The sequence below is a fragment of the Siphateles boraxobius genome, unplaced genomic scaffold (genome assembly GCF_051911475.1).
Source record: "Siphateles boraxobius isolate OS27281-9 unplaced genomic scaffold, OSU_SipBor_1 130, whole genome shotgun sequence".
Lineage (NCBI taxonomy): Eukaryota > Metazoa > Chordata > Actinopteri > Cypriniformes > Leuciscidae > Siphateles > Siphateles boraxobius.
The window spans coordinates 4,138,551-4,210,639 of record NW_027508734.1 but is presented as its reverse complement, the minus strand read 5'-3'; the positions used below and the strand labels follow the sequence as shown (position 1 = coordinate 4,210,639).

Here is a 72,089-nt window from a genome sequence, read left to right as displayed (position 1 = left end):
ACCACAGAAACAACTTTTCCTGTGTTGACACTCAACGATCCCGGAGAACAACTACATATTTTTTTGGGCATCTCCAATGGCACAATACACACTGAAAGACACATCATATGCAGGGATTAAAGACATGCATCATCCTATGTACTAGCTAGGAAGTATTCTGCAATCATTTTCTTTTTCTTTTTTCATTAATGATTTGAAAAGCTTTAAAGATAAAAGGTCATTAAGTGTGTTTCAGAGAAAGTACTCAAAAAATTCTCGTGAAGCCTATTATACTGTAAAGTTATTTAAATAAACTGAGAATGGGACTAGGGCTGCACAATATATAATTGCACTTTTTCTGACAGATAAAGCGATTACCATTTCCAATACGATTTTTGAATGTGTATGATTTGATTCAGTTCAATATTCCAAATGTCTCTTTAATTTGTGCCACCCCTGATAGGTAAGCACAGCCAGTGTACAAGACTATCACCCACTGACCGATTGAAGTTCACCAATCAGAGTTTTTGTACCCTTCACACACCCACCAACCAGAAGTTGCACAGTCAAGGAGGATGACGTGAATATAAAAGTCAAATGTCACAAATGATATTTGAAGATTTTACCATTAGGCAGTTGTGTTGGATCATATTGCAATTATGATTGCAATAATTGTGCAGCCCTAAATAAGACACTCAAAGAAATACAGCTTACCACACTGGGAAAGAGCCCTCTCCACGACACAGGTTGTTGGAGGCAATGGCTGAAAGAATCCAGCTATTGTTGCATCCCTGTTGTGGAAGACATGGTTTCGGTGTATACTGACATCACAATCAGCACAGAAGAATGGTTGTGGTCGGCAGTCACGACAACGGACAGCAGCTGGACTGCTGCCACATTGTTGGCAGATCTGAGTGTTCACATTTTGTTGTGCCACCATGGTATTCACCAGACAGGGTCTCTCTTTCTCCCACCTCTCTGAGAGTAGACTTTTTCGAGTAGACCAGTCTGAGGAAGCTTGTGGTGGTGCTGGTGCCGTTTCCTGATCATCCAAGTCATCACCCTGTGAGTGGTTTAGCTCTTCAAGGAAAGTCTCTGTTAAAATAGTACATCATATTTAAAAACAATTTTCTACACTATCTAAGTGTGCAACATGTTGTCGGTTATTCTGTCGCAAAAACATGTAATTTACATTCTAATTATTAGAATCTATAAACATAATGAACTAATAGACACAAAATAAAGAACATACCAACAGTATCAGGAGGACAGTAGTTGGTTATCTCAAAGCTGTTGTCCAACATCCTAGTATGAGAACCAGTCTTACGACTGTAGCTGTGACTAGCTGTAGCAGAAAATAAAACCCAAATCAACCTTTACAGCATTACAATTCCATAGATTTTGACAAGCTAATTTTATTCCACACAATGATACATACTTTTATTGGCCCAATTTCGTTGTCTATACCACTTTGGATGATCATGAGTATGTAATAAAAACCTCATATCTCATACCAGACACATGACTGATTCATGTATTCAATCCCAAGTGGTAAAACAATCTATATCTCCGTTTTACATATATGTGAAAAATCACAGGAGTACTCCTTTAAGTAATATGACTGAAAAAAGAAAACTGACCCGTTTGGTTTCGGGATGATCTCGGTCTGTCATAGACAACATTTCCATCACTGTCTCTCTTCAGCCACCTGACAGGTTGATGGCTAGTGGATGGTGCTGCCTCCTGGCCTGGTTGATGGATGGTGGATGGTGCTGCCTCCTGTTCTCCCGGCATCTTATTGATGAAATCTTCCAAGATCTGGAGTTCATAATTTAATTTAGAATGTTCAACAAGCTCATCAAGCTCATTAAGGACCTGTTTGAAATTGGAATTGTCACTCATGATGAACAAGGACAAACAAGACAACACTAAAGGGATAGGGGGGAAGAGCAAAAACAACAGAGAACCAGACAGATTAACAACAATTAACTAGACAAAAGTGGCTCTTAAAAGTGCCTTTGTTTTTGCTTTGTAACGAAGCTGAGGTTTTGAAGTAAATGATGAAGAGACTAGGGAACCTGTTGAGAGAGGGGAAAGATAATAAATTCAGATTTGAAGATCATGCTACATACAACTACATAAATACTAAATAACTGAAAGGTTTAAGAACTTGAGAAAATGTTGGTCTAGTTTGCCCATGCTTTGGGCTGTGGTGGGGAGGTCTGTGGGTGCTTATAATATTAGGCCAGAATACTGTAGGGCTGGGTGTTGCCTGCAAACTCACAATACAATAACTCACTAGGTATGGACTGATCTTGACACTCATGTCTGATATTGATACCAACCATTCAAAATGCCAGTTTGGCTGATAATCAGTGCCATTTTTTAATCTGTTTATGTTATTAATTATACTTTTGTATTAACAAGGAAACACATTTCTTTAACTTTTTCCCTGTGATCCTTTTTATCAAATAGTTCCCTCAGCAGTCATAGTAGTTTAGAACACTAGCTTCTAATTAACACTGATTTAATTTCTTTAATTTAATTTAACTGATTTAATTTAATTTACACTGACTAGCATGTGTATAAATGGGCACAAAACACTGGGCAAAGAGCAACGACACACAACAACAAGAAGAATCCCAACGCAGACATACATTACAGCTAACACGGTATGTCTCAGTATGATAATCTTACATTCCCCTATGATTTTACCTTACATGATAATATGCGACAAAAATGAACTTGAATTCAATTAGCTAACTTTGCTAGCCTGCACATTTGGTGCAGAAAGCTATATTTTTTATGTCTTCTATCATTTCTCGTCATAAAAGGACCACCTTACAAATCTAAAGTTTCTAAACACAATTTATTGTCCTGATCCAACAGTTTTTGATGTGTAAATGTAAGAAGAGTATCCATCTCTATTAATTAACCCTTCTACTTACCGATTGGAAAATCGCAATGGACCTTGGGATCGCCCATACGGTGACGTCAGCGTTATTAATTTAGAGGATTTAATAAAAATAATAATTTTTAAAAAATGCTTAAATGAACACAATCGTAGCATATTAAAATCAACAAACCTCCGATAAAAATACGTTATCCAGCATGCTCTAGATCTTACCTATGAGAAGAAAACGCTTAAACTGCATACTTGCACGCGCATTGGAGCGTTGTTAAACTCACCTTTTAATTACGTTTTACCTGCAGTTGAGCGTTGCTTTGGTCAAACTCACCTCTGAATGCCGTTTTACCTGCAGTTCAGTGTTGTTAAACTCACCGCTGAATGTGGTTGCACACCATGTGCGTTGTTAAACTCATCGCTGATGAACGCGCTAAACTTTTGAGGGCACTTTGATATCAGATTGCGAGGGTTTTTAAACATCAAACACCAGTTGGAGGGCCAGATAAAAATTATCTGGGTGCCGCCATTTTAATCGCCCTGGCATAGATCATTTTGGTAGCCTATTCCTTTTTATTTTTATTTATTGTTGTCTCGACCCACAAGGCAGACAACGGGTTGCGGTGTGGTGATCGACCCAAGACGTCAAATTTCAACGCGGTTGAGTTCTATAGAAGTCTATGGGACTGCCCCGCACGTTGAAAAATGAAGCCGAAGGTATACCCAGTGCGTCAAAAAAGTGACGCCAGGGTCCCTTGGCCATGCGTCAGATATTTGACGAGTAGGGAGTGAGACTGTGTTGGTCACTCCCAGTAAACTTCCGGCTTATGAACTGGTTGCAGTTCCACTCTGGCTCCATATGAGGGCGCTCAAAGGACGAGTGCAGAATGAATGAAGGTCTATGGAGCTACACCCCTCAAAATCCCCTTTTCTCAGTATATAATTTTTTGTCTAGTAATTTGAATGTTGTATTTGAAAGGAGATGCAAAGAAATTACTCATTGCTGGGTGTTAGATTTTTTAGAGTCACTCATTTGCTTTAAAAAATCTTTTAAAATGTCAATGACGTCACATCGTTCCACCAGAGATACTGCTTTACGGCAAACCTTCAGTCTCTTTGGTGCTTTCACGCTCTGCACTTTCTTTTCTCTCGAGGCATCGACAACACAGCTGACACAGGTAAATACACGTGCTAGAAGAGTGTTTGTATTGTTGTTTTAAAAGACCACGCCGAAAATACACACACACATTCTGGTCCCGCTTCGGGTGCCACGATGCCATCAAGCGGTATCTCTGGACGTAATCAGTCCTTCACTGACCAATCAGCGTTCAATAGCAGAATGCTAGCGTGTAATGGGCAACAGCAACTCACACATTAGTCAGACTGTCAAATCATCCTTCTTCCACCTGCGGAATATTGCTCGTATTCGCCCCTCTCTTACCTTTACAGATGCGGAAACTGTTATTCATGCTTTTATCACTTCCAGATTGGACTTCTGTAATTCATTATATAGCGGACTACCCACCAAAGCAATACACCGCCTCCAAATGGTTCAAAACTCTGCTGCACGCATAATAAAAAATCTGCTCACATCACTCCTATCCTTCACCAACTGCACTGGCTTCCTGTCATGCACCGCATCCAATTTAAACTGTTAATCCTAATATTTAAAGCCCTACATGGCCCGGCACCCAAATACCTTGTTGACTTGGTACAGCCATATGTTCCAACTCGGGCCCTCAGATCTAGCACGGCAAACCTTCTCGTGGTACCCCGGGTCAGACTCTCCACGGTGGGCGGAAGGGCTTTTAATGTTGCTGGCCCTACGCTATGGAATAAGCTGCCCCCGAATCTTCGTGCGAACGACAATATCCTGTCCTTCAAAAAACATCTGAAAACTCATTTCTTCAAGCTTGCCCAATAAATCATCTTCCTTATCACTGTTTTCTATGTTCTGCACTTTTCCAACTCTATCTGCTACATCCTTTATCATAATAGCATATTTTGATAAATAATGCAATATCTCCTTCTTTTCATGCAAGCCAGTGTATGCTTGTTTCCATCTGTTTTGTCTCTCGTAAGCAGATGGCCTTTGTATTTGTTCGCTTGTTGTCTGTTTGCTATTTGTTTTTTGTATTACATTGTGAAGCGACCTTGGGTTCTTGAAAGGCGCTATAGAAAATAAACATATTATTATTATTATTATCCTGTAAGAAATCCCCATACATAAATGTAATATATGGCCATACATGTACTTATATTTTAAATAGCATGACATATATCTATACATATCTTTGACTTATCTGACAACACAATATATGTCTGCAACATATATGAACATTTATGTGTCCAAACGTGAAGAAAATATTTGAAGTTATCCATATATGATACCATATATCTGCATATATTACAGTTTAGTATTGGTTTCTCGGAATTATGGTCAACATTAAGTATAAATATTGTATGTGACATAGTTATTTGTTTCCTATATTTAATAAATGTATTGTATGTAAACATATAGATGCATGTGATACTGATGCATTGAAATAAGTAAATATATGCATAGGTATATACATATATGCGTCTTACATGTATGTAACATTTATGTGCATATACGGGAAAAATATGGCACTTACATGAAAACGGCCATTTTTGCTTTATTTTGAAATATATGTTTCATATATGTCTATGTGTTTTATATATATGAATTTTGACATTTAAAGACAAGACGGAGGCTCACTGACATACTTTAAAATATATTTCAGCATTTTGTTAATCGACGGCCTACTACCCCTGACTGAGTAACTTTAACCCAATCCGATCACGGCTCTCCCGGTGTTAGTGTTATTCCACAAGATTTATGGATAAACTGTTTGATTTATAATTATTAGATTAGTTTCACATTCCACTTACCCTGCTGTGCACGAACACAGCTGTTCCTCGATTTGTGTGTTTTCCATTTGAATGGTCAGCGTATGAGGCGCTGCTGCTTGCGCTGGGAATATAGGCTTTAGCTTCAATCTTTATTAAATTATTCTCTAATCGGTTGCATATTATGTCGTGGATATATCCCTCGAATGCACACTGCAGTCCCTTTTGTCTTGCTCTCTCAGATATTTCACATGTTAGCCAAAAATTACTAATTATCTCATTGGGAATGTCTGACACCGGTGCATACACACTGTAATAGACGTGCTAGACACAAAAGCTTGACAGGCGTAGCAACAGTAACTAAGGAGGGCGGGGCTTATCGAAGGGTCAATCCGGTGAAAGAGACAGATTTAGTCGTCTAGCTCCATAGACTCCCATTCATTTTGCACTCAGGGCGATCGCCCCCCAGTGAAACTCTGGTGGTACTACAACCCAAATTCGGTACAGGAGTGGCCAGGCTTTCCGTAGACGGGCTTTGGCCAAACTAAATTTGCCGGAAGTTCGTCTGGGTTTTCCCACGCTACAGGAATATAGCATTGGCCTACACTGCAAAAAACAGAGCGCTTTATTCGCATACCAGTGTATTCTGGTGAAATATTTCTTTTTAATCGGTGATCCGTGAAATAGGGCATGAATCTGTCGCCGTCTAACATCTGCTGGAAATCCAGGTAAACTATCTGCGTGCACGCGCGCGTCCCCAGATAACATCCCCATTGATCTGTAACACCGGCAGCCAGTGTAAAGAAACCAAAACTGGAGTAATTCTCTCTCTCTCTTACATGTATAGGAAACCAAGATATGGAACCATAAGCAGTTTTTTAGATGCATGTTAATTTCATATATAGCCTAGCCTATAGGCTATATATTTGACTGACGAAGAGCCTACGTGCTCGAAACGTTACCACATGTGTGTGAGTCTACTATAAAATTTTCGCATTTTTGAAGCTGACTTTTTTTCCTTTTTTATTAATTTCCTTGTTAAGCACCCAATTTGAGCTACATGTTTCTTTTTTGTGGATGTGCGTGCTTTGGATCTGATTTTACTATAAAAATACAGATAAGGAAGTGTCTTACAGCCTGTTGAGACATTAACTGAGATGTTATAAATGTACTCACCCTGGAGAAGGAAAAGCAGGAGAACTGCTAAAATGGAGCAGGACTCTTGAAAGATGTTCATGTCGAGACGTTTAGACGACAGACTGAGGCACCAGAGAAAGACGGAAGAGAGGAAACGACTTCTTCAGCTCTCACGCAGAGTTATTTGTGTCTCAGTTTGAACACATTTGTCCACAGCTCTGTGGCTGTTCTGACACTAACAATTGTGTATGACACATACCAACACAACATTGTTGAGAGAGACATTTAACATTTAAAGCGGAAGACGACATGACGGCAGCACCTTAATATTTTGGGATAATTTTGGGTATGGGTAAAGGCCTATTATTTTGCCTGTCTCTTGTTTTGTTAAATGTTATAACACCCCATTAAGGTGTAGTATATGCAGTGCATATTAGCGCCGCACGACAGGGGGCGCCATTTTGCCAAAAATCATTATTTGAAAATCTAGTTTGAAAACTAAATCGTTATTTATTAAATGATGAAATATTTTTTTTATTAGCATATTAATATCAACCTGTCATCCTCCGAAATGACTTTAAGTCTATGACCAAAATGGATAGAGGTGGAAATCATTCTACCTATTATTATCACTAATTCTTGAAGTTAATCAACATTTAACATTGTTGCCCGTGCAAAGTAATTAATGTTAAAATCAGATCATTTCCAAATCCTTGTCGCTCAAAATATAATATGTCGTGATGGCCATATTTTTCAACGGGTTCTTGATTTACATTAGAGGCAAAGTGTGTAAATCGTTACGCTGCGCCTCCCGTCACCAATGACGCCTATTGTGTTTTTCACCTCATCCACTGTTAATGTGGATGAGCGCATTAATGCACAGGCTTCCATGGGCTTCCACAGGCTTCCATTTTTAAATAATACCTCACTAAAGTTTTTTTTTTTTTTTTTTTAAGTCTTGCAAATATAAAAAATCAAGTGCACACACAAAAAGTCACACACACAAGATAATTAAATTCTGGATTTGCACTCAAATAAGAAAGCAGCATTTTTAAAACTGAATTGAGTTCTGTTTCACGTCTTCCTGCTTGAACACACAATATAATTTATATATTTTTTAATTTAATTAATTAATTAATTAAATGAATAATTATCCTGCTGCTGTCTGTTATTAACGTTAGTCAAACCACAAAAGACAAACATAAATCACTCACTGCTAATGACCGAATAACTTTTGTAACTTTAATAAGAATTCATTTATAGTTGATTTATACAGTGAAGATTATACAGTGTTATTTTACATTTGATTGTTCAATTGAATACTGTTATAGCCTCCTTGAAAACCAAAGCACAGTTTATTTAATTTTTGTTTAATTTTGTATATTGTATTTATTCATGCTATTTCTTGAAATTTGTTTATTTTTGTACTTTTTTTTTAAATTACTGACTGAACTTTATAGGCTAGTTTGGCTGTGGTATTGAATTTGGAATCGACAATGTTGAAATGTCACTGGTAGGCCTATCTAACATTTTGGTGGCTCATTAAAAATGGCCTAGACACATTTTTATTTAAAAAACATATTAAAATTAAATAATTTTGTTAATATTAATTTTGTAAGGGCACCAACACTGATCTTGCATACCCCTCAGCAAATGTGCAGTTGCGCCTCTGCTTGTAGGTATAATTTTGAAAGGTATATCATAAAGAAAAGGAATTACGACTTAAAGGTGCAATGTGTAATATTTCTAAAGGATCTATTGACATAAATGCAATATAAGATCCATAACTATGTGTTCAGTGGTGTATAAAGACCTTACTCAATGAACCGTTATGTTTTTATTACCTTAGAATGAGACTAGATGAGTTATACTCGTCGAGTATAAACAATGCTTTACGCTTTAACCAGCTCAGCCACAGCCCTACAGCATAACAGCTCATATTAGCCAGCTAAACTTTTACTACTCTATTAGAAAAAATATGTAGTTTTGATAGTTTCATGTGGTTCTTCTCCCTCGCTTTATTATGGGTTTGCTATGTGGGGAAAATGTGCTGGTTACGTTCGTGTGACAATCAGCTGATTACTATTATTATATTATATATTAAGACCCTTGATCCTCACCTGACTATGACTTTGTAAACTTGTAAACCATGACTTTGTAAACCATGATGTGGTTTATAATGGACTGTGGTACAGAAACAGTTACAATGTTACACACTCTTGGCTTACTCTGGCTATTCTCTGCTGTCTCAGACGACGATATGTTTGTCCCGTTTCAGCCACCGTAGCTTCTTCGAAAGGGAGGGGTGAGCGGTGGGCTGAGCCCGCAACTCGCAACCGAACCGCTAGATGCCGCTAAAATCTACACACTGCAAAAGCTACTTTACTGTATGTTTATTTTAGGGTGACCACCATCAAACAAACCAATGTGGGATGATTATAAGTTTGTGTGGGACGTTAACAACACTAAAACATAACCTAAAACTCTTATATAATGTTTATCTAACTTAATAAAAACATTAGTATTCTGCCTTTCAGCTGATAAAAATTATTTGTTCTTTAGTCCCTCCAGAAAACACCATTACATCACAATGTAACATAACATGTCTTTATTTTAGGCTACATGACATTTAAATTCAACATCACTGAGCCCAAAGACAGCAGGCATCATGCAGATCGCTATTTTTAAAACAATTCTGACCAAGTCCAACTAAAATCCAACAAAATAAATAATGAACAAATAAAATATAAACCAACATGAATTTAGATAATTCCCAGTTTTATAAGAATATAGATTTAGAAAAGATGTGAATTAAAACAACCACAGCAGGCAACAAGTTGATAAATTCTGTTAAATTTAAAATTTAATTTAACGAATTATCTATTTGTTTTCTGACAGAAACACATGGAACGAATCACCGCTCCACATTGTGATCAACAGCGTCACAACCCTCTAGTGACCGTGTTTACTCCTTCGTTTTAAATCACTGATTTTAAAAACGGCTGTAGTATTTGTCCTTCCGACGAAGCGGTGTTAAATATGGATGAAAAACTACGCCGCAAAAAGAGCAAATAAAATGCTTTCTTAAGCACTTTCTTCGTGCTTTCACTAAATACAAAAGAATGCATGCACGTTTTCTTAATATGATAATTAAAAACCAACAGAGTAATGAAAATGTGGGACATTTTCGACGTGCTGGACAAGGGGTGAGAATGCTGTGTGGTACAACCAGAGCCCGTCTACCGAGAGCCTGATCACTCCCTATTAAGCCGTATTGTACAGAATTTGGGTTGTAGTTCCCCCAGAGTTCCACTGGGGGGCGATCGCCCATGAATGCAAAATGAATGGGAGTCTATGGAGCTAGACGGCTAGATTTGTCTCTTTCACCTGATTGCCATTCAGAAATCTCAGATTTGATTGTAGATTTTGCAAGTTCAACATGGGTTATAGATCGAAAGTTGAATGAACTTATGTCCTTTCGATTTCATACAGGTTGAGTTGTTGTTGCCCATTACACGCTAGCATTCTGCTAAAGAACACTTATTGGTCAGTCAAGGACTGATTACGACCAGAGATACCGCTTGACCGCATTGTGGCACCCGAAGCGGGACCAGAAAATTTACATGGAAAATAAATTGAATTTGAGTACTTGTTGTGTTATTCTTGTGTTATGAAATACAGGATACATATGGTATAGTATTGCCATCTTAAAAAACAACAACTAATGTCCCGCTCAATAGTGCTAAATAGGCTATCAATAAAAAATTGAAAAAGGAGAAAAACGCCTCGCAGGTGTGCAATGATAAAGTGTTCTAATAGTGAGAAAGGGTTGTCCTATTTCTCATTTCCCAAGGACGAAAAAAGGTAACGTATGTGCTCCTGTGTTAATTGTGCAAAGCCTACCTGAAATTACGGTGATTATGTGTGTGTGTATTTTCGGCGTGGTCTTTTAAAACAACAAAACAAAAACTCTTCTAGTACGTGTATTTACCTGTGTCAGCTGTGTTGTCGATGCCTCGAAAGAAACAAAGTGCAGGGCGCGAAAGCACCAAAGAGACTGAAGGATTGCCGTAAAGCAGTATCATATAGGCTACGATGTATATGATGTCATTGACATTTTAAAAGAATCTTTAAAGCAAATAAGTGACTCTAAAAAATCTAACACCCAGCAATGAGTAATTTCTTTGCATCTCCTTTCAAATACAACATTCAAATTACTAGACAAAAAATTATATCCTGATAAAAGTGGATTTTGAGGGGTGTAGCTCCATAGACCTTCATTCATTCTGCACTCGTCCTGTGAGTGCCCTCATATGGAGCCAGAGTGGAACTGCAACCAGTTCAGAAGCCGGAAGTTTACTGAGAGTGACAGTTCTCCCCATATAGGGTGCTTCTCAATATCCCTCCTCGTCTCCTCGCTCCTCTGTCCTCCATCCTATGACCCGGAAACCAATCAAGCACAGCCATCTTGAAGGACATATCAATTCTCTAATTGCAATGTGAGGAGTCGAGGAGTCGAGGAGTGAGGAGGCTTTTAGAGGAGTCATGAGCGAGGATACACAGGTGTATCCTATGCAGAAGTGTTTTATAGACTAAACGTGACGCACGTATACAATCTCCTCCCCCTTCACATCGGTGACAATAATTTGAATTTGTACTTTACCCTTGCTGTTTTTATAAACCACACATCTCACATATTTCAACAGGGTATCTTGCTTTATTATTATTCATTTTGAATTTCTTAAATAAACAAACTTCAACAACATAAGGGCAGATCCTTTGAGCGCTTCTGATGACGCTATGAAGTGACACTCGAGTGATCAAGTATTCCAATGTATAAAAAAGCTTTCATTCGATTCCTCCATCCTCATTTTCTTTCCTCGCAGCCTTCCCTCGCATCCTACAGGGGGAGGAGCTGAGACGCTAGGAAAGGAAGCGAGGAAAGGAAACGAGGATGCACAAATAAGAAATGAGAAGCACCCATAGACTTTATGCACCAGAGAAACGAGGGCGCCGCCATCTTTAGAATATTGTCTTTGAACTTCCGTTTTTGCGGTCGCTCTGTATATTTCTATGGCATCGCTGTCCAGGAGTAATTAGCTGGTGAAGTTGATTTACTTATTGTAGAGTTAACGAAAGTTATCATGAGCATTGTAATGTTTATCATAAGCATTATAAAGCATAGGCCTATGTCTTAACAAATGGACCTTGGAAATTTTTTAAACGAGCCGTTCATTCATAACTACGCAAGATCGCTTTGAAAATACAGACCGGAGGTCAAAAGACAACGAGCGCAGCGCTGAAAAGGGGCGTGGCTACATAAGGTCTATAGCCGGGCTATTCAATGCGCTCTATGCACGAACGCTGCTGACGTATTTCCGGTAGGATCTCAGCCAGCGTCTTTACTTCCGCATAGCGCGAAGTGTATAGCGGCACAACTTTAATAAAATTCATTTTCTCAGAAACGGAGACAACGATTTTAGAAACTGATTCGCTAGTCGGATTTCGCACGATATGAGAGAATACTCACCCTCAATGTTGTCGATGTAGGTCGAAATATATAATTTAAAGCCCTTCTCTTTCTTACTCTTGTGTGACAGCTAACTGCCTCACAGTGTTGTTAACATCATTCACGTCAACCGCAGGAAGTTTTTGTAAACAGCGAGTGTAATTTGCCATTATCTCCACCTAAGGCAAACCCGGCTTCTGACGCAGCACCGGATGTAACTGGGCGGGCTGAGACAAAACGCGGAAGCGATCGTGCATAGAGCCTATTGGCGGCCCGCGGGCCAGGTCCGGCCCGCCAATCATCTCCATATGGCCCGAGGGCACCCCAACCTCCCTCCTCCTCTTTTCCTGGCGGTGCGGCTAAGGAAAGATTTGGTTAGAGATGCGCGAGACCGCAGTGGCGCCTGCAGCTGTACGGCTATACGCCCTGTGTGTGTACCATGAGCGCTCCGACTGACCTGAGAAACGTTTTCAGTCCGAATATTTCAGCAGTTATTATGTGTGTCCCGTATTTCTGTCGACTGAACCAGCGATATCAATCATTCGTGAATGAATCATTCTTTGGTTCGATTATTTCCTTTCCATGAATTGGCCAAACGCGCTTGCATAACGGCCTGAAACGATTCGGAAGTCGTTCGGACCGTTCTGTCACTGAATCATCTGAAGCGGTTTCTCGGTCAGTAAGAACAAATAGAGAACAAATAGCGCTGTTTTCAGTTGTTTCACTAGTGTTTACTTTGAACTACGCAGCGCGGCCCAGTGGATAACGGAACGCAAGCTTAAAGGAGATGCGTTTACTCCCGGTCCTGGACACTATTATTAAACAGCGTTGCGACATCCAGTGAGAAGCGTTTCAACCTGACACATCTCTCTGTTACAAACCACAAATCACTCAATGATTTTAACTAGTTGTAAATCGGACGAAACAGACTCAACATTCCCAACATGACTGATGAGGTAAATAGCAGAAACATTGTGCCATGAACGAAGTTAGAAGACTAAATCCCTAATCACCAGCCTTACAAACATTTACCGTGAATGTATATAGGCTATACTGTAGTAATTTACCATGGTTTGGGGAGAAATGTGGAATATTTATATTGAATACTATATTATAGTCATTTATATTGCATTAGATTTATTAGGGGGCTAGAGAAATATATAATTAATTGTGGGTATATTTTTTACCTGTTTAGGCATTTTTTATACAGTGTGAGTGAGAAGCCATGCATGGTTTTAGGGGTACAGTTGAGACACTTTTTGCGTTTTGATTTTTCACACAAAGATAGATACTGAAAAGAAGTGAATTTCTACATGACATGCCACATGACATTTCATTAGCTTGTAGACTAAGATATTATCAATCAATAATACCCATAAGTAGTTTATATATTTTTCACAATTAGCTCATAAAAATGAGGTGCTTTTTGTCTTAACTTTGTCTCAACTGTACCCATATGTGGTACAGTTGAGACACCCATTTTTAATGATGTAAAGGTCACTAAATGTTCATTGCAAATATAATAAATAAAGACAAATAAAGAAAACAAAAAAACAATTGTGCAACATGTTTATTTCTTCATCCATTTAAATTCATTCATTTTATTTAAATTAGCACTGGTTAAATATATATAAAACAGGAACAATATATTTAATATATTTATTAATAATACACAGTTAATCACAAATATCAAGTTTTATTTTCATTTGCGTCCTATGCTGGCTAATTACGATGTTAAACCTGTTATCATAACACTAAACAACTAAACAGTGTGTTTCCTAATAGAAATCTATTGATGCACATGTGTCTCAACCATACCCCGCTGGCCACCTCGCACATTTCTCTAGATTTTGCAATGATCTTGCATGACACAATGCCATGAAATATGCCAGTTTTTAGGGCACAGAATAACGTTTGTGATGACACCAGTTACGTTTAACAGTCACATAAGGATAATAAGCTATTTGTGGAGTGTGCGTGGTGAAGTGAACGTCTTACCTTAGAAAAAAAACCTTTGCCGATATATTCGGATCGGAGATGTGTCCGTTGTTCAAATGTCCCACGATCAAAGAGGACACTAATACGCATGTGCACAGCAAAAATCACAACTTGTGCTTGCTGCGCACGCAAGTTATTTAAGGTGTCTCAACTGTACCCAGTCTACCCCCTGTGGTTACGAAGTCTCACTGTCAGAATAATTTAATTTAAGCCTATAATAATTATTAATAAAATAATTATTATACCAATAGCTATTATCCTGTATAATGCATATGTTTGTTGTACATAGCTGTAAATAAGTTATTTATTATGGTCTGTTAAATACTGTACCACATGTCCAAGTAAATACAATACTTTTATGTTTACTTTAGCTTATTTATTGATACTGTTATGTTTCAATAAATAAGTTAACCCATCGGCCCACCTCAAATTTTCAATTTAATAATCCGGCCCTCGAATGAAGCTAATTGAATAGCCCTGCGCTGCGTTTCCCAAAAGCATCGTAAGCCTAAATTGATCGTAAAAACGATCGTACGACTGATCTTAATATTATGGTCTGTTTCCCAAAAGCATCGTAACTTAAGTAGCACTTGAAAATCTTCGTAGAACTACGAGTGCTCTGGAGTAATCGTACATCCCCAAGTGCATCGTAAGAAGAAAGATTTATGAGGTCACCTGCAGGACAACCGGCAGATTACACTTTTATTAACAGATTACACTGCAACGTTAGTATACAGGTTTTGATTGTACTTTATTGTACACTTTGTTGTACTCCTGTTTTGTTTAAATGAATAAATGAAATAATTAAAAAGGGAAGAAAAAAATAGAAATACACATCTAAATTGAACAAAAAACAAAAAATCATAAAATAAGTAATCTGGGAAATATGCTTTAAAGACCGGGCAAAATAGGGATGAATTCAAAAAAATCTGTCAATGACTTGCTGACGTGCACGAAAACCAGCCATGTATTGGGCATTTCTTGCGGACCTCCTTCCCTGATCTTTGAACACGGTTGTGTTAGTTTGCAATGTGACAATGTCCTTCCAGATGTTTTGTTTTTCCTTATTTGTATGGTGTCCTTTAAATCTGTTAAAAATAAAATCTTTTTTTCCCTCTATCTCCTCTAAAAGGACATTAATTTTATCTTTTTGAAAGGTCTCTTCTCTTGTTTTTTTTGTTTTTGTTCAGCCATTTTGTCTGCCTGTATAGGTGTTTTATATCCATATAGACTTGTCTTGATTTCGAATCCACAACAAATGACGATTATTAGATTAAACGTTCAGAATACGATTCCATATAAGGTTATATTTCAGCACTTCGCGAATGGACAGCGAAGCATAAGTAGCACGTAGAACGCGTTCTCGCGCGTTCATGTTAAGTGCAGTTTTGGGAAACGCGCGTGGAATTGCGGCGAGCGTTCGTAACCTTGCACGTAGAGAGCGCTCTTAAGAGCTAAGATACATCGTTATCGGGAAACCCAGCCCTGGTCTATAGAGTGCCGAAGTTATGACGTCACTTTGTACAACTCGGAAGTTAGCGGCGCATGGGTTCCCTCGATCGAAAAGCTATGCATTTTCCCCATAGACTTTTGGAAAATCGCAAAAAAATAAGATCTGTGTTCAACAAAGAGTTGTGACCCTTACACGTTTTGTCTATCAAGCTAATCTTTACAAGTTAATCCAAAATGTATAAATTTTGAAGCCTATAAAGTTTAAAAAACCACAAGCAGACACAATAAAGTTTAAAAACCGGAAGCAGGTTATAACTGGTGTGTTTTATGTCATAGATCAAAACGTGAAAATATTTAGAGGCTTTGTTAACCACAGACCTTATTTCAGGCGATTTAGCAAAAACCCATTCAAAAAACCCATAGACTTTACGGCGAGGGAACCGGAAGTGCTAAAATGCTAACTCACTTCCGCGTTTTGGCCTAAAATGTGACTTCATAACTTCGACATTCTCTTTTTTTAATGCTTTATTGTCAACAACAAGTAGCATGCACAGTGCCATATCTCATATAACAAAAGACAATTCAGGAATAAAGAAGGAACAACAAAAATAAAAAGATAAAAAATAAAAAAATAGATTTAATAAAAAAATAAGATAAAAAGACAAGAGGGTACATAAGCATCAGTTAACAAATAAAGATACAATGTGCATATAACAATTCCATAGGAAATTACAATGCAATTTAAATACAGAAATATACTTTACCGGTCAGCACCATTCATTATATTTTATATTTTTTATATTATGAAAAAAAGTTAAAGGAGGAGCATATTTTAATAACTTTAATTGTTTTACTATTTTTAGATTTTGACATCACATCTATACATTTTAATCTCCTTTTCAAGCACCATAAAGAGAGGTTTGCCTTTTGTAAACTTGCATTTATGAATGTGAAAATTACACAGATATAAAGTAAAATTTATAATAAAACCAACCTCTTTTAAAGAGCAATCCTTGGTATAATAACCCAAAATCACATGTTTGTAAGATAAAGAAAATGTATTTAAAACATTATCAGCAATGAAACTCTCCACATTATTCCAAAAATACCGGGTGTATTGGCACGACCAAAACAAATGAGAAATTGTTTCAGTGGAGCATTCACAGAAAGAACATTTTAAATCAATATCAATTTTACATTTTTGTAGGAATATCTTTGTAGGATAAATTATATGAATTAATTTATATGAGATTTCCTGAACCTTATTTGTAAGAAGGAATTTTTGGGGTAGTGACCAAACTTGAGTCCAATTTACATTATTAAATAAACTGTTTCAGTAGAAAATAACATGAGGCACAGAAATAATCTCTTTTAGAAACAAGGATCTAATTTTAGAATTGTTAGGCTTTATCCCAGAAAAACTAATATTGCCGACAGAGGAACAGCATCTGTACACCTGCAGGTATTGCCTTAGCAAGCACGTCGAATTATTGTAATGTAACAGGTATTTTGTATCTTGAGATAAGTCTGCCAATGTAAATAAATTCTCTTCATTATTACATAACTGTAAATAAATTCTCTTCATTATTACATAACTCATTCACTAATAATAACCCATTACTAAACCAAATATGAAGAAATAATGACTTATTTCTATTTAAAATATTGGACATTCTCTCGTACAACACAAAGCGGGACGGATGCTCACCTTAATGGTGTGTGTATTATTTCAAAAGTAAGTTCTTCTTCTAGGGTTTATTGCGGTTGGCAAACACTGTATTGGTGTATTACAGCTACCAACTGGTATGGAGTGTGGACCATAATGTCTATTCATTGTTTTAAAAAAAATCTATATCCTTTTAAATGAGTTTCTCTAAGATACTGAAACAATCAACTATAACACATATATTTGGACTCTTTTCACATAAGATCTATTAAATCAAAGCGTATCTTCATCCGTCCAGTTTTTGGATCAATGTCTTTTGTCTCTTTCATATTTCTGGCAATCTATCAGGTTCTACTGTCTCTTCCTGCCCAAAGAAATCACATTTCCCTGTGTAATGTTTACGTAAGCCTCGAAATTATTATCTCGTGCCTCCTATTCCTTCCTGTATTCCTCATTTCTCCCACTTCCCTTTGAATCCTCCGAAACCATTGCACTTTTCTTGTTTCTTCCCATCACCTTTTGCCATCTTTTCTTCAATCTCTTTTTAATAATGATCTTGAGTTCTGCCCTGCTGATGTTAACTGTAAAGTCAATGTGATTACTTTTAGTAGCTACTATTCTTTTGCTATTTTGTCTGCCATTTCGTTTGCTTTACCCCCATGTGTGCTGGTGTCCACTAAAGTCCAACCACCAGTAAGTTGTTAGATGTTGCACATGATTAAATCACAAGATGGCGCAGTGGCACATCAGGTGCACGCTTTTGACATCTCTCCTGTTTTTCCTAAGACAAACCTGGATGCACACTTATAGAGTCCACTGCTCAACGTGACGCAATGGCTGTTCATGTTTTTGTGCTGAGACATGTTTCCTGTAAGTGAGTTTTCCTGGCTGTTATGCTGACCAGCTGAATAAAACTTTCCATTAGAACTAAAACCTCTGTCGATGTGAGTTTCACTTCCTCAGTTCAGCTGCTCTGCAATGCCCTGCACAGTCTAAAATATCTGATTCATGATGTGTAAACAACAAAGGGTGTGTCTTTGCACATATGCATTGAACAAATGTTCATTTTGTATGCCTTCTCTTTTGAAAAAGACGTTAGATGCTTTGAAAATGGCACAAGTCGCTTGTCTCTGGCATCATGCAATGGTGTGGTTGAGATAGGCTATAGTTTGTGGTTCACCAGCTTGATGTGGTGGACCAATCGCCATTATGCAAAGTGCAAACTCATATTATTTTCTCACAGAAGCAAATTAAGCAGTTTACACGAACAGATACAGGAACGCAAAGTAGCTACCTTTGAAAAAGAGAGTATTTTTTTTTTTTTTACTTGCTTCCTTATTCCGACTGGAATTTCACTTCACTTTCGCTCCCTGTTGAGGTGCCAGTGCTTTTGCTCACTGACAGGAACGCATGTAAACGCTTCACCTCCATATACAGCAGTGCTGCCGGATGAAGCTGTTGTTCATGCACTAAACTCTGCTGAGTGGGAGGTGCAAACAGACATAGAGACCGCAAAGCCCCTGAAGCTCAGGGCATCTTCCAGGAGGCGTCTCTCAGAGATCTTACTGTGTGTTTCACACTTGTTTGTTTGTGTCAGATGGACAGGGTAAATGTAGATACACAAACCAAACAGAGACTTAAAGCGGTCGCTGTGAGGAAGTCGTTTTCTCTCTTCTTTTTCCTCGCTGTTTCTCTGGTGCCTCAGTCTGTCGTTTAAACGTCTCGACATGAACATCTTTCAAGAGTCCTGCTCCGTTTTAGCAGTTTTCCTGCTTTTCCTTCTCCAGGGTGAGTACATTTATAACATCTCAGTTAATGTCTCAACAGGCTGTATGACACTTCCCATTTGAGTTTGGTGGAATTCATTTGCATCTGAAAAACTGCTCTTGGTTATTCTGTATTCAGGCATATATGTACCCTACATCTTGGTGTTGATGGATATTTATGCGTTTATATATGTGTGTTAAAATGTTTGACATAGTAACTTGAATTAATTGTGTATTAATTATGTATGTTTACCGCAATGCATGTTTAAAATGATTTTATTTAAGTTGAAATTTATTTTACCCTTATTTAGAGGCAAATGATCATGCATGTTGTGTTTAAGTCGTATCTGTGTTTCATCTGTGAGAAAAGAGAAAAGTTCAGCTCAGGAAACCTCAAGTCTTATCTTTACTGAACGTGACCAAATGTAGCCGACCGTTATTGTGTTGCAACAGCATTCATGAAATAATTATGTTATTTCAGGGTTTTAAGTTCACTTCATGTCATTCAGTGCTATGGAAGAATATCTTTTTTTCAAATGTGCCCTATTTTAAAACAATAGGGATTGTTGAGGTGATGGTGGAGAGTAAATAAATAAAATAGAAACTGACAATGTGGGAGGAGGAGGGGGTGTAAAACACTTCCTTTATAAAGCGAGAATGGACACCCGAAACGATGAGCCGAAAATGCAGATCATGAGTCAATGTGCAAATATACATTACAAACCATTACAGGCCATAAAATTCAGATATCCGGTGTGAATAAAGTTATTCTCCAGCCTGACTTTGCTGTGCTGAAGTTCTTAGGAAGATAAGTGTGTATTAGTGAGAAGTGTGAGATGGTCTGTGATGATAGAAAACCACTCAAATGTCGTGAGCTTCTTTTGATGGTTTATTTATATTTGCCGTCTCTGTTTCCTTTTTCTCATTGGTTCTGATGATGTTGTTCCCAAAATAATTATCTTATGTTGAATGTGAAAAAATAACATGATTTTGTGATGATTTGTAACCAGAGTTGTGTGTTGTGTGTTGTAGTGTCCCAAGCTGATGCAGAAGTTCAGGTGCACAAAGCTGTCGGAGACTCACTGGATTTAATTGCTAATTATACAAAAGAAAATCTTGAAGTTACGTGGAGATATAAGGGAAATGAATTCGTCGAGTATGACAAAGATCAGATCAAACGGGTGAATCCCTCATTATTTCTCCATAGGTTAAAGATGTATAAGGACAATATTAGTATAACAATAGAAGACCTGAAACTCCAGGATTCTGGAAGATTCTCTATTGTTGCAACACGAAGATCTGATCAACTTCCATCAAAAGTCATTGTGCTTCAAGTTCATGGTGAGTTTAACTTGATATTCATCGAGTCAATGCTGTTAGGATGTAAACACACATAAACATTCAAGAACTGGAGTTAATTATGTTTATAGTAATTTAGCTGAAGTTCAATAGTTCCTTAATGAAGGAAACCGAAAACCTTTAAAATTAATGATTCAAAAGGGAATTTTCACAGTGATGTCATAAGAATCTTCCAGTGAACAGTTCTAGTGTAAATAACTTTTTTCCACTATAAAAAAAACCAACAAAAAAAACTTTTGCAGAATGGAAAGATTCTTCATGGAACCATATATACCAAAAAAGAACCTTTATTTTATTTATTTATTTTCAAAATGTAAATATATTTAATTTTGCGTATTATTCTCCTCCAGAACCCATCAGAGATGTACAGATTGAGTTCAATAATTCCTGGCTGGAGTCAAAAAACATCTGCGAGATTCATCTTCGGTGTCTGGCGTCCGGTGATCTGAATCCCTCCTACAGCTGGAGTGGAGACCCGGTCAAGACTGGACAGAACCAGACCATCGAACTCCGTCCAGCAGAGAGCGCTACAGTCTCCTGCACCGCCAGCAACACCGTCAGCACCAAACACACTCAACAGACTGTAATGTGCACAGGGAAATCTGAGGGTCCAGGTGTGCCATTAGGTACAGTTTTGCATTAAAATACTGAATTGCTTAAATTCTATATGGATTAAATGATTAAACATTTTATACTCTAAAGAAACATAAACATTTTTGGAAAACCAAAATGAACTATAGAAGTGATTAAAGCAAAGTCATTACCCAGCTAACAACAAATAGGCCTATTTCTAATGTTCCCATTAGGTTTAATGTTCTAAAATCTTTTTTTCTTGGTTATCCGTGTGTTGGAACGAAGAAAACATTACATTTGATCATTCTGCAAACATTTTGGATATTCTGAAACGAGTAGTAAAGCATTTAAAAAATGTTAGATGAACATCCAACTAAAACGTTTAAGAAAAAACGTATACATTTTTGTGCTAATGTTTTGAAAACATTATTAAAAACCAGATAACTCTGAACAAACATTTTATTAACATTACTGGATGGAAGAACGTTTGTTCATAACTTTGAGAGAATCTTGGCAGAACGTTAGTTAGTTCTGGGTAAATGCTGTCACAGTATTTGAAGCTCTTGTTTACAGGTTTATTTACAATTGTAACGAAGTTACAGTTCAGGAAAGGACGAGGCAGAATCAAATACAAATTTCTAACATAAAGTTTATTGATAAAGCAAAACATAAACAACAAAACTAAACAGCGTTCTATAAATGTAACAAAAACACACCATAAAATGTCCTCTCTCGTCCTCAAATAATGAGCCCAGTTTTTATCATACAGGTTTTGTAATATGTGAATTACGATTGGTATTTGTAAATGCGATGGTTTTGATTTAACAGTCATTTATTTGTTGTGATGCAGGGTTTGATCTGAAGTATTTGCTGATCGCAGTAGGCGTCGGGATCGTCGTTGTCGTCATATTCGCTGGAAGCCTCGCCGTGTTCTGCAGGTGGAGGAAGCGTACAGGTGTGTTAAACACGTGTGAACATGAACACACACAGAAGAAGCTATTAAAGCAATACGCCCAAAGAAACTGTGGCTTACTAGGCTAAATGGGTTTTAACCCTACGGAAAGAAAATATATTTCCATATATTTATGATCAGTTTATTGAATGGTTTAAATATATTGAAAAATATGTGTGTTACAATAATGTCTTTTCACGTGAGTTACTTTCACATAATTGAGTTATGTTTCTGCTACACAAGGTATTTCAGCTGTGTTTACAAGGAAAGTTGTGTTGGATAGTTCAACCAAAAATGAAACTCGGCTTTCAGATGAATACAATCGGAGTTATATTAAAAAATGTCCTGGCTCTTCCAAGCTTTATAATGGCTGTTTCTGTCCATCAAAGTGCATCCATCTATTATAAAAGTTTTCCACACGACTCCAGAGGGTTAATAAAGGCCTTCTGAAGCGAAGTGATGCGTTCATGTAAAATAAATATCCATATTTAAAACTTTATCGACTAAATATTACTAGATTTCGACAGTCGGCCGTACGCATGTCGACTTACACCACAAGAGTAACACTTGACGATGTGTGATGTAGATGTAGAGTAGCGTAAACTTTGACGCCTCTCGCGGTTCAAACAAACAGGGCTGGGCAACACATCAAGCTCTCAGACATTTCTCTTAAAAATTGTCGTTTTAGACGTCTAATTCGTGACCAGCGTTTTGTTCTGTAAATCGATGCGTACGGCCATCAGCCGGAAGCGAGTTATTTTACTTTATAAAACCCCTGGAGCCGAGTAGAGCACTTTTATCATGGATGATGCACTTTATACAGCTAAAAATATACAGCCATTATAAAGCTTACAAGTGCCAGGACATTTTTTTTATATAACTCTGATTGTATTCGTCTGAGAGAAGAATGTCAGTTAAACCTAGGATGGCTTGAGGTTGAGTAAATCATGGGCTGATTTTCATTTATTGGTGAACTATCCCTTTAAGGGTGCATGTTGAAAACATGTAAAGTCTAATTGGTCAACTAAATTAGTTGAATTCAAAATAGAGGTCTGCACGGGACTGTTTGTTTCCCGTCCCGCACCCGCCCGCTGCCGCTTAAACCCAAAAATGCATTGGTTTAACTAAAAAATAATTGAGGCAACTATTTGCATTAGAACATTTAGTTTTTTAAACATTAATTTGTGTGTGACCAATTAGATTTTACAGGTTTTCAACATGCACCCTTAAAGGGGACCTATTATGCCTCTTTTTATAAGACGCATGTGTTCCCAGAAATGAATGTGTCCGTCAAGTCTCCTTCATTTATCAAGCGATTTTAACAGTATGGATTGTTTCAAAGCAGCTTTACAGTGATAATAGGAAATTAAAGTAACAGGGATTGTTTTGGCTTTACATCAGATCTAGACTAAAGTTATTATCCAGCTAAAGTTGGTTTTGATTGATTCACTTCCGTCGCAGCGATCATTAGTTATTAACTTAGGGGCCGCTAACACGACACCGTTCTAACAGAAAACCATTAATGCGATTAATTGCAAGAACGCAAACCTTAAAATAGGTTTCAAGGTGCAAGTCTTGAAAAATTTATGAAAAAAAGTTATCTCTGCGCAAACTTCAAAAACACAAGGCTGTTATAACGCAGACGTCGTGGTTTGGTCTATAGGTATGCGTGTTTGAATATACATGTGCGCAGGCGTGTAGTCCTTCTTTACAAGTTGACCTCAAAAAATTACTTGTCCGGCCTTAAAAATGTATAATACAGAATTATGTATCGCTTCCGCGTATCCATCTGAACTGGAATTATTTTGACAACGTTTTATAACGTTACAACGTTTACAACATTTATGTCTGTGACGTTTCACCTCAAAATAACACAGATAATGTATTATACCATGTTGTAAATGCCCATTTTTGAGTGGAAGGAAATGCTGTTTTCCTGCATGTCTCTTTAAATGCAAATGAGCTGCAGCTCCGCCCCCATTTCCAGAAGAGGGCGGAGCCTTTACAGCTCATGCCTCGCATACTCCGCCAAAAATGAAACATCTGTTTGATTATCATCTCTATATTGCGGTCATGCTAACATGAGATTGCAGTTCTTCGTCATTATGAAAGTTTATTATCTGCATTCATTTTTAAGCCATATCAGTTCATTATCTGAGCGCACACACACACAGAAAGCCGGATGTCCGATGGAGTACTAAACTAAGTTCTCTTTTCATGTCTTTTTTCTTGTTGTATTTTTTGTGTTTTTGGACCGTGTGTGTCCTTAATAAAGCTTTAATTGATTGATTGAAATACACACAAGGTCAAATAAAGACAGTCGGTTATGTCTGTGAACGTAAACAGCAAGTAAAGAAATAACGTGTATATTAGATCTGTGTATTAAAGTGAAAGCAGGGTAATATATAGGACCTACTGCTGGATATGCTGTTAATATCAATCAAACTACAAAAGAAAAACAGAAAATCACTCACTCTGTCGACTAAAATAATTAGCAGCTTTAATAAGAATACATTTCTTACTTGAATGCTGCTGTTAAATGCTCTGTCGAGGCGATAAACATGTCCGGCTGTGTTGAGCTAATTGTGGGCGGGGTCCATCAGAAGTTGTGGGTGGAGCCTATGCTAATAGGGCGGAGTCCATCAGCAGTTGTGGGCAGGGCCTATGTAATGTGGCTTGTTCTGAGGCACTGCTTATGATTTATGTGGATTAAAAAAGAAGGGGGTGGATTGTTACCTTAAGGTTGTGTTCACACACTGCCGACACATTTATGTTCAAACACCATGTAAAAGTGAATTTTGCATAAGTAATACCAACACAACTTTCCTCATAAAAAAAATATTGTCAGATATTTTTCAATACATGAAAACGGTAATTCCTTTTGTATTATTCAATATATTTAAATGTATTAACGCAAAATATTATTGCATACATTTTTCATTATATTTATACTATTTAATATATTTGTCATAAATATATGAAAAAAAATATATTTCTGTAAGGGTTTCTATAACATCCCTTAGCTTCACAGGGCTTGTTGCGGTTACTCCATAAGAACATTTATTTTGAATGTTTGTAGAGTAATTTACAATTACTTTGAACACGGCTCAACCAATCAGAATCAAGGAGCGGAACTATCCGTTTTATGAAAAGCGTTTTTACTCATGATCTCACAGCTGATTTCACACACTTACAGGACAACATGAAAGTGAAGCTGATATTACCGTCTATGAAGACGTGAACACGGATCGCACTGCAAAGGTGAGCGGCTCCTTTCAGCTCTTATGGATTATAAATCTGCCTTTTCATGATTCCTGTGGCTGCATTTAGATCACTACATGTCTTGTTATGTACGCATTTCTATTTTATATGCATACAAACCTAATATGTGGCATAGAAATGTGGATATACTTTTAGCAGCTAACCCGATTTAATCTTTATTACAGAAACGATCTGAAAGTGTTACAAAAGGGATGTCCATTTATGAAACGGTGGACGACCTGAAAGTCACACAAAACATGGTGAGTGCTTGCATGCATCTTATATTGCTGTCATCCTTTTTGCTTATAAAATGCATTCACTTTACAACACAATAGTTCATGTTGTTCATTGAAGTAGCATAGAGTGGGCAAAATGAATATGGTAATGATCACGAGCATCTTAGCTGCATGTTTAGAGACGCTGGTTGACCGAGACGTTGCAGAGCATTTCTGTGTAATGTGTCGTAACGCCGTCCTCTTACTCCCTCTGCAGCCTCAAACCCTGTATGACAAAATCAACTTTCAGCGTCAGCCTGCGGCCTGCGCCAGCGCTTCCTCTCCTTACCACGAAGTCCGGTGAGCGACACAGACAGACAGACGGTCATGTGTTGTTTTTTCCTCTCTGCACCAGTTGACCTTTAGAGTCTGGCATTAAATTTACTGTGTTAAAAATTTTACTTTTTGTATGAAAGAGAATTGTCTTTGTAAAAAGCATAATTCACAATGCACAACAATATTAGATTATGCACACTATCATTCAAAAGTTTGGACTCTTTTACTTTTTTAAAAAACTTTTTAAAAGAAGTCTCTCATGCTCAACAAGGCTTTATTGTGAAATACTACAATTTAACTCTTTCCCCGCCAGCCAGGGCCGGATTAAAATTTCCTGTGCCCTGGGCAACAAGACTCCCCCTCCATTTATCATCAAAACAAAAATAAATTGCAGATTATTTTGCAGTAGTAACCGGAACAAAGAAATGGCACAGACTTATAGATTTATTCAGGACATCAAAGAAGGAATGACATTGTTCAGCTATGTTTAACTTTGAATGTGACACTGAACACTTGCGGTCATACATTTCTTAATGATATGAAGAAAAATTCCAAATATGGGATTGTTTACCATGTTATATTAATAATGACTACTAATAATGTATGATTTTATCATTTTACCTTATCGTGGAAAACCTGCCATTTGAAAAAGTTGGTATAAACTTAATAAATGTGCATGTTGTGGTGGACCTGGCCTCGAACGCACGTCACACACTCGCCTCATTCGCGCGTCAAGTTCGCGCGAATGGCGCAAATTGAGCGTCTGGCGCATTACGCGCGAATGGTGAATTTTATGCATTCACGCGTTTGACGCGAATTCGCGTCTGCCGCCCGAGTTGAAAAATCTGAACTTCTGCGTCAATTCGCACCGCGTTAACCAATCAGGAGCCAGCTTGCTGCTGTCATGTGGTGAAGTAAATATGTTATCACATAAAAACTTGATTTTAATATATGAGATATTAATTTTGTATGGTATTTATTCCATATCTAATCTAGATTATATGAAACATTATTATTATTCTAATGTAAAGAGAACCAACATAGCTAAACCAACAGTACTTTAGTGCAACAACATAGTTTGTGTCTTGACCGTGTTGTGTGAGGGAAAAACATCACAGGACAGTTTAATCACTTTTGTAGTAGCCTAGGCTGGCTCCATTTATCATCAAAACTAAAATAAATGACAGATTAGGTGTTTGAGGGCGAGGGTGATCCGAGCTCCGATGCGTGACAACAGTCATCAAACTGGGCGCGGGACAGGCGGAAGTACCGCTGAAAGCGGCCGTCATCCAGGCGCAGCTCCAGGAGCAAATGGTGAAATTCGCCAAACTGGGTTCACCTCCGAAGGTTCTGGTGGACCCAAATACGGCGACGATGATCCCTACGCCGCTGTTCTGCTCTCCAGAGCAAATACAGAGCGGTGACTCTCTCGATGAATGCTCGATCAACATTAGCCGTCTTGTAAAAAGATGGCCGCCAACAGATTTCGCCTCCGACACGCGTAAATTTCGCTTCAAACTTTTGTTTTTTACATGGATTCAAAGTGTACAAAAGCGTCAAATTCGCGCCTGCCGCGTCTAGTTATACGCGTGTACACTTTGAATCCATTCGCGCGTCAAGAGCGAAATTGACGCGCGTAAAAAACAAAAGTTTGAAGCGAAATTTACGCGCGTCAATTTCGCTCTTGACGCGCGAATGGATTCAAAGTGTACACGCGTATAACTAGACGCGGCAGGCGCGAATTTGACGCTCAATTCGCATCCGGTGTGAACGCAGCATAATGGTTAATCCGGCCCTGCCACCAGCGTTTTTGAAAAAAGTTGCAAGCCACCGCTTGATCATTTTTTGATCATTTTCACAAAAATGTCATGTTGCATGAATATCTGAACATGCAAAATATCAAAAGAAAGAACAAAGCCTGTGCTTTTACACAAAAAACTGTTTTATTCTTGCCATACGCATTTTTTTTTTTTATCAACACTTGAATGTGTGTGTTTCATAAAAAAAGCAACAATTTGAGCAAAAAGCAGAGAAAATCATGTTTCCATCCACCTTTTTCATTCACTACGATGGAAACACACTCACCGAATAAATCCCCTGATGCGAACCCTCACGTGACATGGCCTCAGCAGTGGATGTGATTGGTCCGCTGGTTAGTCCAGTTATCCAATCACATCACTGCATCTCAAATGTTGGTTTGGTGGCTCTGGGACGCCCGAGTCGAAGTCTGTCATCAGAATGATTTGGTTTATTTCCCCACAGAAGCGTCTCACACATCCATCACGCATCCGAACTTAAAAGAACATGATGGAGGGAAAAAGAGCATTACATTTTTTTTTTACTGATATTTTGCGCCAGTTTCTTAGGAAGTGACAAGTTTGTTATCTTGAACAAATGGGATGGAAATGGCGCTTCATCCGCAAATGTTTTCCGCTATATTCCAATTTTGCGCATTAGTTAAATTTACCAATGTTAAAAACAGTTGTGCTGCTTCATAATTTTGTGGAAACCGTGTTACATTTTATTTTTCAGGATTCTTTGATGAGCTTAAAGTTTAAAAGAACAGCATTTGTATGAAATAGAACGCTTTTGCAAAAAAGTTTTTTTTTTTCATCCGTTTACCTTTCAAAAGTTTGGGATCAACAATATTTTTTTTTAAAGAAAGTGTATTTTTCAGTAATGTATTTTTTCACACACTCATCTTTTATATAATAAACCGTTGCGAAACCACCATAACAAAAGACTTTCTGCCTTTTCTGAATATGATAAATACTCCAAATCGGGTCGTTACATATTGACATGCATTAAAAGCTTAAAAGCACCAAGAACAGTTCGGTGATGACTGAAATCATCAAACCTCAGGACAGATGTGTGAATGACTTTATGATGTGACTCAGTAGTGCTTTAGATTAGAAGTTGTTGTATACAATTCTAGTGAATCAGCACTTTATCAAGAATAGATGTGTTGTTTCTGCATGTCTTTATGGTGTTTGAACACGGGTGAATTATTGTATTGATCCAATGAGCAGCTCAGAGGGATCCTTTGTGTGGAAGATGAATGTCATCATGTGATTCTGGTTCAAGTGTTCATGTATGAGTATCGATCAGCTGTCAGATTAAAGACACAATGTTAAACTCACTCCCTCGCCTTATATTTACTGTCAGACACTTATATATTGGTCACTTAATTGCATCCAAATCTTAAAATAAATAAAGGAAGAAGCAGTTCTGGTTCCTCAAATAACCTTCCAGTGAACAGTTCAACTTCATAAATCAATACATTTTCACTATAAATAACATTTTGAGGAATGGAAATGGTTCCATGGATGTTCTTTGAGGGTCCTTCGATGCTAATAGAGTAAAAACATACATTTTCTCCAAAGGAAAATTTAATTTTAATAACTCATTAACCTTTAAAGACAGCCCTACCGTGAGCTACGAGGTTGTTATTCGATAGTATTTGCTTCTGTCGAAGATAACTGAATAAGTCCGCATTATTTCTGCTTATTTTATAAAGAAACATGTTACGACTGTTACGTGAATAGGGTAAAAAACATAACTAATAAATACCACCATACTTCACCAGTTGATTGATTACTGGCAAACATTTTCTGTATTACAAGTTTTCAGGAGTGTTATGTTTAAATATGAAAATGAGGCATTGTCTAATTAATCATGCACTAATTTGTATATATTTCTAGAACATATAATATATATAATTTATATATATTATAAATTATTTGATATATTAGAGCCAAAGGTTTTTACAGAGGGGATTTTGGATATCTCTATTTATCACTCCACAAATCAGAAAAAAATGTCAACAGCCAAAAATAATTACATTTTTGCCTCTTTTTTTTTTAGGAATAAAATGTTGTATAAAATCAGGAAAATTATATATGAACAAACCCCTTTGTAAAAACCTTCATAATATAGATAAGAATACAACTGTCAAGTTTGGTGTATGTAAGTGTTACTGAAGTGGAGATTTCTGGCTCAATGTAGGAGGAAAAACTCATTTTGAGAAAATGCCTATACTGCTATTGATATAGACAAAAGTAGATATAATAGATTAAGTACTCTAAGAGATACAGTTAAAAGTGTACTTTGGATGTTTTCTGTCCACTAGCATGAAAAAACACTTAATGAAAAGCCAAAAAGCCCAAAATCTCAATATTGACAGATGCATGAAAAAACAGTATTTGCCTGTTGTGTCTCCCCTTATTAACAGGGGAATTAGTAGTAAAAAAACAACATTACTTTATGATGCTGTGAAGAAAATTACACCAATCAGACTCAAAACAAGTAAAATACACCAAAAGATGTCTTTAGCTCCTCCCACTCCCGTGAAACGCCGCAAATTACGCAATCGAGTCGGCCTTTCAAAATACTTTTTTATATATATATATATATATATATATATATATATATATAATCAAGTAATTTTATAATTCTCCATTTGTTTTTAATTTGATTATGCTGTTTGCAATGGTTCATGGGATTGTAGTTCTTTCCCTCACTAAAGCCTTTAAGTACACAGTCTTGTACCTTTGTGGTTTTGTCTGATTTTCAAATACTGTTTTGCTTCAAATCCAATTGTGTAATGTTATTATTCACCCCGTAGCTGTTTTGGCTTGACTCATGACTCTTTTGAAATCCCTTTGGGAGAAATGAATGGGAAAAGTACTTAAGGAACCAGCGGCGCTGGAAAGTGGACGGCACTAATGCACTATAGAGAACCTTTATTTTTAAGTGTAGGAGTATCTAGCCTTTGCTATCGGTCAGCAAGGAGTCACTCACTTCCCCTTATATTAATGTCAGACATTTACAGACAACATAGGTCACTTAATTTATTTTAAATAACATCACTCTTTTCCATCAGCACCATTACTTCTCTTTCAAAACTCGCCTCCTGTCTCTTACTTCCTCAGAAAGAAGCAGTCTCACATTGGACTTTTCAAAAACTAACCATATCTTGTTTCTGAGACTCGTCAGTACCGCCTACGAGAGCAAGGTCTTGTTTCACGTCTCGATTATAAACCAGGAATGGGTCACACTTTAGTTCAGGGTCCAATTCTCACTATTAACTGCAACTTCTGGCTCAATAAACTCATAATAACGGCTTATTGAGACGTTTAGTTTGGTGATAAAGGGATGTAGAATATGGTCATGCAGAATAAGACATAAATATGTGCTTTATAAGTACTAAAATACAGCCACTATCCGTGTAATCTGCATGATAATAAGCAACTAGTTAATAGTGAGAATTGGACCTTAAAGGTTGTATCAGTGATTTCAGGCCCAAAAATAAATGTCTAATCTTTCCTAACGATCCGCTAGCTGCCCGCCCCATAAGCATGCAGTCCAAAAACCGCGTCTCTGTAGGCAGCCTAGGCTCTGAGATCTGCACACAAAAACAAATGGGTACAACCACCACTCAAAACCAAAATAAACAGTGTTCCAACCAATCACTGACAGGGGCGGGTGTTGTGAGGTTTTGCGCTCGTGCACGGCTGGATGCGAAATCGGAGCAACACCCGCCCCTGTCAGTGATTGGTTGGAACACTGTTTATTTTGGTTTTGAGTGGTGGTTGTACCCATTTGTTTTTGTGTGCAGATCTCAGAGCCTAGGCTGCCTACAGAGACGCGGTTTTTCGACGGCATGCTTATGGGGCGAGCAGCTAGCGGATCGTTAGGAAAGATTAGACATTTATTTTTGGGCCAGAAATCACTGATACAACCTTTAAACTAAAGTGTTATCCAGGATTTTAGTGCAGATCAGCATCTTGAAAGTCTTAACAGTCTTCCATTGTCTGACGCATTATCTCGTGTTTTATTATAGCCAGCTGTTGTGAAGTTGTGTATTTATGTTGCTCTCTCCGTGAAACGACATTTAGCCTGCATGAGAGAAAAAAGATGTAAATAAAGCATTGAAATAATTCTAAAATAACGTTACTGGGAAGTTTGATCGAGTGTGAAATGTTTCAGTGGAATGACTTTTTTAGGAGGCATATTTCTGAAGTATTGACTCATCTGCAGATCTGCTGAGATAAAGGTGATGTGTCCATTTCTAGTTAAAGTTGACCACTTCCCATTTAGTCACAATGACCTAAAACCGAAGTGTCAGTTCTGAGAATACTGTGACACTGACACGTATATATGCTCGCGCTTACGGTCCTTCATGGGGTTTAATAGAGTGCAAAAAAATATTTTTTTCCCTTCATTTCTTCCATAGTGGTTTCAAAAAAGTCTTTGTTCAAGTGTTATAAACCATGTACCAACCAACTACAAGGTGAATCATATCATTAAAAAAAATTATTTGAAATGCATAAGGATTTGAAAATCAGGCAAAAATACAAAGACTCTACATAACGCGTTGAGTGAGGGAAAGATCCTGTTGGGGAATTCAGTTATAGACCCAGACCCGGATGTGATGAATGAAGACCCGGAGTCAGAAGTGCAGTCAAGTGAAGATAGTGTGTAGTTTCATCAGCAGAAGTCAGCTTCAAGACTCACACAGAGTTTATAGGCCGCTCTGTTTTTTCATTTACAAGTATCACAGCAGTTATACCCTCCACCAAGGTCACAGCTACGTCATTGCTTCAGGTTGAATGATTCTGATTGGCTAAGAACTAGATAAACAAAGTATATTTCCACACATGGACTGATAGGCAGTAGCACATCTCCATAGTGTGTACGGCTCCCACCAGGACCCTGAGATGGGAACGAGTGGCCCTTCAAGGTCACGAGACTTGTGGCTGTTTACATGCACTCCTTTTGTTTCAATCGGACTGAATTCCTTCTAATTGATAAGTCCAAACATAGTTTTTACATGAACCTAAATAAAGTGATTACAAATGGATTATTTGGTTGCATGTAAACGTAGTGTGTGTCTAGACGCCAGTATGTCGAAGAAAACAGGTCTGTAGCAATACTAGTGCACTTACACACATCAGCTTACACACACACGGTTGGAGTTAGTTGAGCTCTAACTATAAACAGGAGACTTTCCCAAAACATCCAGATAACATGTTATTTTTCTCAGTGTGAGGTTGAGACAGAGTTACTACATTCATCTCATAAGCTTAAAGTCATTCATATCATTTAATATGTAAAAGGAAAAATATTGATTAATACCTTGATTATAATCACTCGTTGGATATACATTGCAGTGGAGACCAGAATCCACCCCCTTCAATCCCATAAGCATTGCAAACGAATAATAAAATGAAAAACAATGGAGAAATATAAAATTACTAATTTAAAAATGTTGATTATGTGAATAGGAACTATATATTTTATGTTATTGCAAAATATGCAAATACATTCAAATATTTAAGTAGCCTATATGAGGGAGTATAGGAAGACCGACTCGATTACATCATTTGTGTTTCTTCATGGAGTGGGCGGAGCTAAAGAGCTCTTTTGGCTCTGATTGGTGGATTTGTTCTGAACAGCATCATGGGTAATGTAGCATTGCAAACAACACAATCGAATGAAAAACAATGGAGATAATATCCAGATAAACCAAAACATCCAGATAACATTATTTTTCTCAGTGTGAGGTTCAGACGGAGTAACTAAATCTCATAAGCTTAAAGAAGTCATTCATATCATTTAACCCATTTAAGCCCATCGACAGTGTCATTTTCCTTTTTTAAGATTTTTTTTTTAGATGATATCCATGTTTTATTTCTCAATGACATGCAAGCAAACAACCAAATAAAGAATAAAAAAGGTATTTATTTCCTTCCTGTCTCATGAGGCTGTCAACTTCTTACCTCTTCTTCCAAGAAACATGGTGAAGGCAAACCCTCCCAAAGAAAGGTCATTTTCATTTTACTAATAAGTATTTTTGGTTGATATGTATATACATAATCATGAAGGTCTCTAGAATCATCCAAACAAAACAAATCTTACAAGAGATCTATAGTTGTATACTTAGTCAAAAGTCCAAGCAGCAACTATAGTTGCCGGTGGGCAAATGCCTTGTAAGTACTGTACATATATCTGGTATACTGTGTTAATAGGTTAATAAATCAAGGTTATTGGTCTTGTTTAGTGCTTTTTGCTTTAATAATGACCGATTGACTGGATTGGCATCCGATCAAAGAAGTGGTGGTGGCACTAGCGTAGGCAGAAAAGCGTCTCTGGGTGTGCATAAGAAAAATTGGGTGTGCCACATTTATTGTCAAATTAATGTGGAAAAAAACTCGGACCCGGCGTATCACTAACTTTACAGAATAGACTGGGCTGATGTGTAAAACTGGCTTGCCACATAAACATAATACTAGGCCTACAGTATATATAATATAACTCAGGGCTCATCATTAATGCTTTACATGTGCTTGTCCTTTGAACAAGTAAATCAGCCATTCTCTTGTCCAAGTAAAAATCCAGAAATCAGTTTAAATATATGCTTTATCTTTCATTTTAAATTCTTAGATTTGATTAATAAATTCAATTGAAATAGTAAGAAACTATATGGCTGTTACCAATAAAATTAATTAATTTACACTGAAAAATTACAACTGCATTAAATAATGTTATGCGATTGATTTAAATATTTTTTGAAGATAATATGACATATTGGAAAGAATTATAGCCTACTTTGAAACACGAAACTAAACCACCAGTAGGGGCGGCAGGTGACTGTCTTAATGAGTGAGTTATTGAGTCATTTATTCAAATGATTCGTTCAAACGGTTGAATTGTTAAGGAATGAGGCAGTTAATGGGTCATTGAATCTTTGACTCAATTGATTCATTCAAAGCGCTGAATCATTCATTAACGCAGTTATGTGTTCCGGTGAGATGTGCGGAACTATTTTCGCTGCTCAAATAGAACAAAAACAGTCAATATTGTGTCTAAAATGTAAGTGACTTGATATGAATTACTTGTTTATTGAACTGTCGTATGAAATCAGTGTCATATTTTCAATCTTGATGGTATTCAGCACTCTTGGTCACTGTGATGTTGCTTAACTGTATCATATATGTTATAAATATAAAAACTCCACATTCATTTTTTAACCGCTCTATGTTCATTAAGTTTCTTTGTGTGATCTGCGCTCATTTGTTTCCATTTCTCCTCATGCGGTGCGAGCCTCAACAGCACAACCGTATTACCAGTCAGCGGCTGTTTGCGGATTGGTTGGCAGTCCGAATGTCGGCAGATATTTTTTTTAACGATAATAATTTAAAAATTAAAATACATTTTAAATTTTCAAAAATATTTTAAGTAAACAACAATAGTCCAAGTTTAGGAATCGTTTTTATTAAAACTTTATAAAATAATTCTGCATCTATTTTGGGTGTGCCAGCTGCCACTGTGGGTGGCACCGGCACACCCTGGCACACCCAGGGCTATGCCAGTGGGTGGTGGCCATGCTATAGATATTTGTCTTCTCGACCAGGCCATCGAGACCTATGTTCAGGACTTTTGTGGACTCAGCCTGAGGTGGATTTTAATGACGTGGCTCTAAAGGACATTTTTCGTTTTGAACTGAACGAGCCGGTGCGGTCTCGATTACCAGCCCAATACATTGACTATGCCTTGTTGCGGAGTGGTTCCTCATTTACTGTGGGTATTGCGAATGAGGAAACCAGCAATTCCACAGTACCCACCAAACCTGAGCTTCTTCATGTCATGTCGACCGAGCCTGAGTTTCTTCACGTCATGCCTGATCTGAGAGACTGCTCATGTGAGTCCTGCTGAGCCAGAGACTGTTCACGTCATGCCTGCCATGCATGTGTTTTCGGAGGAAATGGCTGCAGCTGTTCCAGAGTCTCGTCCCGGGAACATTTCGGGGAGGGGCAGTAGGTACCTGATTAAGGCCTCAGAGGCCGAGCCTCCTTGGCCCCTTGCACTGCCGTCTCTACGTTACATACAGCTAGGCACTCAGCAGTGCTATGGTCAACGCCTGGTATAGAAGTAATTTTTTCTTCATTCTATTTATTTTTATTGATTTATTTTCATATTTTTTTCATTAACTTTTTATTTTTAATACACAATGCCCTGTTGGGGCAACTCAATGACTGCACTTTGTTCTGCGCTATGTTCCAACACTTCAAGACAAATGTGTTTGTTGTTTGTTTTGTTTATCATACACAAGAGATTATAAGCTACATACAGCTTTTTTTGGGGTTCGCATCGAATGTTCTTTGACTGTTATACATAAACACATTTATTATGAATAAAGATTGATCTGTTGAAAGCAGTTATTTTGAGTTAGATGCCAAATGTTCACCTCCTATTCAAATTTGACATTGAAAGGGTGCATTCAACATATTCGCCCACGGGCAACTATAGTTGCTGCAGATTCAAATACGATTTTCAAGAAAAGAAAAAACCTGGGGACCATAAATGCAGAACATGCTGAAGGGAGTGGGGGGGAATCCACTGCTGCTTCAATGTATATGTAATGATTGATTATAATCAAGGTATTAATCGATATCTTTCCTTCTAAATATCAAATGAGTTTAACGACTTCTCTGGAGATTTTACTTTGTTATAGAAGTTACCAGTGTGATCACTAAAATGTAATGAAACTCTCCTGTTTATAGTTAGAGCCTGGCCAAATCCAACCTTGAGGAAGCTGTGTGTCGGTGTGTGTGTTGGTCTTTTTGGTTATAGGTTAAGGAACCACTGGCATTATTGGAGATTGACTGAGTTGTTGTTCTGGACATGTTGGCGCCCAGCAAACCAAATCTGCGACCTGGAAGGTCACGACGTGCCTAACTTCAGCTGCATAATCGATGGAGATATGCTTCAGTCTATCTGTATATGTGTGGAAAATTGCTGTGTTTATCTATTTCTTAGCCAATGAGAATCATTCAACCTGTAAGCAATGACGTAGCTTACAAACTCCTGTGTGGGTCTTGAAGCTGACTTCTGCTGATGAAACTGCAAACTATTTCAGTAAAACTTTTCTTCAATTATATTATAAATCTTCATTCATCATATCTGGTTTTGGGTCTTTAACAGTAAATCCCCTTACAATGTTCACAGAGGACACTATTAACACAACTATTTGTATGAAAACATTCAGAAAAATTTTGGCACAAATGGGTTAATATGTAAAAGGAAAAATATTAATACCTTGATTATAATCACTGTTTGGATATACATTGAAGTGGCAGTGGAGTCCAGAATCCACCCCCTTCAAGCATTGCGAACAGAATAATCGAATGAAAAACAATGGAGAAATATAAAATTACTAATTTAAAAATTTTGATTATGTGAAAAAAAACTAATATTTGAATATGTTTGCATATTTTGCAATAACAAAATATTTAAGTGGCCTAAATGAGGGAGTATAGGAGGAGGAGCTAAAGAGCTCTTTGGGCACATTTTGCTCATTTCGACTCTCTGATTGGTGGAGTTTTTCTGTACAGCATCATGGGGAATGTAGTTTTCACCAGGAATTCGGCTGTTAAACACGATTATTTAAAAAAATGAGCTGAAATACGGGCTGACGGCTTCATCAGAAGCAAATACTATTGATTAACAACCTCGTAACTCACAGTAGGTCTGTCTTTAAAGATTTATAAGTTATTGTTAAATATCAATTTCCATAGTATGGAGAGAATTGAGTTTTTTCTCTCTTGAGTTCTTGACTGAATTTTTTAAAGAACCCTTTATGCCAAAAATGTTGTATATAATGATATATCTTAAATGTTTGCATAATATGTTAATGTTTAATGGGTTATTTCAGTTGTTTCTAGTGATGTTTAATTCATACAATTTCAAAATAAAAAGGATGAAAACTAAAATTCAAATAAAGGGGCTCCATTTAGATGACAATGTTTTAGGGGCCTGAAAACTAAAGCTTTTAAAAACGTGAATCTGTGATAAACGGTGATGTAATGCGCATTATGCATTTTATACGTGTGTAGAGTTTCTTTTCAAAGTGACATCGCCATCTACTGGCCTGGCATGAATAATACAGCATTTTTAATCATTTTCACAGATCCGTGTGAACAGGGATCGTTTTTACAACGTTGTCGTTTGTAAGCGAGAAACGCAAAGGAGAAACTTTTCTGTTTTTAGTACATCGTTGTCATGTGAACACACCCTAAATCCATAAAAGTATCTATCCCATAATGGGAACCCCTAAAAAATCTATATATGAAACACCTGTGTAACACTCATGTTTAAGAAAGACTGAGAGTAGCATCCAACTGTATCAAAAGGATTTATTAACAAACATAACAGGAAAAAATCCAAGGTAAGTGACACGTAGGCAAAACCAGAATAAATCCAGACACGGGGAACTAAAGACCAAACACGCGTTACATCCAGGAACACATCAGACGTTGAACGAGGGAAACACTCAAATAATTACACAGTTTCTTTCCATAGTGATTCATTACCCACACATGTTCTTTGTTAACCTCTTTGTTAACCTCTTTGTTAATCCTATGGAAACTAAACACAGGCAGTAAACACAGGGAATAACAGAACCAGAAAATATGCTTCAAAGTAAAAATCACTGAACACAAAACAGGACAGCAACTGTCCGCTAACATTCAGTGCTACAATTCATTATAAAAGTCCTGGTTACCAATTTACATAGAAAAATTTCTTTGTTCAAAAATGCTTGTGAAATTTTTCTATTTATTATATGTTAAAGCTGCCATGGTTTTGGTCAAGTAAAGATTGAAAGGCAAATAGTACCAGAAGCGTTACGTACCTTTTGAACTGAATGAGAAGAAGCCTTCAGATATTTGAGCCAAATGGATTTTTTTTTTATAGTTTTATAATTATTGTAGATAAAAAGGTTGAGTACAGGAATCATCCTTCAGGAGCTTTTCACACACAGAATCCAGGTCAAACCCGCAGTAACGGCTTCAGTTCTTCGTTTGCTTTTAACGGAAGCTTCTGCCTCATGATGCTCCCAGTCCCAACTCGTATAACTATTTTCTTGTGGAACACGATGTCAAATCAGCTCCATTCTTTGCATTAGCATGCATGCTGGTTAATGTTCAGCTGAATCTTGTTTTTGTCCTCCTTTCTGTCTCTGTGTTCCATTGTTTTTTCACCACCACCGGAGGCAGGAGTAGTACCACTTCAAAAAATAAGCATCTAGGATAAGTATTGGTGTAAACTGCTGAGTCCATTACATCTATGATCTCTGTGGTATATTACCGTATATTCTGTAATACATTCTGGATGTCTGGGATATTTTCTTTAATTGTTTCTAGGAAATACAAATCATAGTTAATAAAGACATTATCGGTCATGCAACTGTTGTATTGTAAAGTTGATTTTAAGATACGTTTGTTACCTCTCTGTGTATATGCATATGCTGCAGCCAAAAGTAAAGCTGTAAGAAAAATAGCCCCCATCACAGACGGAATACATGAACCGCACGAACTGCAAGTTTTGCTGACTTCACACCTCTTCTCCTCTAGAAAGAAAAGAACAAAAGAACTCTTCAATTGCATGCATTTAGACTTCCTATTCACTGGCTCTGCCCTGTTAAAGCACCAGTGCAGTGAAGTTACAGGAAATAAACTGCTTCGGTCTTTCTAATGATTCTTCAGTGCATTGAAGTGTATTTACGCCCTCACTGCACATGTGTTAAAGTCAGCATGAAATCAATATTGACTATTCTTTTTTTTTAATGTAATACTGCAGTATTTATTCTAAATGATTTGTGCACATCATTTTTATTATTTGTGTGCCTCGTAATCTTGAAGCAAAATAAGTTCCCCTTCCTCTTGCAATGACATCTCTTCTCTGAAGACATTTTTTTCAGGCATCAGGGGGTGGAAATCACACGAGATCCACAAATAGCACGGCCCGGGCCAGAGTTGCCACGTTGCTATCAAAGCTTTATTAGAGTTGTCAAAAAGTACAGACTTCGGTACTGAAATTTTTAAAATGTGCCGATACCACAACTTACCTTTAGCATTTTGAGCTTTTGAACAGATTTTTAAACACCTCTGATTGGCCATTGTGTTAGACGCCCTCAACATATGTGTCTGTGATTGGCTACAATGATCAACAATGACATCTTAGACGCTCTTCCCAAGCGCTTAATAGATACACACGGGAGAGTTTAAAAGCAGACGTCTATCAGCTGATCCCTCCAGTATCTATCCATTTAAGCGCTCGATAAAGAGCGTCAATCATTGATCAAGCGTTGATCATTGTAGCCAATCACAGACATTTAGGCCCGTTCAACAGTGCTCAAAATGGCATTACAAAATAGTCACATTTTTAATATTTCAGTACCGACTTGATACAGAAGTTGGTACTTTTGACAACTCTAAATGATATTTACCTCAGGCACATTGTATGTGTACACATGCGTGCACGTAAAAACCAAAGTGTACTTTGTTTAATATGATTTTTACACTTTCCTGCAACCCTTCTGTAATATCATCTATAAATCAATGTGCGGATCAATTTGGCATATTTGCTTGTGTTTCGAAGCCCTGACTCTAAACATACATAGTGTGCAGCATCTTAAATAAATGTAAAACCTCCTCACAGAGTTTCATCCGTTAATGAGACCCACCTGAACATCCCACTGTGATTTGTTTGGTCTCTGTCTGTTGGCCATTGGAGGCGGTGCAGTTGAACGTCACGTCTCTGTTGCCACTAAATGACATGAAAAGAACCAATGAAGAGTTGACAGCGTTTCCAGAAATATACGATCCGTTGAACTCTCCGTCGGGAGTCCAGGAGAGATTCACATTTTGGTGAAACGCAGTGCAATTAAGGGCCACATGGCATTGGCCGTCTTTGAGGGAATGAAGCATTTTCTGGATTGTTGGTTCCTTGAGTCGTTCTGCAGTTGGGGACAAACATTATATCAATAATTCAATCTAACTGAAAGTCATTATCACTCTTAAAAATAATGGTTCTTCATTGGTATCTATGGTTCCATGAAGAACCTTTACCATCCAAAGAACCTTTCCAATGCTAAAAAGGTTCTTTATAGAGCAGTGGTTCTCAAACTTTTTTCGTCACGCCCCCCCTTACATTTTTTTTTACCACACCCACCCCCAAAATTTAATAAATAAAAATGGAAAGATTTTTTAAATAAAAAAAAAGTGCAATGAAAAACACCTGCAATAGTTTGCAAATCAGTCGCACGGGGAAAAAACCTTTCGAGAGAAGAGTTAAAGAGAAGAGTGCAAAAAACGGATGAAAGAAGGGGTTTGTGGTTGAGAGAGGCACAGCATCCGCCACACGTGTAAATGAAGCGTTTACTATGGCTAAAATGTTTGTGTAAAGTAGTTAACTATGGCTACATTTACACTGTCAGTCCAAATCCGATTATATTTGTATCCGATTGGAATCTGATCTAAAATGATGTCCACACTGTGTATCACAACTGTTCAGATCCGATTTGTGTGTTCATGCAGCTCTTTGGCAATATGGCAATGACGTTACGTTGATGGAGGGGTTTGCATTTGCAATAGAGATGTTGTCGTATTTATATTGTACAACATGTAACTGTGTATCCTCCGCGCTGGACTCCTGCGTCTCGAGCTGCAGAACTGGAGGAGGCTGGTGTGCACAGCTTTATTCCAAGCTCTTACAGTATCTGCACCAAGCATTTTCAAATCAAGCATTTTCTGCTTATCAGGCACTTTGCAACAACACAGCCTTGTTTCGGCAGCGACTTTCAGCATGTTCGCTATAACAACGTGTTGTTTACGTTTTATGTGGCGTGAGAAAGTCACATACCACGCGAAATCCGATCAGAGCGTTCAGACTGAAGCGGATTTCCTGATATGTGATTTGAATAGGATTTCAAACCACACATGGATGTAGCTTGAAACGGATTTCATGTGCTTTTTTTAGACTGACAATCTGAACGTAGCCTATGTCGGGATAAGAAACAGAAGGAAGAATAGAGGTAAGGGCTAGAGAAGCGCTCGTTCGGATCGTTCGACTACTTATTAACTTTAGTTCGTCAAAATTGCACGCTACTAAGTCCTTCTCTATATGATTTTGCAGCTTCCATGTGTTTTTTCCGTAGTTTAGACATCATAAATTAGTGTAACGGTGTGTTCAATAGTACATAAACAGTGCAATCCATGCTGTTGTTTACATCCGAGTATCTCCAATATGGCCGCGCATCCGGGTAACTGACCAAATCGTGACGTAGGTGCAAAGCAAACCCTCTATAATAGAGCTCGGGATCGTTTTCTCACGTCGCGATGCATTGTGGGAATCATGGTACGGAAGTAGATGTACTGTATAGTAGGCAGTACGTAATTACGGTGGTCATTAGATAATATTAGGTTTAATTTAGGTTATTTTTATGAAAATGGTTTAGTATTGCTGTATTGTGAACTGCTGTAATCGGTCTCACGATTGACAGGGCAAACGCCTCATAAATCATATATATTGGTGGTCTTTTTGCTTCGCTTTGTAGACAACTCCGTTAGCGCTAACGGCTAATGATAACTATTATTTTTATCACATGGTCAATAGATTTTCAGCTGCCAGAGTTAACTAGCTAGCTACATTTACATTGAATGTATTAATTTAGCAGTTACCTAAAGTTCTGCTGTTCAGATTAACGTTAAAGTACGATGCTGTGTTTTGGGAGCAAGCTGTTATACTGATGTAGCTGTTAGCCAAATCAGCATATCAATAGATAGACTAGAGATTGTGGTTAGGTCACATGTGAACTATGAGGAAGGAGCAACCTCAGCCGCAGGAAGGATGTAAAGGTCAGTAAGCTGGGCTGAGTTGAGTGGGGGACAGAGGCGGGTGACTCTGGGACGCCAGAGTCACTGTCGAGCCCTCTTATGGTGTCGTGGGCTAGTCGACGAAACGCTAACGGAAGGTGCCCACCTGAAGACCCTAGAGATGTCTCCTACTCAGCTCAAACCAGACGGTTGTCATGAGGGGACCGCACTGTGGTTGCAGCCGTTGTGTGTGCAAATACACTGCAGCTATTGACACCAGACAGAAGGAGATTCACATCACCATTTGGAAAGAAGCGTAAATGGATGGAGAAGCATAGGTTACTGTAAAGCTACGTCTTAGTTGGTGCTTATCTTGGCGATAGCCGAGTACAAATCAGCATGACGTTTTAACATCTGCTCTCGTGTAATGGAAATCATGGTTAGTGTAATACTGACAAGCTATGGATTAATTTGTACCTTACACTTCTAGAAAGCATCAGCCAATAGACACACAAATGCAGTGATAATTCCTAGCTATAGTCTCCTCTGTACTGGACCTTAAATGGTATTCTGTTGCTGAATCTGTAGCTTAAATGTTAAAATGCTTTATTATTACTAATAGCTTACATATTATTATATTGCTGGTGCTCTGTAGTTTAATTGTTATTATTACATGGCTTGGTTGAATACTAATATTGAATGCGATCTGTTATTTCTTGATAACAGACCACTGCTAAGTATAACACACCGTTGCCATGAAAAACGGAGCGTTGCCATGGACACAGTTCTGTTCATTATTACCATCGTTATAGCAATACAATCGTTTTTAAATCAATAAACTCTTTTATTTACCCGGAGATCGGCCGGTTACGCTATTACCTTATTCCAAACCGGCCTATGCGTGACCTCTAATATGGCCACCGTTACCCACAATGCACCGTTCCATGACGTCTACGCCCGAGCTCTATAGTGGAAAAAGATTCTTTAGATCGGAGGTCTTCAATCCTGCTCCTGGAGGGCCGCTGTCCTGCAGAGTTTAGTTCCTGCTTCAGCACACCTGCCTTGGTATATTCCAGCGAACCTGAAGAGCTTGATGAGCTGATGTGTGTTTGATCAGGGCTGGAACTAAACTCTGCAGGACAACGGCCCTCCAGGAGCAGGATTGAAGACCTCTGCTTTAGATTGTTAAAATATGCTACGAATAAATAGTTTTTTTTTTTTTAAACCTATACTTTAACACACTTTTATTTCACTTCTGGAAGTATGGAATTACTAGATTGTTCGCTACTGCACTATTTGGTTTGTATGTCTGTTTGTTAAATAAAAAATAAATAAATAAATAAATAGTTCTTTTAAGAACTAACCCCTGAAAGATTCTTTGCGGAATCTGTCTTGTGGTTCTTCTATGACATCACTTTTTGAAACCCTTATTTTCAAGAGTGTCAGTTGATTGTTAGTTAGCAGACCGTTTCAAATATCTCTCTTACCTCGGACTGTGAGATGAACTTGAGTGCTTTGCCGACCATCTGTGAAGTTGACCAGGGCCGCAGTGTATATCATGCTGTCGTTCATAGTCACATTTGTGATAGTTAAATCTCCCGTTCTGTTGTCGAGCTTAAGTCGACCCTGATGTGTCCAAAAACTGTATAAAGTCACATTGCCGTTCTTTAGACTTGCAATGAATGTTGTGTTCGTATAAATGGACCACTGAACTTTGGTGAGGTTCCATGATGGGTCTGCACCAGTTTTCAAGACGACTGATTGGCCGAGGTAACCAGTGATATGTTCCTCTCTACCGCACACTGCAAAAACGAACACAGATCATTTGACATATGTGACAAGAAAATGTATGTGACATTTTGTTGCTTCACAAAAAAAGGGAAACACCCTGTTTCCAATGAAGCAGAAATCAGACTGACTTTATTTCTTAATGAAAGAACAATTTCTAAACAAAAAAATCTTCAACAATCTTGCCCAAAGGACCAAACTATGTAACATCAACTCAACAAACTCTACACGATACAACAACGTGAAAGTGAAATCCAGTGAACTCACCTTGTGGAATACACATGATACAGAGTACCAGGATTCTGCATGGACTCATTGCTCGTTGGCTTGTCGAATATAAATCAACAGGTTCTTTAAACTTAAGCCGCTGGCCTTCCTTCCCGCCGGCCCTGAGAGAGCGAGTCCTAGTCCAGAAAACGGTCGACTGAGACCTTCAGAGTTCTCCTATGATACAAGAGAGAGAATAGGGAAGTGAGCACTGAAAACACGCGTTTCCTCCCACTTCATATCTTGTGCTAACAGACGGTAAAAAAACAGAGCGTTAAAATGAAGCCATGGTGTTTTTGTGGACTTTCTTAGTGAAGAAAACAGAGATAATCCCTTCATGTGTAATGGCCATCACAGCGTTTTGAAAGCAGTCGTGACTCAAGCGTGTGCATTTGTCTAGCATTTAAAACAGGCCGAAAAAACCCCGAACAGAGACACTTCCTCTTCATCACAGACGTTATTCACAACTTAAATGTTAAAGACACCCCACAACTACTGACACTTTGAGCTTGACCTTTAGCCATCGCATCAGTCTTCAAACAATATGCTAATTTCTTTTTTTTTTACAACAGCAGTTTAAAGAAATTGGCACAATTTACTCACCCTCATGTGAACAAAGCTGTGGAACACAAAATGTGTTTTGGAGAACGTGTTTGCAATACAATAACTGTAAATGATATCTGTTGTGCTCAAAAACAGGAAAAAACTGAAATATATGAGGTATGGATGTTTTTCAAAAATGATCATATGACTTTTTAAAGACGTGGAAGAGCACGAGTCATATGATGACTCAAACAACACAGATTTTGAACAACATGAGGGTGAGTAAATGGTTTTTTTAAAGCAGAAATGGTAAATGTTTTTTTTTTTAGATTGTTTTTTTCTTACAGGAACCAGGATTCCAAAAGTCATATATATATATATATATATATATATATATATATATATATATATATATATATATATATATATATATATATATATATACAGGTCCTTCTCAAAAAATTAGCATATTGTGATAAAGTTCATTATTTTCCATAACGTAATGATAAAAATTTAACTTTCATATATTTTAGATTCATTGCACACCAACTGAAATATTTCAGGTCTTTTATTGTTTTAATACTGATGATTTTGGCATACAGCTCATGAAAACCCCAAATTCCTATCTCAAAAAATTAGCATATCACGAAAAGGGTCTCTAAACGAGCTATTAACCTAATCATCTGAATCAACTTGCCCAATTGGGGAATTTTGGGTTTTCATGAGCTGTATACCAAAATCATCAGTATTAAAACAATAAAAGACCTGAAATATTTCAGTTGGTGTGCAATGAATCTAAAATATATGAAAGTTTAATTTTTATCATTACGTTATGGAAAATAATGAACTTTATCACAATATGCTAATTTTTTGAGAAGGACCTGTATATATATATATATATATATATATATATATATATATATATAAACCTGAATATATGAAGAAGCCATATTTGAAAAGTGTGATTTCTGATTAACAACCAAAAACACACATTAAAGTTTTCCGTTTTTAGTTGAAAACGATGTCACGTAACCAGCCCCTAAAATATTTTTATTTGGTAGTAATTGAGTTAAGAACATTAAAACAATTCCTTACCAAGTAAAAACAACTGACTTAAATTCACCAATAAAGTTTGGAAAAATAAAAGAACGTTCAGCTCATAAATCTTCTGGCATCATAAAGCTTATTTTAAAATAGATTTTTTTTTTTTACATAAACTAGGAGCTATTAGGGGTCATGGTGAGAAATTGTTCACACCGGCAGGCTATATAAACTTTACCAGTTTAAAAATGCTTTTCACTTTATCTTTTAAATTTGTGATCACACGTACTCTGTGTATTAGAGGACGGCGGACACGTACTCTGTGTATTAGAGGACGGCGGACACGTACTCTGTGTATTAGAGGACGGCGCACACGTACTCTGTGTATTAGAGGACGGCGCACACGTACTCTGTGTATTAGAGGACTGCGGACACGTACTCTGTGTATTAGAGGACGGCGGACACGTACTCTGTGTATTAGAGGACGGCGCACACGTACTCTGTGTATTAGAGGACGGCGCACACGTACTCTGTGTATTAGAGGACTGCGGACACGTACTCTGTGTATTAGAGGACTGCGGACACGTACTCTGTGTATTAGAGGACGGCGGACACGTACTCTGTGTATTAGAGGACGGCGCACACGTACTCTGTGTATTAGAGGACTGCGGACACGTACTCTGTGTATTAGAGGACGGCGCACACGTACTCTGTGTATTAGAGGACTGCGGACACGTACTCTGTGTATTAGAGGACTGCGGACACGTACTCTGTGTATTAGAGGACGGCGCACACGTACTCTGTGTATTAGAGGACGGCGGACACGTACTCTGTGTATTAGAGGACTGCGGACACGTACTCTGTGTATTAGAGGACGGCGGACACGTACTCTGTGTATTAGAGGACGGCGGACACGTACTCTGTGTATTAGAGGACGGCGCACACGTACTCTGTGTATTAGAGGACGGCGGACACGTACTCTGTGTATTAGAGGACGGCGCACACGTACTCTGTGTATTAGAGGACGGCGGACACGTACTCTGTGTATTAGAGGACGGCGGACACGTACTCTGTGTATTAGAGGACGGCGGACACGTACTCTGTGTATTAGGGGACGGCGCACACGTACTCTGTGTATTAGAGGACGGCGGACACGTACTCTGTGTATTAGAGGACGGCGCACACGTACTCTGTGTATTAGAGGACGGCGCACACGTACTCTGTGTATTAGAGGACGGCGGACACGTACTCTGTGTATTAGAGGACTGCGGACACGTACTCTGTGTATTAGAGGACGGCGGACACGTACTCTGTGTATTAGAGGACGGCGGACACGTACTCTGTGTATTAGAGGACGGCGGACACGTACTCTGTGTATTAGAGGACGGCGGACACGTACTCTGTGTATTAGAGGACGGCGCACACGTACTCTGTGTATTAGAGGACGGCGGACACGTACTCTGTGTATTAGAGGACGGCGGACACGTACTCTGTGTATTAGAGGACGGCGGACACGTACTCTGTGTATTAGAGGACGGCGCACACGTACTCTGTGTATTAGAGGACGGCGGACACGTACTCTGTGTATTAGAGGACGGCGGACACGTACTCTGTGTATTAGAGGACGGCGGACACGTACTCTGTGTATTAGAGGACGGCGGACACGTACTCTGTGTATTAGAGGACGGCGCACACGTACTCTGTGTATTAGAGGACGGCGCACACGTACTCTGTGTATTAGAGGACGGCGGACACGTACTCTGTGTATTAGAGGACGGCGCACACGTACTCTGTGTATTAGAGGACGGCGGACACGTACTCTGTGTATTAGAGGACGGCGGACACGTACTCTGTGTATTAGAGGACTGCGGACACGTACTCTGTGTATTAGAGGACTGCGGACACGTACTCTGTGTATTAGAGGACGGCGGACACGTACTCTGTGTATTAGAGGACGGCGGACACGTACTCTGTGTATTAGAGGACGGCGGACACGTACTCTGTGTATTAGAGGACGGCGGACACGTACTCTGTGTATTAGAGGACGGCGGACACGTACTCTGTGTATTAGAGGACGGCGGACACGTACTCTGTGTATTAGAGGACGGCGGACACGTACTCTGTGTATTAGAGGACGGCGCACACGTACTCTGTGTATTAGAGGACGGCGCACACGTACTCTGTGTATTAGAGGACGGCGGACACGTACTCTGTGTATTAGAGGACGGCGCACACGTACTCTGTGTATTAGAGGACGGCGGACACGTACTCTGTGTATTAGAGGACGGCGGACACGTACTCTGTGTATTAGAGGACTGCGGACACGTACTCTGTGTATTAGAGGACTGCGGACACGTACTCTGTGTATTAGAGGACGGCGGACACGTACTCTGTGTATTAGAGGACGGCGGACACGTACTCTGTGTATTAGAGGACGGCGGACACGTACTCTGTGTATTAGAGGACGGCGCACACGTACTCTGTGTATTAGAGGACGGCGCACACGTACTCTGTGTATTAGAGGACGGCGCACACGTACTCTGTGTATTAGAGGACGGCGGACACGTACTCTGTGTATTAGAGGACTGCGGACACGTACTCTGTGTATTAGAGGACTGCGGACACGTACTCTGTGTATTAGAGGACGGCGCACACGTACTCTGTGTATTAGAGGACTGCGGACACGTACTCTGTGTATTAGAGGACGGCGCACACGTACTCTGTGTATTAGAGGACGGCGCACACGTACTCTGTGTATTAGAGGACTGCGGACACGTACTCTGTGTATTAGAGGACTGCGGACACGTACTCTGTGTATTAGAGGACTGCGGACACGTACTCTGTGTATTAGAGGACGGCGCACACGTACTCTGTGTATTAGAGGACGGCGGACACGTACTCTGTGTATTAGAGGACTGCGGACACGTACTCTGTGTATTAGAGGACGGCGGACACGTACTCTGTGTATTAGAGGACGGCGGACACGTACTCTGTGTATTAGAGGACGGCGGACACGTACTCTGTGTATTAGAGGACTGCGGACACGTACTCTGTGTATTAGAGGACGGCGGACACGTACTCTGTGTATTAGAGGACTGCGGACACGTACTCTGTGTATTAGAGGACTGCGGACACGTACTCTGTGTATTAGAGGACGGCGGACACGTACTCTGTGTATTAGAGGACTGCGGACACGTACTCTGTGTATTAGAGGACTGCGGACACGTACTCTGTGTATTAGAGGACTGCGGACACGTACTCTGTGTATTAGAGGACGGCGGACACGTACTCTGTGTATTAGAGGACTGCGGACACGTACTCTGTGTATTAGAGGACGGCGGACACGTACTCTGTGTATTAGAGGACTGCGGACACGTACTCTGTGTATTAGAGGACGGCGCACACGTACTCTGTGTATTAGAGGACGGCGGACACGTACTCTGTGTATTAGAGGACGGCGCACACGTACTCTGTGTATTAGAGGACGGCGCACACGTACTCTGTGTATTAGAGGACGGCGGACACGTACTCTGTGTATTAGAGGACGCCGGACACGTACTCTGTGTATTAGAGGACGGCGCACACGTACTCTGTGTATTAGAGGACGGCGGACACGTACTCTGTGTATTAGAGGACGGCGCACACGTACTCTGTGTATTAGAGGATGGGGGTTCTGACCGCATGGTTTAGATAAGATATTAATCAATGACGCTCAGAATCTGTGGCGAACCAGATCCCCTGCCATTGTCCTGTCAGTCAACTCGCCTGACTCTCGTCACGTGATGCGTGAAGTCTGCAGCTCGTGCTGTACGGAGAGGAGGCTTTCAGTTATAGTTGTTACGTCCATTGTCCAAATTAACTAAATGATTTTTATTTTCATAAAAAAGCAAACCAGTGTGGCCTATAGGTCAGTAGTGTAATCGGCAACAAGCCAAAGAGATCTAGATTAAAATAAGCGTTGAAAACAAAACTAAGGCGAGGGGACTTTTTTAAAACCACTGCTCAATAACCACTAGACTATCATCAGACAATCAACTACATATATACTCAAACCATGAGCCAAACTCTTTAAAGTAGAGTCGAGTTGATCTTTTATTTAAAAAAAAGGCTGCAACATTTTTAGTTCTGAAATTATCAACTGCCAAAAAGATTTTCACACAATAACCAACAAATCTACAAATCTCTTTACAACAAACCATTTTTTTTGAGGAAAATGTTAAAAGATTAGCTTAACTTTCTTACAAAATGATAAAAAGGAAAAAAAAAAAAAAAAAAAAAAGGAAAAAAAAAAAAACGAGTACAGAACTGCATTGCCTGTATCCATGCATCAGGCCTAAACATGAAACTGTCAGTTCTGAAAATCATAACCACCTACATCATGTCAGATTCCTCTTTCAATGACATCCACAAGTGTATAAAAGCAGAATGAGTTATGTACAGGATGTGAGAACAACTACAATGACCCAAGACTGGAGGTCTATTGAGTACACTGGATGGACGAGGTCATTCGTTTCCTCAAACCACTGATCAGGCCAGCTCTGTGTGTGTGTGTGTGTGTGTGTGTGTGTGTGTGTGTGTGTGTGTGTGTGTGTGTGCGTAGCTCTGTAGGCACAGGTACAATGATTGGCACACATTCATGTTTTTGCATTTTATGTAAAGGTCACACATTTGATTGGTCATGACAAACGTACATACCAAACAAAACAAAACCACGACTGTGTTTGGAAGAAAACCGCGCTCTAGTGAACGGACAGTGAGTTTGCTGGTGAACAGAACAATGTAAACGAATGATATAAAGGCCCCTCGATTCATTAGGATAAAGAATAAAGTACTGCAATACATACGACATCTTAACAACATTCACGACGAGTAGAGTTACAAACATGCTTCTCATGTGCTTCTGATCCACAATCATTCAATATAAAGCACTTGATTTCTCTGCGTTGATCAGCTACAATCTTATAGTGTTTCCATCACTTGTCATGGTGTGTGTGTGTGTGTGTGTAGAGTTGCTGGTGCGTCTCGCAGAGACTGATTTGTGAAACTGTATTTGATCATTATTCACAGCTGAAACGCAGAAGAGTTAGTCAGTCTAGAGTCATCCTGACGGTCTCTAGTTCATGTAGTGTATAAAAAAGCATACAAACAGTCGTTTAAAAGTGATATCTAGAAAGAAAATGGAGTGGTTTGTCCCTCTGTCTCTGTCTCTGTTCCTCACACAGAGGTTTCCGACTGAAGCCGCATCACGAACTTGTGGCTCTTGGGGTCGATAAACTCCTCCCCCAGGTTGAAGAAGGGGAGGGGCGTCACCGTGACGACCAGGGCGAAGTCGAGGCGTCGCAGGGAGAACACGAGTCCCTGTCGCAGCGCTGATGTCACGGGCTCCTCGCTCACCAGCGTCCACTGGCGCCCCCTGCCGTTCTCACGCTGGTACTGCATGGTGGGGCCCGGGGTCAGGTACCGCTCCAGGAACGCCTGGGGGACAGACGGATGACAGATTTAAACACCAGTGGGACAAGAACAAATTAAAATGCATGCTATACTGCATCTAAATTTACTTTAAACAGCATTTTGATAATTCTTTGTAGTGGAACAATTGCTTACACCACACTTAAAATTAACCAGTGATGGATTTATTTATTTTTTTATATGAAATGTTCATAAAATATACACTTTTCCTTATACATTCATCATTGTATATATATATATATATATATATATATATATATATATATATATATATACATACTATATCCATGTACACAAGTTTATAAAAAAAAGAAAAAAGAAAAAGTGATACAATTAATTTACTTAGGAAAAGGACAAGTTTGTGCAGTCAAAATGTTAAATTAAAATAACAGATGATTATATAATTAGTTAAATTAATTGAAAAAAAATTATTATATTATTTTATTGAAAAAAATATATTATTTATTCATTTAAATTCATCAAAATTATTAGTTTAATAATATATATATATATATATATATATATATATACACACACACACACATTTTGTTTTTTTTGTAAATGTATTGTTATAATGACCAGTGGGAAAAGCACAAATAAAAATGCACGTTGATTTGCATGCTATACTCTGCCAAAATGTACTTTAAACGGCATTTTGCTAATTCTTTATACTGGAACACTTCTTTTTTTATATTAAATTAATTTCTTACACAATACCTAAAATAAACAAGTCAATAAAAAAGCTGAGAAAAAAATAAATAAAAAAATATTAACAGTAACAAGACATAAAATACACACTTTTCCTTATAAATTCATCATTGTTAAACAACAAAAAGTGGACATCATATCCATACACACGTTTATTTAAAAAAAGTGATAAAATTAATATAATTAGGAAAAGGACAAGTTTATGTAAAATAACAGATGATAATATAATTAGATAAATTCATTGAATTTTTTTAAATATTTATTTATTTATTTAAAATCATCAAAATTATTGGTTTAAAAGATATTATATCTATATATATATTTTTTTTCTTTCATATTTTAAAATATTCTTTACATTTATTTTTATAATTTAAATATCATTTATAAAATGTTTTTGACACGTGAGTTCACGAGAGCCGCGACGCATGCGTGAGAACTGAGAAGAGGCACTCTTACGTTTTCTCATTGGTTTCTCACGATTCGGACATCCAGGAAATGCACACTTTACAACCATTTTAAACACTACATCGAGACCCGTCTGCGTCCTCATCAGTTCTCACATGTGTCGTGGCTCTCGTGAACTCACTCAGGCCCACACGGAAAAAAATAGTTAAATAAAGTCGTTATTTTTTGCACACAAAAAGTATTCTCGTCGCTTGATAAACTTAAGGTTGAGCCACTGGAGTCACTTGGACTATTTTAACCCTTTAACGGTCACCCCCCCTTTTTCACATAGACATAAAAATCACTATCCAAACTTAAATGGTTGTAATTCAAGAATGCTTTGTAATATAGACCTACGGTTGAGCTTGTTTTAAAGATGACATTTGCCTGATTATTGTAGAAGTCTAGAAATTGTGATATAAGTTTGAGTTTATGAACAAGTGCAATGTAAAAATATAATTATTTATATTTTATATAAAATATATTTACTACAAAATATATTTTACTCTAAAACTGCAAGAAAATGAAAGCCTAAAATCTTTCAGTAAGATTTTATTGGGGCGCAGTACCAAACTTTTCCACTAGGCGAACACCAGACTCCATTACTGCCCATGTGATGGCACCTCCGTTTTTAATATAAGTTTTGAGTGATCTGAACCATGTATTTCCATAATTTTCATACGATTTATGAAGTAGACATCCTATTCAGAAGTAGTATGGGTGGTTTGGCAGTATTTGATTTGAATTCAACCTCTAATAAATGCATATTAATTTCATGATTTTTCATGTTTATTGCTATTTCAAAATAAAGGCCTAAACACTCCTAATGAATATGAAATATTCTTTTGCAAATTGATAAATTACAGCTCCTCTGTAATTCATTGTAGAAAACAGCCACCAAATATGAAAACTACAGATTGTAAGCTTTCAAATGATATATAGTTTGTCAATATTACTTTAGATTTTTACTAAGATATTATTGTTTTAAATATATAAATGGCCAACACCTGTGGCACCTGTTCTTGTCTCAGGACAACTTTGTTCACTTTTCTGATCCACTTCAAACGTAGACTACTGTGTATTGCAACTGTTGTGTAATACGTAGTGGTGTGGGTAATGCATGCGTCACACACACACACACACAGTGCAGAAGTGTGTATGTTCTGGGTGTGGTCACCTTGGGCGTCATGTTGTGTGTGATGCAGAACTGCAGGTGTGCGATGATGCTCTCCATGCTGTGGTAGGGCTGCTGGCGGGTCGTGCGCAGGTACTTCTGCATGGCTCGGGCCATGGGGGCGAAGATGGCCTGCGCCGCCTCTCGTGGGTCCATCACCTCCCGCGGGTGTTTGGGAGACGCCGCCACCTCGTCGTCCTGCAGCCGCTTGATGTGAGTGAACGCCTCCTCGACTGCCACCACCAGCCTGGAGGAGGAACAACTGTGAGTGCTCGTTCTCCACAGAACAAAGAGGGACAGTTCTGCCAAAAATTAAAATCAGCCCATGATTTACTCACCCTGAAGCTATGCTAGGTGTATATGACCTCCTTCTCTCAGACGAATACAATCAGAGTTGTAATTAAAAATGTCCTGGCTCTTCCAAGCTTTATAATGGGATAAAAAGCTAGTTATTTTAGTCAATAAAGTTTTAAATATGACTTTTTTTTCTTACACGAACGCGTCGCTTCACTTCAGAAGGCCTTTATTAACCCCCGGAGAGCTGTTTCGAGCACTTAAATCATGAATAGATGCGATTTGATGGACTTCTAAAAGTATAAAATAATAGTATAAATATTAAAGTAAAAATATACCCATTCACTGCCATTATAGAGCTTGGAAGAGCCAGGACATTTTTTAATAACTCTGATTGTATTCGTCTGAAGAAAGAAAGTCATATAGACATAGGATGGCTTGAGCGTGAGTAAATCATGGGCTGATTTTCATTTATGGGTGAAATATCCCTTTAACATGCAGTTACATAAATGAACCTCATGAAAACATGCTCAGGTCAAAAAAGCTCAAAATATATGAACATTTGGATTTAGATTTAATGGCCAAAATATCGGTTATCGGGCACAATTCTTGTATCGGTTCATCCCTAAAGAAAAACACGTATATGCTTTGATTCTTTTCATTACATTTAAACACTTTCCCTCTAGGGCTGCAGCTACCGATTATTTTAGTAATCGAGTATTCTTACAGTAAAGCGATTAATCAGATAAAAAACTGTGGTAATAAAAAAAAACATAACTTATGTACATTACGTATTATAACAAACACCTGCAGAATTTGATCATGCCGCAGTGTAACAACAACTATCCCGGGCTGGTGATCAAACCCTTGTTTAATAGTGGCCAAACAACATTTAATTCAAATGACCACTTAACCTTTAATATTTGATCACTTCTGTAGGACAGAAATGCAACAGCCGCTGTAAATTCCTGCACAAGAACATGTGCACATCAAAACATGCAAACTCAGAGAGACTTTAAACTTTTACTTTGAAATTGCGATGAACAACTTTTTGCGTTCCCAAATACACATTATTGGAAACCTAAACGAACAGCACATGCAGAGACTGAGTGTGTGTGTGTGTGAGCAGCGTTTACTGTGAACATAGCTGAGGTCATTTTAACATGTAAATATTTAAAGCTCCTCTGTGGAAAAAAAACTGTGCATATATTTATTTAACTAAAACGCAGCCTCTGTGATTTCACACTAGCACTATGCTACATTATGATTGTAAATGGTTTTAATTATCGCGTAGCCTTAGAAAACGGTGTAATAATGCGATACATAGACTCTCGTCTGTGGAATGGGCCACTTCCGGTATTTTACCGGTTATACACCACGGGTAAATTGCATTTTTTAATCGAGGAATCTTTTAAAATATGATTTCCTTCTACATTCTGATTAATTCAAAGTTTTATATTTTCATCATTTCGATCATTATTGTATGTAATAATGATTTCTTTGTCTTTTTGTGTTTTGTGAGATTCACCCAGATATTTGAGACTAGTTGTGTTTAGTGATCGACCGATGTATCGGTTTACCGATATTTTTCCCGATATTTAAGCATTTTCCCACAATCGGGAATCGGTTTTGTAATATCGGATTTTCCGATAAACGGCGCCATCTTGTGGCCGTTTTGAGAATTCCGCCATTGCAGCCCGCGTCTGAGGAGATCCGTCAATAACAACTCTGTGCACAGGTAAAGTATATGTTCTACTTGCTTTGCTTTAATTATTCAACTTTATTTAACATAACAGACATGCATGCAGAAATGAGATTTGAGACATAAATGCCTGATATAGTTTATTTATGCAGCTTGGTTCTAAAAAATTGAGACGAACTCATTGAGCCACGTAGCGTAATCCGTCATGTCCTTCCCCAATAAAGACGTAACTTTACATGAATTAAATAAAACAGACATGAATGAGTGCATGTTGAAAATAAAAGCGCTGAATTTAATTCTCTATCTGTTGTATTTGCTCACCATTAGTCTCGAAAAAAGTTCGCTCATATTGCTGAGCACTCACTGGGTTGATGATCAGGAATGCTCAAGCACGGCCACTGAATGAAACTTTTGACAAGATTATCTTGTTTAAACACCCTAGATTATATTTTCATTTACTACATAGCAATTATTTCGCTAATACACATCTAAATATACTGCTTTGTGGAAATTAATTATTTATTATCTGCACGCGCGATCGCGGTTGAGTAACGTATAGCCTAATGTTATAGTTATGTGTAAATGCATAGATAAACAGCACTTTGTCATAAAGCATTTCATGATCTAGACCGACAAAAATATTAATAATAATTAATAACATACTAGTTGGAAAATGCAATGATGTATATGCTGTTTTGTTTGTTACTTTCCTGATGTTATAGGCTATTCCAGCTAATATTATGCAGTGAATTAATATTACCAAGTGAATTATTCCTCACTCTTAGTTTAAACCTATTAAACGGCACATAAACCTTCTAAAACTGTTTAAAATGAATTACATTTCTGCAAAGGTGATATGACTCCCCTGTCAATTATTTTTTCCATATGAAAACATTATGCTTTTAACATTTATTTTGCCTATTGTTAACATTGTTGCTGCTGATGCTTATAAATGATATGTATAATTTAGATATAAATTATATAATGTAATAATATAAATGTTTTTATTGTAATTTGATTAGTTTACCATTTATGAAAACAAATAAACATATCCCCCCCCCCAATATGTTAGAATAGTTTTTGTGCTTTATTTTTTACCTCATCAAAGCTTTTATTTTTAAACAAAGACACTTAGTAACAGTGCACTTTATTTTTTGGACTCAGACCCCTCTATTCATTTGTGTATAAATATAAAGGTTTTTTTTTTGTATGCAAGGAGGGAGTGATTGTTATAAATAAAATGGTTTGTTCAGTTCATTTGTGTTGTAATAATTGTGCCAAAAACAGAAGTATAACAGTAAATAAATATCGGTTCTGCATATCGGTTATCGGGCACATACACATGCAAATAATCGGTATCGGTTATAAAAAATCAATATCGGTCGATCACTAGTTGTGTTGAAGTGTTTTCCAGGACTCTGACCTGGCCTTGCGCTTGCGGACCCTGCGGTCCATCTCGGCCTCCTCGTAGTAATATTCGTTATGAGAGTTGTCTCTCCTGCGGGCGGCAGCAGCGATCATCGCACGGGACTGACCCGTCGAGTTATTAGTGCTGTTCCCTGCGGAGCAAACACAACACGTCAGAACCAGTACCAGACAATCAAACACAAATCAAAATCACATTCGTCGATTTAAAGTGGATAAAACCGGCGCAACGTCATTTAATGTCTCTGAACAGATTCACGCCCACTTTTACGGGAAAATAAACTAGACTTCAATACAAAATATAGCGTCACAAAACAACGTCCGTACACAGACGACAGGCGTGAATAACTTAAGTCACTAAGATTAAACATGTCAAGTAATTATATGTCCACCATGCCTGCCATAGAGCATAAAAGATGCATCAACAAACTTAATTTGGTCAATTTAAAAACATGTCCCTTCATTCTCCCAGCGTCAAACTGGTGTAACAGCCCCACCCAGTGGCCAGAGGTGTACATACCCGGACATTTACTCGTAGTCGCACCTCAAGTAACCATGGGATGCCAGTGAATGATTTTACTTCATTTTTGAAAGTAAACATCTTTAAATATAAATATAAATAAATATATATATATAAATATATATATATATATATATATATATATATATATATATATTATGTCTTCTAATATACAATATAATATATATAACCCCACTGGGTGGGGCTGTTACACCAGTTTGACGCTGGGAGAAAGGAGGGACATGTTTTTAAAGTAACACCAGGTAACTTTTGCTCTCGGTGTCCCCCTACAGTTGGGAAACAGTATTGTCCTCTACTACTGTCGTAAACTCTGTCATCGTGCATTTGTTGACAACCATGATAGCCCTGAACACTGTAGGAGGAGGTCACATGCAGTTGTTCTGCTTGCGTCGCGTGTGAAATGTCTTCATCCCAGGTACAGTGGCATATATTTCAGCATGTCATATGAATATAATTTCATGGGTTTTATTTTTTTTCTAACGACAAATGATCGCGATGATCACGTTTACAAGCCAGTGTCATTACAGTAGCCTAGTCTATTGGTTACCGTTTTACTGAATCTATATGATACTTCAATGCAATCTTTGAGTGGTAGATAATAACCATATATCGTCAATATTATAATATCAAGCTACCATAAATAAATCTGCAAATTTTACAAATCGATTTGCATTATAGCTTGAGGCAAGACAAATAATCATTACCTGATTCATGAAGATAAACGGAGGATAAGATAGCTTCCGTAACATAGTCAGGCAGACAAAAAAACACCCCAGACTACGGGGTGTCATTGGTTGTTGGGTTAAATGTTACCCAGATACAATAGTGCTATTTTCTGATTGGCTAACAACACCAAAGGAGACGCGCTTGAATAATGCCTGTTCCACAGTGAGAGCGGCGCGGCCAGAGTTTTGGGCGCTGCGGCATATTAAATATATTACAAATAGTTTTTCAGCGTGAGAAATACAATGTGTGGCGGGAGAGCGTGAAAAAAGACTGAAATGAGTGACTGTCACGCTCAATGCGTGACACTTGACAGCCCTGCGAGTTTAAGGAAGTGGGGGTGGTGGTGGAAGTGACGTATATAGCGTAAAGGAGTCGAGTTTTGTAGTTCTCTTTGTTCGCCGGTTACTACCCGAAACCCGAAGTTTAAAAGTACGATTAAAAACGCTACAGACCCCGTCAGGCTATGGCAGACGTGTCATTCAACCTATAATAGGTCGATGTACCATCACAAGAGACTTGGAAATATATTATGAAGGTTTGAAAGTTACCTGGTGTTACTTTAAATTGACCAAATTAAGTTTGTTGATGCATCTTTCACGCTCTATGGCAGGCAAGGTGGACATATAATAATTACTTCACATGTTTAATCTTAGTGATTTCTTAAGTTATTCACGCCTGTCGTCTGTGTACTGACGCTGTTTTGTGACGCTATTTTGTATTGAAGTCTATGGGAAGTCTAGTTTATTTTCCCCTAAAAAGGGGCGGTGACGAAATCGACAGGTAGTGCGTATATTGAAACGGATACTTTGGGAAGGAAAAGAGAGAAAACACAAGAGAAAATTAGGTCGCGCACCTTCTCCCAGGGAGTAGACTTTAAATCCAGACATCTTTTTAGACAGGATGGACTTGGGTAGATTGAGTAAAGCAGGGTTGTAGACTGAGAAATCAGTGTAGTAGTGATCCAGGACCCACACCGCTGCTCGCTGGATACTGAGAACACACACACACACACACACTGTTTACAACATCACAATTCTTCACATTTCTGGTTTATTCTAGGGTTACATGAGTATTTGAAATAAAACTAATATTGTGATACGGCTTAGTGCAACTATGTATGTTTGTTTTTTGCCATTTTCATGGCAAGACAAATTTATGGTAAAACTATATCAGGTGTTTACAATTTATTTTTGCTAAAAACTATATTTGGTTTAACTTTGTTAAAAATGTCTCAGAAGTAAACCACATAAAAAGGGTTAAAACTAAAACAATCTAATAAAAGATGCTTCAATGATGAAGAGTTTTGCTTAGTACGATTATCAAACCACAAAAGCTATGAATTAAATAATGCATACGCTGCACATTTCAGAGTGAAGTTGATTAACGAGAGCAGCTCATTATATGTGATTTCAGTGGAAAACTCCTCCATCTCTGCACCTGCTCTGAGTTTGAGTCGCTTTAATGGGCATGTGGGAAAACAACAGGTACCAATTATCTTCACAAAAGCTGTGTATATTTTCTTTGGTCATGTTGTATTTATTTATGCTCAGAATAATGTATCAGTAAGGTAAGGGAATGGGTTGTGATTTGTTGCATTATTGAATTTTAAGAATGCACAATATATCGGCCGATATACGTTTGTTTATAATGTTATCGTTATCGGCCCAATAAGAAAATATGGCCGATATATTAAAGTCGATAAATACTGGATTATTTCCTTCAGCTGAGACACTTCAGAAGCACTGTTCAACATGATGGTTTTGAATTGCTTGAAATATGATTGAAAACACTTCAAAAAAGGAAAATACTGTTCAGTGCAACAAAAAATTATAATGAGAACATAATTGTGTGCTTGGGACATGGATTTTAATGGTGAGACTTGTTTTTGTATCAGGCTCTCAAAAATTATATACAAATTTGGATTTAGATTTATTGGCCAAAATATCGGTTATCGGCTTCCAAATAGAAAGAGTTATCGGTATCGGCCAACATTTTCATATCGGTGCATCCCTATAACAGAGGAATTTTCAATATAATAGTAAATGAAGATACTGTGCAATGATCGGTAACATGTAAAGTGAGTTATGACCTCACCTGAGGTGTCCCACGTTGTAGAAGCGGCTGGCTCCATCGGTGGTGCGCACCACTTTGAGGCAGAAAGCCGGCCTGAGGTGCCTCACCTCCAGGAGCACGAGCGCCAAATACTGAATGAACAGCAGCGCGTCCACCAGCGACACGGCGTATCCCACAATGCCCCTGTAATCGCGCTCTCTGGGCTCCAGCACCCTCACGCCGTAGAACAGCCAGTACGACGCCACGAAGAGGAAGACCAGCGCCATCAACAGGCAGCGGAAGACGAAGAAGCGCGGGAGCGTGGCTCTCGGGGGCCGGAGGAACAGAGCCCAGGACGAGATGAGGAGGACCAGGAGCTTGAAGGCCAGGGACACGTACAGGCCCTCGCAGGGCGTCCCGCAGGGGTCCAGGGAGTCGCGCCACAGCAGCTGAGGCAGCAGGAGGAAGGCCAGGGGCGTCAGGAGCGCGAACAGGCCCAGGATGCCACTCAGGATGGGCCCCGCGAAACGTCGGCACTCCAGGGGCGAAGAGTCCTCCAGCTCCTTCGACGCCCGCGTGAGGTCTTCATTCGAGACGCTGTGCTCGGACGTCCCGGTCACTACGGTCGTGGTCTCGCCCCAGTTGTCATCCTGACGGGGAATCAAGAGAGAGTCTGTGAGTGACAATAACACACTGAGAGGAGCGAATATCGTGGAAGTCCCACTGTGGTGAAAATCAAGCTTTTAATGTCGTTTTGTTTTTTTATACGTCTATGTGGTGTTTTTAAATATGCTTTGAGACAAAAACCATGTGCAAAATTCATAAGTCATAAGGTTTCAACCCAGTTATCATCCTGACGGGAAAATCAAGAGAGTCTGTGAATGACAATAAAAAGACTTGGAATATCGTTAAAGTCCCCCTGTAGTGAATCCAGCTTTCAATGTTGTTTATACGTCTATGTGGAGTTTTTAATGTGCTTTATTTAAGGCAAAGCATGTGTAAATTCATCAGTCAACACCATTGCTGTGCATGTTCTCTTTAAAACTGCAGTGAACCGAAGACACAGTTTGAAATCGCTGGTGTTTCTCACGTCACATGCTAACCAATCAGATCAACGTGTGATCGCCAACGAGTGGATCTCTGAGCTGAGTGAGTGAGTGGAGGCGGGGATCATTTGCATATTAATAGAACCGCGTATACTAAATGAGGCAAGGGTGTCGAGTTACATTCAAGCTATTTTAAGGCATGAAGATTTTTTTTTCGATTTTTTTTTCTCAAATATTTCATTTTGGTGATCAAAGGATGAGTTTTAAGGGATACAATTATTGACTACAGGGGGACTTTACAAACTACAAATATATTTGTTAGCTGAAATACAGCTTAAATAAAACAAAACATAAGTTGAAAAAAAATAATAATAATATATATATATATATATATAAATAATACACACACATATATATACACACACACATATATATATATATATATATATATATATATTAGGGGTGGAACGGTACACAGAAGTCACGGTTCGGTACGATTTCGGTACAATGGAAAAATTTTGGAAAGGCATTTTTATAAATGTCTCAAGCCTTGTATTTTTTAAATAAGTTTTATTAATAAAGGCATAGAACCAGTTTATTTGTAGTGCACTGACAATAGTTTTATATAATTGAATTAGTTTATTAATTAAATTAATAAAAAGGCAAAGACCTTGCGATATGTTTGGTATGTTTGAATGAATTTAAAATTAATTTGCCATATTTCAGATCAATGTATTTGTTTTTCTTAATTTTAATTAACCCTAAATTTATTCTCATCTGAATTATAAATAATTGATTTCCGTATAAAATAATACTAGGCTACAATTAAAAACCACATTTGATTTTCTTTTTTTATCAATGTAGAATGTGTAATGTAAAAGTAAAACTGTGTGTGTGCGTGTGTGCGATTTTGGTTGGGTGACAGTTGTATGGTACAGTTTGACAAAAGCACAATGTTGTGTTTAATTGTGAGTGTACACAAATATATGTAAACACTTTGCAGTTTGAATTATATGTTACCGGGGTATGTTTTTGTTTCCACTGTTCGATCGCGCCCGCGCCCCCCCTCTCTCTCTCTCTCTCACACACACACACACACACACAGTGCGATCGCGCCCGCCTCTCTCTCTCTCTCTCACACACACACACAGTTCGATCGCGCCCGCGCCCCCCTCTCTCTCTCTCTCTCACACACACACACACACACACACACACACACACACACACACACAGTGCGATCGCGCCCGCGCCCCCCTCTCTCTCTCTCTCTCACACACACACACACACACACAGTTCGATCGCGCCCGCGCCCCCCTCTCTCTCTCTCTCTCTCTCACACACACACACAGTTCGATCGCGCCCGCGCCCCCCTCTCTCTCTCTCTCTAACACACACACACACACACACAGTTCGATCGCGCCCGCGCCCCCCTCTCTCTCTCTCTCTCTCTCTCACACACATACACACACAGTGCGATCGCGCCCGCGCCTCTCTCTCTCTCTCTCACATACATACACACACAGTGCGATCGCGCCCGCGCCTCTCTCTCTCTCTCACACACACAGTTCGATCGCGCCCGCGCCTCTCTCCCTCTCGCGTGCGTACACACACACTTCAGCATTGCAATATTGACATCGCAGTTTGTTCATTATGCTGCGTTCAGACCAAACGCGAATTGAGCGAATTTTATCGCTATTTAGAGTTTTATTTATTTTTATACCGTGTATTCTACGTGTAAATTCGTGCACCGAACCTTGACGCCCGTACCGATTCGGTTCAATACGAATACATGTACCGTTCCACCCCTAATATATATATATATATATATATATATAAAAAATAATAAAATGACAAGCTAACTAAAATAACAATGGATTGAGTTACATTGAGGAACGCATATATACATATCGCATATATAAAAATCTAAATCACTAATTGAAGCTGAAATAAAGCACAATTATAAATATTCAATGAAAAGCTTAATTCAAAACTAAAATTGGAAATGTTGCCTTGGCACCTAACTGAAATAAAAATAAATTTAGGTTCTAAGTACTAAAATTACTAAAACTAAGGTAAAAAATAAATAAAATAAATCTAAATAAAAAAATAAGACAATTACATTAAATATTACTAAAACTAAAATAAAATTCAAAGCTGAAAATTGAGCAAATAAATTAAATATAAATAAATAGTCATATGGACTGATGTTATGGTTCTTTATTGCACTTTTTGTTCATTTTGGTGCTAAACTGCTACTGATCTCAATCTACCAAATATACTCCACACTTAAATTCAAGAAAACAAGAAATAATATTTAGCATGAAGAAAATAAAGTTTAAATACATAAAATGAGTCTAAAATAAAGTAAAGGAACAATAACAGTTTTGCACCATTAAAAACAACAAAATGGCCAAAGTCCTGTACAAAAATAAATAGAGCAAATGAAATAAAAAAGCTAATAATAATTATATTATTTAGAACAAATGTAAACTCTACAGCTGGTTGAAAAGCCATAGAAAAGAAATGTGTTTTTGATGTAGATTTGACGTGTCCTGATGTATTACTCTACTTTACTGACCCGGTCGTCTCCGCGCGTGGACTCGGCGTCCAGCAGCGGCTCTCCGGGAGCCTGGATGGTGACGGATTTATCCGCTCGACTGCTGCTGTCTCGGCTCTTAGAGCGATGTCTGTCTCTCCGGTCCCTGAACCACACGGGGACAAACACACAACCATCACAACCAGCAAACACACTCAGGGAACAAAGAAGCCTCTGCTGACGTTACGGGTGCGAGATATGAGTTATTTTATTTCACGATAACTTTATATAAAGCACAATATGTAGTTATTTTTTTGCATTAAATTAGGATTTTATATCATCAAAGTTTGATACCACTGAAACTTCAATCTCACAAAAAAAATATGGAAGCTCGTTTCCATCGCTGAATGAAAATAAAGGGAATTGCAACCAACAATTCTGACTTCTATTCTCGCAAATTTAAGTTTACATCCCGCAATTCTGACTTTTGACTCTCAGATATAAACTCCCGAGTTATAAAGTCCAATTCTGAGGGGGGAAAAAAAGGTGGCACAATTATCTTGTACATTTTTGACGTATCCCATAAAAGCGCTGGGATGTGCACGCACCTGTGCTTGCGAGAGCTGCGTGAATGGGATGACTTGTAGGAATATCCGGAGTACTGCGACTCGTTGTCCATGTCTGGGGCCGGTGGGCGGGGTTTATGGGCCCCAGCTCCGCCCCTGGAGCGCTCGGCGGTTCCTCCCAGCTGAGACTTGCGCTCCGAGATGGATTTGGACGACAGAGACAGTGGCAGCTTCAGCAGTTCCACTTTACTCCTGAGAGAATCTATCTTGGAGGCCGGAGAGGAGAGGACAGACCTGTGGGAGACAGACACTCGAGGCGTTACACACCCTGGACATCAGCGGCACAACACACTTCAGGTGCTCACAGTTAACTCTAGTCAAGTCACCTTTATTTATATAGAGCTTTTTACAATACAGATTGTTTCAAAGCAGCTTCACAGAGATAACAGGTTGTAATAATATTGTTAAATCTATCTATAAATTACAGGAGTGTGTCTGTGTGTGTGTGTCTGTTATTCTCATATCTCTCGAACCGTTAGTCCGATGGATTTCAAACTTGACAGGCGTCTTGATACGGGCACGAGTAAGTGCAGTGCCAAGTTTGACGTTTGGATTAGAAATGCAAGACAAATATATATGTAAAAGAGGCACTTAGAAGGTTGTGGTTTAAAAATAAACATTCTGACATTAACAGCTAAACATTATATCAGCTACACTGTTTACTTCTGAATATTATATTTTATTCACGGCCATCATTTGTAGTAGCTGATTCACAAACTGTTTGCTCAAGCGTAGCGTTTTCTATGAGTTCACTGTGTCGCTGCTCCCTGAATCGCGTAGTTCAATTTTCCATATTTATAATGTCATTATGTCAGGATCAGTGTTTGTTTTCTACCATGCACAAATAAAAATGTCACTGAACTCTTGCTGTTTAATTGTTACAATGAGCACTCAAACACACCAAACCAACAATTACTAAAAACACACACAACAACTGATTTTGCACGGGCACTTTGCACTAGTATAACGAAACGCTGTGTTTAGGATCTTGATAGTTTATTAAACTCAAGAATCGCAATTACAAATATATATATATATATATATATATATAAACACTGGACGGAAATTAAAAAAATGATTATATCATTTGATAAAAAGACTATAATGGAAACACATTTGCAGAATAAATTCCTCGTTCCGCAACAAAAAAAAAACTCTTGCCTCATCAGAGGCTGTGATTGGATAACCAGACTAACCAGTGGACCAATGGCATCGCAGCATCTCAAATGTTGGTTTGGTGGCCACAAATTCCCCCCAGAAGCGTCTCATCTGAACGCAAGAGAACATGACAGCGTTAACTGTGTTTCGTCTGACGCTCTGAGACAAACTCATTTATGATGGAGGGAAAAAAGAGCCACAGCTTCTTCCCCGATTGCAGCAACATTTTTATTACTGATATTTTGCGTCAGTTTCCCAGGAAGTGACAATTTTGTTTTCTTGAACACATGGGATGGAAACACTGTTTTTTCTGCAAATGTTACATGCGATATTCCATCTTTACACGTTAAAATTTGCAACTTTGCATGAAAACATACAGCTAATAGCACCTCGATTATATTTGTATTTTGGTTTAAAAAACTCAAGTTATATGCAAAACATGTAATTCCCGCAGAGGGCAAAGATGAACACTAAGAAATATAACAGGGATGCACCTATATGAAAAATGTGTCCGATACCGATAACTCCTTATATTTGAAAACCAATAACCGATATTTTGGCCGATAAACCTAAATCTGTATTTTTAAATAGTTTTTGAAAGCCTGATTACAAAAACAAGTCTCACCATTAAAAGCCACGTCGCAAGCGCACAATTATATATTATTATTTCAATCATATTTCAAGCAATTCAAAACCATCATGTTGAACAGTGCGCATCTGAAGTGTGTCAGATGAAGGAAAAAAATCCATTATTTATCGAATTATCAGGCCGATAAAGATAACATTAAAAATTAACATATATCGGCTCATGCCGATATGGTGGCAGATATATATCGTGCATCTCTAAAATATAATCTAAATTGATTACACATTTCAAACATTATTGCATATTATATTAGCACACACATATCTCAGAGACGGTTCACGAGTTTTCATGTGCAATACGTCTCCAAGACATTTCCCGACAGATGTTAAATAGACATTCAGAAGACGTCTTTAAGAGGTTTATGAAGGAAAACTGACTTTTTAAAGATTTTTACCAGATGAACTGCTCTTTAACACACATCTCAGAGACAGACATGTGACAACAGGGAAAGTTATCACATATTTTCCTCAATATCGCGCAACCCTAATTCACACACATATCAAACCCGAAACCCCACATTTGACCTTTATGTAAAAACGCAAGGCCTCATTCTTAAAACACGGGCGGGTAAATTGTTCTTAAATCACTCTCACCAAAATCGTCTCATTCAATTAAACGCAACAATTTTACACAGAAATTCGTTCTGCTCACGCAATGAATGATGCCCATTGTGCTCGAACATCTCACAGGAACATACATAATCGCAATTCCTAATCATTTAAAAAAGACATTTAAAAAACACATGACATTAACATACTTTTGTGCTTTTAAGAGCATCAAAAATACTTTTTTGTAATTAAGCTCCGCAAAAAGCGTCCTGCACAAGGACTTCAGCATCTCCATAAAAACCCCATTACTCAGTCACACACACACACACACACACACATTCCCCAGCCATCGCCTGTCATCTCCACAGCAACTGAGCTTGTGTGTTACTATGGGAATGAATGCGAGGGTACGTGTGATGGGTCAGACGGGGGGGGGCGTTTCAATGGCCGTCTGACCTTTACACATACACCCCTATATGAAAGTATGAAACTTAAAACAGTATTAGGAAATAACCGTCTATTTTTGCATGCTTTTATGCAGAGTTGTTTTGCTCGCTCTAAAGTAATACCTCGATTGGATTATCTAAATTAGAGGCGGCACTGCGGCGTCTATTTTTGCTCACATTTCTGTCTCCTAACAAGACTCATGTGAGACGGGACGAGACAGACAGCGTTTCTTCGAGCACAAACACACATGCTGAGTGTGTGTGGGCCGTCAGGAGTTGTTTACGGAGCTGATAAGACACCATTTGTCCAGGACGGATTCGGAGCATGTGTCACCCATCAGTCTGAAGAGGAGCGACACACACACACACCATATCAGTTCTTACATTGCTAAAATAAATCACACACTATTTTTGGTTTTTCGATTTCAGATAAATATCGGTTAATGCAACAAGTCAATTTTTCGGAAGTTTATTAAGTGCATTTTCCACACATTAATTCAATTTTAATCAGTTTGGTGTTTTGGTAAGCTTGGTGTTTTTAATAAATGTTGTTTAAGGAATACAACTATAATATATGTTTATTTTATACTTGTACTTTTCATTCTTGTTCTGTATATTACATTCGAAGGATTTTTTTTGTGGAGAGAGGAGCACTAAAATAATGTTTGTACGGCCAGTATTTTACATTATTTCTGAATATGCTGCTAATAAAATGCGACTTAGGCACCAATGCGACTTAGCTTTTTTTTTTCCTTTCAATAACGCAATTTTGACCCAGTATGACTTATGTTCCTATCTGACTTTTTTTCCGCCATAAAATATATGGTAATTACTTGCCTGGCTTAATCAAAAGTACTGAAAGAATTGTTCATGAAATTATCAAAGTGGAATTGTGAATCAAAACATTAAGTTCCTCAAGATTTCCACAATTAGACATTTTCATATTCACTAGTTTTAGTCTTTAAGGGTTAGATCACCCAAAAATGAAAAGTCATTACTCACACTCTCATGTCGTTTTAAACCCGACTTTCCTTCATCTTCAGAACACAAATGAAGATGATTTTGATCAAATCAGAGATATTTCTGCCCCTCTACAGACAGTAACACCACAGCCACCTCCAAGGTTAAACCACTGGAGTCACATGGATTACTTTAATGATGTCTTTACCTTTCTGGGACTTGAAAGTGGTAGTTGTGTAGACCGTCAATGGAGGGACAGAAATCTCTCAGATTTCATCAAAAATATCTTCATTTGTGTTCAGAAGATGGACAAAGTCTTACGAATTTGGAGTGACGAGGGTCAGTAATCGAGGACAGAATGTGCATTTTTTGGGTGAACTAACCCTTTAAGTCGTGTTCACATTTACAGTCATTCAGGAGATTTTTTCATATCCAAATCCAGTCATTTCAATAGGAATTCACATGATAGGGAAATTCATCTGAGGGGGAAAGATCCCCAACCAAACAGAAAGCTGCTCGATTATAAACAATGGACTATTTTTGCTTGTGAAATTACACTAATGTGACCACACCTGGGGCAGAGCTCTGAACACTTTCGTGTTTATGTGGGAACTGCTCGTAAACGCTTCAGCTACAGGTGTGATAGTGGAACAATCGGACACAAAAAAAACATACAGACTAGATAAATCAAATGTTGGCTGATTATTATGTCATGACCAATAGCAATCTGCACCATGAGACAGGTTAAATTAGCAGACAGGCCTCACAATCTCAAGAGGTCCATGATACCAACACAAGTGTCCACATCCTACAAGATACTAAATATGATCCAGGACAGCACGACTAGGTTTTGCACCACAGTTTTACTGTTAAGCACCATAAATTCATCTGGTATTCAGTGTGGATGCGTTCTGCAGCTGCAGTAATGTGTGTGTGTGTGTGAAGCTTAGGCGTGGCAGCTGTGATTTATGAACGAAGACACTGGTCCCAGGTGTGTATTCTGCCTGGATATAGTTACTCATTATTCCAGATCTCAACTGACCTATTTAAACAACAACACAGTTGAACAAACACACATGCTCAGGTGGCAAAAGACACATTACAGGCACTAAATAAAGCCTACAATTAAACTACACTGCACTTTAGTTTATGAAAAATCAAAACATATTTTAACGTAAAAATGTTTTAAAATGAGCGTCCATTGAGTGTTTTAATCTAGTTCTCGGGTTACAGTCGCCTAGGAGACGGCACATGAGACATCTTGTGGCTGAGATCATCCGGTGCGCACGGCCCTCAAAGCCTCGAACTAGCGGCGTCAATCACCCCCGCGTGACATCCGCGACACCTACGGCACCCGCGCTTACGAGAGTCCGAGGCTTTCGGGCCTTCATGCGCCGTGACACAGTAAACTAAATACAACTAACAAAATTAAGAAGAAAATTATGTTTTGTATACGTTCTGCATAAAAGTAAAAAGTCTATACAACAAAAACCCTAATAAAAGGGTATCTAGTACGAGCATTAGTTGTTGAGGTCTTGCTTGAGAGCGAAATGCAAACAATGACAAATCACTTCTAAAACGCGAGTGCACAGAAAAATACACGTTTGATTTCTATTTGCATGTAATAAGATTGAAATCACTAAGATCAAATACAAATATTATGCATTAATAGTTCAGTTTCGAGGAAAACGTATACAATTAAAAATAAATTCATATTACCCACAGTTACATTTATGGGTTGTGGAAATCTTTTATATTACTTTCACGTTACTTGCATTGTATTATAATCAGCACGAAATGTAACAGCATCCAGTGAATAAGTATTACTAGCGATGCTCGAATGGCAAACGAATCATTCTTTTGAACCGGATCCTTTCAATCTACGATTCGATTCGCTACCTGTGCGTAAATTGCTTGACTGCAAGCGTGAGGCGGGTGACATGTTGGATTCATAAACACAAAAACATGTCAAAATAACAATAAAAAATAGTTAAAGAAAAGTGAACAAAAAAGTAATAAATACAAAGCTTCATAGAGGGTGGCTCAAACGAAGCGGAATATGAAACGAATCGATTCGCAAAAGTGAATCATTACGTTAAATATCACTTTATCGAGATACGGCTAAACAGGAGAACTAACACTTTCTTTCGAATTGGATACGATTAACTGTGCTTACAAATAGAGTCAAAAGATAAAACGTCCCGGGCTGTAACCGGGAGCACCTTTTCTTCCGATCGGGCGCTTTTGTGGATCTGAACACAAAGAAGAGTCCGACAGAAGCTCTGAAACAAACCTGCATTCAAACGCCCAGTTCACAGAAAACAATGAAAGCGACGAATCTTGAGGTTCATTTTCAGTGTATTTAATTGCAAAGCCCACGATAGACTCACGGCCAACTGTTTAACTTTAAACGTTTGATGCAACGCCAGAGTTAATATTATCGGTTGTCCCGGTAGAAAACAATCCAAATGAGATATTAATGATACAATGTTTCAGAAACGGGGGTACATTTGCTAACGTTACTCTCTGCATCGCCAGTAAGATACATGCAAGAAACCACTTTCACTCTTTGTATCTTTTTTCAACAGAAACAATAATCCACACGATACCAAAAAGCGGAAGGAAAAATCCTCTTTTCTAGATAAACTCACAGTTTGCAGACGAGTAAAATCCTCTTCCTGTTGTTTTAGAGCTCCGGGTCAATGACTGTGAATGTTCTCTGGCCTGCGGCTCTACTTCGAGTCCGTTTTTTTTTTTTTTTTTTTTTTTACAGAAACTCACATATTTCCGTCTCCATTCAAACCTGCGCTGAAACACGCCCCGAATGAGCGGCCGACTCCAGCCGAGGACCGAGAGCCGAGAGCAGAGACTACACTAGACCTCCCCCATGTTCCTGCTCCGCCCTCCGGCCTGCAGGAGACACGCTCATGCTTCAACTGAACACTAATATTAACTAATACAATTCATATTTTATAGATATATATTAATATAAAAAAACTATATGTGCACTCACTACTATGTGTGTGTGTGTGTGTGTGTGTGTGTGTGTGTGAAATCAGGAATTACCCTATGTTCAGAACATATTTGTTATTATTATTGTTTATTTGAAAATATCTAATGTTTGTAACATTTATTATTTATTTGAAATTGGAATGACCTAAGTTTTGCAAAATAGACCTAGATAAATTTTTTTAACTGCAGAAATCACCTATTTTTTTGATACACATTTGCTATTATTTTTTAATTATTATTTGAAACTGCAGGAATTACCAAACTTTCTGAACATAGATATTCTTTTTTTATTATTATTAT

At 38.2% G+C, this 72,089-nt stretch overlaps 5 protein-coding genes across 6 annotated transcripts in view; 1 reads left to right on the top strand and 4 right to left on the bottom strand.

Moving 5' to 3' along the window:
• Positions 1-6,916, bottom strand: part of LOC143736459 (uncharacterized) — an 11,380-nt gene extending 4,464 nt beyond the window's left edge. The window contains exons 1-5 of one of the 2 annotated variants that reach the window (XM_077227155.1): positions 3,219-6,916; positions 1,620-2,057; positions 1,232-1,324; positions 694-1,074; positions 1-91 (exon numbers count right to left, since the gene is read on the bottom strand). The exon at positions 1-91 is cut by the window's left edge and continues 11 nt beyond it. In XM_077227155.1, coding sequence (XP_077083270.1) covers positions 1-91; positions 694-1,074; positions 1,232-1,324; positions 1,620-1,881 — 827 coding nt within the window. In that variant the 5' untranslated portion in view covers positions 1,882-2,057; positions 3,219-6,916. Of the gene's footprint in view, positions 92-693; positions 1,075-1,231; positions 1,325-1,619 lie in introns of both variants that reach the window. The other variant, XM_077227154.1, reaches the window with a different exon arrangement.
• The window catches only part of LOC143736472 (CD48 antigen-like), a 41,221-nt gene extending 34,112 nt beyond the window's left edge, over positions 1-7,109 (bottom strand). The window contains exon 1 of the mRNA XM_077227175.1: positions 6,932-7,109. Coding sequence (XP_077083290.1) covers positions 6,932-6,992 — 61 coding nt within the window. The 5' untranslated portion in view covers positions 6,993-7,109. The remainder of the gene's footprint in view (positions 1-6,931) is intronic.
• An 11,785-nt stretch (positions 7,110-18,894) lies between these two features.
• Positions 18,895-29,118, top strand: LOC143736739 (natural killer cell receptor 2B4). Its single transcript, XM_077227389.1, has 8 exons — positions 18,895-19,305; positions 20,316-20,624; positions 20,993-21,268; positions 22,066-22,170; positions 25,364-25,428; positions 25,614-25,688; positions 25,921-27,480; positions 27,715-29,118. Exons 1-7 carry the CDS (start codon positions 19,245-19,247, stop codon positions 26,005-26,007), a joined length of 978 nt encoding a protein of 325 aa, XP_077083504.1. The 5' UTR covers positions 18,895-19,244; the 3' UTR covers positions 26,008-27,480; positions 27,715-29,118.
• Positions 29,119-38,159: 9,041 nt separating this feature from the next.
• Positions 38,160-45,125, bottom strand: LOC143736738 (uncharacterized). Its single transcript, XM_077227388.1, has 6 exons — positions 44,693-45,125; positions 44,125-44,439; positions 40,507-40,779; positions 39,268-39,390; positions 39,129-39,180; positions 38,160-39,048 (listed from the first exon to the last, which is right to left on the bottom strand). The coding sequence occupies exons 1-6, from the start codon at positions 44,739-44,741 to the stop codon at positions 38,943-38,945; spliced, it is 918 nt and encodes a 305-aa protein (XP_077083503.1). The 5' UTR covers positions 44,742-45,125; the 3' UTR covers positions 38,160-38,942.
• A 5,225-nt stretch (positions 45,126-50,350) lies between these two features.
• vangl2 (VANGL planar cell polarity protein 2) lies at positions 50,351-71,689 on the bottom strand. The gene is made up of 8 exons (XM_077227387.1): positions 71,429-71,689; positions 65,002-65,253; positions 64,436-64,559; positions 60,854-61,461; positions 59,613-59,749; positions 57,491-57,626; positions 54,075-54,318; positions 50,351-51,751 (listed from the first exon to the last, which is right to left on the bottom strand). The coding sequence occupies exons 2-8, from the start codon at positions 65,070-65,072 to the stop codon at positions 51,491-51,493; spliced, it is 1,581 nt and encodes a 526-aa protein (XP_077083502.1). The 5' UTR covers positions 65,073-65,253; positions 71,429-71,689; the 3' UTR covers positions 50,351-51,490.
• Between the last annotated feature and the right edge of the window lie 400 nt (positions 71,690-72,089).

What these genes read in the sequence shown, in the direction of transcription:
- vangl2 (XM_077227387.1), bottom strand. Translation starts at nt 65,072, where the DNA reads ATGGACAACGAGTCGCAGTACTCCGGATATTCCTACAAGTCATCCCAT. An exon ending in CCACGCGCGGAGACGACCGG is followed by an intron (nt 61,462 to 64,435) that starts GTCAGTAAAGTA and finishes ATTCCCCGTCAG; the next exon opens with GATGACAACTGGGGCGAGAC. An exon ending in AGTCTACTCCCTGGGAGAAG is followed by an intron (nt 57,627 to 59,612) that starts GTGCGCGACCTA and finishes TTTGCTCCGCAG; the next exon opens with GGAACAGCACTAATAACTCG.
- LOC143736738 (XM_077227388.1), bottom strand. Translation starts at nt 44,741, where the DNA reads ATGAGTCCATGCAGAATCCTGGTACTCTGTATCATGTGTATTCCACAA. An exon ending in ATATGCATATACACAGAGAG is followed by an intron (nt 39,181 to 39,267) that starts GTAACAAACGTA and finishes TGTATTTCCTAG; the next exon opens with AAACAATTAAAGAAAATATC. An exon ending in AATGTATTACAGAATATACG is followed by an intron (nt 39,049 to 39,128) that starts GTAATATACCAC and finishes TATTTTTTGAAG; the next exon opens with TGGTACTACTCCTGCCTCCG.
- LOC143736739 (XM_077227389.1), top strand. Translation starts at nt 19,245, where the DNA reads ATGAACATCTTTCAAGAGTCCTGCTCCGTTTTAGCAGTTTTCCTGCTT. An exon ending in CCTGCTTTTCCTTCTCCAGG is followed by an intron (nt 19,306 to 20,315) that starts GTGAGTACATTT and finishes TGTGTGTTGTAG; the next exon opens with TGTCCCAAGCTGATGCAGAA. An exon ending in CAGGTGGAGGAAGCGTACAG is followed by an intron (nt 22,171 to 25,363) that starts GTGTGTTAAACA and finishes ACACACTTACAG; the next exon opens with GACAACATGAAAGTGAAGCT.